Below are 60,948 nucleotides of genomic sequence, written 5' to 3'. Positions count from 1 at the left end.
ATTTGTTACTTAGATTAAAATCATTTAGCAGATGCTCTTATCCAGAGCAACTTACAGTAGTGAATGCATTCATTTCATACATTTTTTTTGTACTGGCCCCCTGTGGGAATTGAACCCACAACCCTGGCATTGCACACACCATGCTCTACCAACTGAGCCACAGGGAAGACATTGGAGCTGTTATATCGCAGGTGTAGTTTGCAGACCTGTTCATTTTAACAAGTCTGCAAACAAATCTGCTAACAATATAAAAAAGTAGCACCTGATTAGAAATGCCTGGTTGTTGTCCTCAGGCAGCAGGACAGAAAATCTTGGTCTATATATACTGCTCAAAAAATAAAGGGAACACTTAAACAACACAATGTAACTCCAAGTCAATCACACTTCTGTGAAATCAAACTGTCCACTTAGGAAGCAACACTGATTGACAATAAATTTCACATGCTGTTGTGCAAATGGAATAGACAACAGGTGGAAATTATAGGCAATTAGCAAGACACCCCCAATAAAGGAGTGGTTCTGCAGGTGGACCACAGACCACCCGTTCCTATGCTTCCTGGCTGATGTTTTGGTCACTTTTGAATGCTGGCAGTGCTTTCACTCTAGTGGTAGCATGAGACGGAGTCTACAACCCACACAAGTGACTCAGTTAGTGCAGCTCATCCAGGATGTCACATCAATGCGAGCTGTGGCAAGAAGGTTTGCTGTGTCTGTCAGCGTAGTGACCAGAGCATGGAGGCGCTACCAGGAGACAGGCCAGTACATCAGGAGACGTGGAGGAGGCCGTAGGAGGGCAACAACCCAGCAGCAGGACCGCTACCTCCGCCTTTGTGCAAGGAGGAGCAGGAGGAGCACTGCCAGAGCCCTGCAAAATAACCTCCAGCAGGCCACAAATGTGCATGTGTCTGCTCAAACGGTCAGAAACAGACTCCATGAGGGTGGTATGAGGGCCCGACGTCCACAGGTGGGGGTTGTGCTTACAGCCCAACACCGTGCAGGACGTTTGGCATTTGCCAGAGAACACCAAGATTGGCAAATTCGCCACTGGCGCCCTGTGCTCTTCACAGATGAAAGCAGGTTCACACTGAGCACGTGACAGACGTGACAGAGTCTGGAGACGCCGTGGAGAATGTTCTGCTGCCTGCAACATCCTCCAGCATGACCGGTTTGGCGGTGGGTCAGTCATGGTGTGGGGTGGCATTTCTTTGGGGGGCCGCACAGCCCTCCATGTGCTCGCCAGAGGTAGCCTGACTGCCATTAGGTACCGATATGAGATCCTCAGACCCCTTGTGAGACCATATGCTGGTGCGGTTGGCCCTGGGTTCCTCCTAATGCAAGACAATGCTAGACCTCATGTGGCTGGAGTGTGTCAGCAGTTCCTGCAAGAGGAAGGCATTGATGCTATGGACTAGCTCGCCCATTCCCCAGACCTGAATCCAATTGAGCACATCTGGGACATCATGTCTCGCTCCATCCACCAACGCCACTTTGCACCACAGACTGTCCAGGAGTTGGCGGATGCTTTAGTCCAGGTCTGGCAGGAGATCCCTCAGGAGACCATCCGCCACCTCATCAGGAGCATGCCCAGGCGTTGTAGGGAGGTCATACAGGCACGTGGAGGCTCACACTACTGAGCCTCATTTTGACTTGTTTTAAGGACATTACATCAAAGTTGGATCAGCCTGTAGTGTGGTTTTCCACTTTAATTTTGAGTGTGACTCCAAATCCAGACCTCCATGGGTTGATAAATTGGATTTCCATTGATTATTTTTGTGTGATTTTGTTGTCAGCACATTCAACTATGTAAAGAAATAAGTATTTAATAAGATTATTTCTTTCATTCAGATCTAGGATGTGTTGTTTAAGTGTTCCCTTTATTTTTTTGAGCAGTGTATATATTCTCCAGTTCAGGAATAGCTGTCCCTCATTCCTAGTTTCCACCGACACTGACCTAATCCAGCCACCGGATCAGTGTCCTTGTCAATTACTGTCCCACACCTGACAATCTGTACACACACAGACACACGGAAATATATACAGTACGTATAGCTACCATACAGATTAACACCAGTATAAACACACAGCAGTAGGCATTCTACAGACAGGAGAGACCAATATAAAAGCAGGCTAGGTACGTTTATTAAATAAATAAATACTGTATATACCTTTGGAAATATTCAGACCCCTTGACTTTTTCCACATTTTGTTAGGTTACAACCTTATTCTAAAATGTATTAAATTGTTATGTGTCCTAATCAATCTACACTAAATACTCCATAATAAGAAAGCAAAATACGTAAAAAAAAAGTTTTACTCAGTACTTTGTTGAAGCACCTTTGGCAGCGATTACAGCCTCAAGTTTTCTTGAGTATGACGCTACAAGCATGGCACATCTGTATTTGGGGAGTTTTTCACATTCTTCTCTGCAGATCCTCTCAAGCTCTGTCAGGTTGGATGGGGAGTGTTGCTGCACAGCTATTTTCAGGTCTCTCCAGAGATGTTTGATTGGGTTCAAGCCCGGGCTCTGGCTGGGCCACTATAGGACATTCAGAGACTTGTCCCAAAGCCACTCCAGTGTTGTCTTGGCTGTGTGCTTAGGGTCTTTGTCCTGTTGGAAGGTGAACCTTCGCCCCAGTCTGAGGTCCTGAGCGCTCTGGATCAGGTTTTTATCAAGGATCCCTCTGTACTTTGCTCTGTTCATCTTTGCCTCGATCCTGACTAGTCTTCCAGTCCCTGCCGCTGAAAAACATTCCCACAGCATGATGCTGCCACCACCATGCTTCACTGTAGGGATGGTGCCAGGTTTCCTCCAGAAGTGATGCAATCGCATTCAGGCCAAAGAGATCTTGGTTTCACCAGACCAGAAAATCTTGTTGGTCTGAGAGTCTTTTGGTGCCTTTTGGTAAACTCCAAGCGGGCTGTCATGTGCTGTCATGTGCTTCCGTCTGGCCACTACCATAAAGGCCTGATTGGTGGTGTGCTGCAGAGATGGTTGTCCCTCTGGAAGGTTCTCCCATCTCCACAAAGGAACTCTGGAGCTCAGTCAGAGTGACCATTGGGTTCGTGGTCACCTCCCTGACCAAAGCCCTTCTTCCCTGATTGCTCAGTTTGGCCGGATGGCCAGCTCTAGGAGGAGTCTTGGTGGTTCCAAACTTCTTCCATTTAAGAAGAATGGAGGCCACTGTGTTCTTGGGGATCTTCAATGCTGCAGAATTTCTTTGGTACCCTTCCCCAGATCTGTGCCTCGACAATCCTCTCACGGAGCTCTACGGACAATTCCTTCGACCTCATGGCTTTGCTTTTGTTCTGACATGCACTGTCAAAAGTGGGACCTTATATAGACAGGTCTGTGCCTTTCCAAGTCATGTCCAATCAATTAAATTTACCACAGGTGGACTCCAATCAAGTGGCTCCAAGGATGATCAACGGAAACAGGATGCACCTGTGCTCAATTTCGAGTCTCATAGCAAAGGGTCTGAATACTTATGTAAATAAGGTATTTCTGTTTTTTATTTTTAATACATTTGAAAACATTTCTAAAAACCTGTTTTTGCTTTCTCATTATGGGGTATTGTGTATAGATTGATGAGGAACATTTTGTATTTCATCCATTTTAGAATAAGGCTGTAACATAACAAAATGTGTAAAAAGTAAAGGGGTCTGAATATTTTCCCATGCACTGTACCTAGAGATGAAGTGCACAACTACACAGTACATCAGAGAAGTTGGATAGATGTGCTATTATTTTATTATGTTTTCACTATATACACTGAACAAAAATATAAAATCAAAATGTAAACTCTTGGTCCCATGTTTCATATACTGAAATAAAAGATCCCAGAGATGTTCCATAAGCACTAAACACTTGTTTCTCTCCAATTTTTTGCAAACATTTGTTTACATCCGTATTAGTGAGAAGTGTGGCATATCAGGTGTGGCATATCAAGAAGCTGATTAAACAGCATGATTATTACACAGGTGCACCTTGTGCTGGGGACAGTAAAAGGCCACTCTAAAATTTGCAGTTTTGTCACACAACACAATGCCACAGATGTCTTAAGTTTTAATGGAGCATGCAATTGGCATGCTGAGTGCAGGAATGTCCACCAAAGCTGTTGCCAGAGAGTTGAATGTTATTTTCTTTGCCATAAGCCGCCTCCAACGTCATTTTAGAGAATTTGGCAGTAGGTCCAACCAGCCTCACAACTGCAACCACGCCAGCCCAGGACCTCCACCTCTGGCTTCTTCACCTGCGGGATTGACTGACACCAGCCACCAGCTGATGAAACTGTGGGCTTACACAACCAAAGAATTTCTGCACAAACTGTCAGAAACAGTCTCAGGGAAGCTCACCTGCATGCTTATTGTCTTCACCAGGGTCTTGACCTGACTGCAGTTTGGCGTCGTAACCGACTTCAGTGGGCAAATGCTCACCTTCAATGGCAACTGGCACGCTGGAGAAGTGTGCTCTTCACTAATTAATTCCGGGTTCAATTGTACCGGGCAGATGACAGACAGCATGTATTGTGTTATGTGGGGGCGAGCGGTTTGCTGATGTCAAGGTTGTGAACAGAGTGCCTCATTGCGGCGGTGGGGTTATGGTATGTGCAGGCGTAAGCTACAGACAACAAACACAATTGCATTTTATTGATGGCAACTTGAATACAAAGAGATACCATGACGAGTTCCTGAGGCCCATTGTCGTGCCATTCATCCACCACCATCACCTCATGTTTCATCATGATGATGTTCTTCCCCATCTGTAGACAATTCCTGGAAGCTGATAATGTCCCAGTTCTTCCATGGCCTGCATACTCACCAGACATGTCACCCATTGAGCATTTTTGGGATGCTCTTGATTGACATGTACGACAGCGAGTTCCAGTGCCCGCCAATATCCAGAAAATTCACACACCCAATGAAAATGAGTGGGCAACATTCCACAGGCCACAATCAACAGCCAGATCAACTCTATGCGAAGGAGATGTGTCGTGCTGCGTGAGTAAAATTGTGGTCACAAAAGATACCGACTGGTTTCCTGATCCACGCCCCTACCTTTATTTTAAGGTATCTTTGACCAACATACATATCTGTATTCCCAGTCATGTGAAATCTATAGATTAGGGCCTAATGAATATATTTCAATTCACTGATTTCATTCAAATCAAATCAAATTTTATTTGTGACATGCACCGAATACAACAGGTGTAGACCTTACAGTGAAATGCTTACTTACAAGCCCTTAACCAAAAATGCAGTTTTAAGAAAAATACCTAAAAAAAAGAATAAGAAATAAAAGTAACAAATAATTAAAGAGCAGCAGTAAAATAACAATAGCGAGGCTATAAACAGGGAGTACCGGTACAGAGTCAATATGCGGGGGCACCAGTTAGTCGAGGTAATTGAGGTAATATGTACATATAGGTAGAGTTATTAAAGTGTCTATGCATAGATAATAAACAGATAGTAGCAGCAGCGTAAAAGGGGGGGGGGGGCAATGCAAATAGTCTGGGTAGCCATTTGATTAGATGTTCAGGAGTCTTATGGCTTTAGGGTAGAAGCTGTTTAGAAGTCTTTTGGATCTAGACTTGGTGCTCTGGTACCGCTTGCCATGCGGTAGCAGAGAGAACAGTCTATGACCAGGGTGGCTGGAGTCTTTGACCATTTTTAGGGCCTTCCTCTGACACCGTCTGGTATAGAGGTCCTGGATGGCAGGAAGCTTGGCCCCAGTAATGCACTGGGCCGTACGCACTACCCTCAGTAGTGCCTTGCGATCGGAGCCCGAGCAGTTGCCATACCAGGCAGTGATGCAACCAGTCAGGATGCTCTCGATGGTGCAGCTGTAGAACCTACTGAGGATCTGAGGACCCATGCCAAATCTTTTCAGTCTCCTGAGGGGGAATAGGTTTTGTCGTGCCCTCTTCATGACTGTCTTGGTGTGCGTGGACCATGTTAGTTTGTTGGTGATGTGGACACTAAGGAACTTGAAGCTCTCAACCTGCTCCACTACAGCCCCTTCGATGAGAATGGGGGCGTGCTCGGTCCTCCTTTTCCTGTAGTCTACAATTGTCTTGATCACATTGAGGAAGAGGTTGTTGTCCTGGCACCACACGGCCAGGTCTCTGACCTCCTCCCTATAGGCTGTCTCGTCGTTGTCGGTGATCAGGCCTACCACTGTTGTGTCATCGGCAAGTTTAATGATGGTGTTGGAGTCGTGCCTGGCCATGCAGTCATGAGTGAACAGGGAGTACAGGAGGGGACTGAGCACGCACCCCTGAGGGGCCCCCGTGTTGAGGATCAGCGTGGCGGATGTGTTGTTGCCTACCCTTACCACTTGGGGGCAGCCCGTCAGAAAGTCCAGGATCCAGTTGCAGAGGGAGGTGTTTAGTCCCAGGGTCCTTAGCTTAGTGATGAGTTTTGAGGGCACTATGGCGTTGAACGCTGAACTGTAGCCAATGAATAGCATTCTCACATAGGTGTTCCTTTTGTCCAGGTGTGAAAGGGCAGTGTAGCTGGTTTGCTTGAAACATGTCGGTATTACAAACAGGAAGAGGTTGAAAATGTCAGTGAAGACACTTGCCAGTTGGTCAGCACATGCTCGAAGTACACGTCCTGGTAATCCATCTGGCCCTGCGGCCTTGTGAATGTTGACCTGTTTAAAGGTCTTACTCACATCGTCTACGGAGAGCGTGGTCAAACAGTTGCTCGGAACAGCTGATGCATGCATGCTTCAGTGTTTCTTGCCTCAAAGCGAGTATAGACGTAATTTAGCTCATCTGGTAGGCTTGTGTCACTGGGCAGCTCGCGGCTGTGCTTCCCTTTGTAGTCCGTAATAGTTTGCAAGCCCTGCCACATCCGACAAGCATCAAAACCGGTGTAGTACGATTTAATCTTAGTCCTGTATTGACGCTTTGCCTGTTTGATGGTTTGTCAGAGGGCATAGCAGGATTTCTTCTAAGCTTCCGGGTTAGAGTCCCGCTCCTTGAAAGCGGCAGCTCTACCCTTTAGCTCAGTGTGGATGTTGCCTGTAATCCATGGCTTCTGGTTGGGGTATGTACGTATGGTCACTGTGGGGACGATGTCATCGATGCACTTATTGATGAAGTCAGTGACTGATGTGGTGTACTCCTCAATGCCATCGGAAGAACATATTCCAGTCTGTGTTAGCAAAACATTCCTGTAGTTTAGCATCTGCTTCATCTGACCACTTTCTTATTGGCCAAGTTACTGGTGCTTCCTGCTTTAGTTTTTGTTTGTAAGCAGGAATCAGGAGGATAGAATTATGGTCAGATTTGCCAAATGGAGGGCGAGGGAGAGCTTTGTACACGTCTCTATGTGTGGAGTAAAGGTGGTCTACAGTTTTTTTCCCTCTGGTTGCACATTTAACATGCTGGTAGAAATTAGGTAAAACAGAAATGTAACTCAGTAAGATCTTTGAAATTCTTGCATGTTGCGTTTATATTTTTGTTCAGTATAGTATATGAAGCGTAACCTGAGCATGGCTGGGTTTCAGCTTTATGTTGATAAATCCAAATGGTATTATTCACTTAATCTGATTCTTTATCTGTTTGCTTGTTTGCAGACGGTTAAATTAGGATTAACACTTCCAAAATAAACTTTGACAATTAATTCTAAGTAAGTGAGACCATTCTATGTGAGACCATGAGAAACCCCTGCATCCCCTCTCATCCAGGCCCTCTCTCCTAATTCACTGCAGCACTTTGATTCACTGCGAGCCGAGCGCACTGTCTTCATAGGCTTGTGGCTCTCTGGACCTTTCTGGGGTGCAGTGTTGGTAGAGACATTGACAGGACCTACAGGGAGACACAAAAGAGACCAATTTCAGCAACATGAGCATGTCTGACTCTCAAATGCATTCTCAGAGCACAGAGGATATATTGTTCACATAGTACCTGCAGAATAAACAAGAAAACAAATGCTTATCATTTGATATGACAAGAACAATAGAACCAGGTGTTGTGTTGTAGGAGGAAATTGTTGTTTTAGTATGTGCATCCTGGTCTCTTTAAATGCCTTCACTCCCTCTCTCTGTGCATCATACAACATACATTCTCCTAAACCATCTTATAGCATTACTACTATGCTAAACACTACTGAAGCCCACCCCAATTCTACCCAGCTGGCTCTTGTACCCCCTTTCCCCCCCCCTTGCGCCTCTCCCCTCCCCCCTGGCACAGAAGGTTGACCCTGCAGCTCGTGTCACCAAGTGCTGGGACCGGCCACCCGCCAGGGCCAATGGGCTGCCCGGTGTTGGTGTGCGGTGGCTGTGGGCGGGCGGCTGTGTGTGTGTCAGTGTTGGGTCACGGCGTGGGGATTAAGCAGGTGTGAGTGATTGGGGGTGACAGCGGTCTCAGCATTAGGGGCCTCGCGGGAGATTTCTCGGCCCTGTTTTAGACCCACTAAGCTGGGATTTGGACCGCAGTAGTGTGTCAGCAGTGATGCTGCCCTGCCCGGTCCTCCTTCGACTCACCCACCACCACCCGACACGTCCACCCTCCTCCCCTGCCCCCCTCATCTTCTTGTCTGACCTCTCCCTCCACCCTTTTCTGTCTCATTCCTTTCCTCTCAATATTCCTCTCTACTACTCTTCTGCATCATTTAACCTGGGTATCTATTTTTCATCTCACTCTTATTCTGTCCCTTCAGCTCTTGGCATCAGTACGGCCACCTCTATGTCACTGTACACACTTACACACATTCTACTCAGCATGACACCTGTCACTAGGCCCAGTGCTGACTGTGTCTGCTTCCAGCATGCCCTCAGTCTGGCACTTTAAACAGTGAACAGACTTGGCTCTGGAAGGCCTTGTCATCATAAGCGTTGTTGGTGGAAATGTTTTATCAGAGTCAGGCTGCATAGAATCCAGACTTATTATAGAGTTGTTTTTTTACTGTTCACACCCCGTTGCAGGCGAAGCAATACAATGACCTTAGTTGGATAGCTATAAAGGACGCTGTGGAGCACACAGCAAAATCTAGCAAACAGTAACTGGTTCATTGCTCATGCACAGAGGCCTAGTCTAGTGACGGCAAACACAACTTGTGACTCTATTGCCGGGCTGGGTCGAGATCTACCATGGAGATTCAGTAAAGTGAGATCAAGGTTTACAGTACTGTTTGCCAACAGTTAGCAAGACCTCCAATAACATGACTTGTTGCCAGATAACGGCGTCTGATGTACGTCTGAGGCACTGAGAGAGTGCGTGTTCTATTGAATGGTGTTCTGTAGCTCATGATTATCTGTTTGTCATTGATCACATGTATTAGATGTGCCTCTTTTCTTCTTCAAATTCCAAGGGTTCAACTGTCCTAGATGCTCTATCGCTCATCAATATAAACGCATTCAATTACTGTCACTGACACCCCAAACTGACCTCATCATGGAAACCTGACTGGAAATGAAAATCATGATTATGAATGACTTTGCATGTGTGACTGTAACAGTCTACAGATTCTGCTGTGTGTGTGTGTGTGTGTGTGTGTGTATATGTGTGTGTGTGCGCGCGCGCGCGCGTGTGTGTGTGTGTGTGTGTGTGTATGTGTATGTGTGTGTGTGTGTGTCTGTGTGTGTGTGTGTGCGTGTGTGTGCGTGTGTGTGTGTGTGTGTGTGTGTGTGTGTGTGTGTGTGTGTGTGTGTGTGTGTGTGTGTGTGTGTGTGTGTGTGTGTGTGCGTGCGTGTGTGCGCATGTGTGTGTGTGTGTGCATGTGTGTATGAGTGTGTGTTGTGTGTTTGTGTGTGTTGGGACATGGGAGGTGAGAGAGTATGGTCTGAGATCCCCATTACAGCCAGTCTATTGTAATGCAGCATATTAAGATCCTCACCCGCCAGCGTGTACTAATTAGAGACATTCCACAGGATTAAACAGCCAATTAACAATAAGAGACCATTGTGAGAGTGTGACCTTGTGCGTCACCACAAAGGGGTTTGTGTGTGTGTGTCTGTGGGCGTGCATTGTGAGTTTTGGTGGGTTAACAAGGTGTTTTGTGGTAAATTGAAAAGGTTTGTTAAAGTGTGTTGGAGTCGAAGTGTGTAAATGTGTCCCTGTGATTTAGTTGTGCATTGAATGAGGATGGATGTGTTTAGAAGACCCTGCACGTGTGTGTGACAGCATGAATGACACCCTTGATTCGTGTATCATTTCTATGTTGCACTGTTTGTATATCGTTGTGTTTTAAAATTGTGTGACTGTCCTTGTAACAGAACACTGATACACTGATAGACTTGTCGTGTTGTGGGTTTTTTGTGGACCCCAGGAAGAGGAGCTAACGCTTTAGCTAATGAGGATCCAAATAAATAGACAAACAATAATGTATGTGTCGATGTTTCATTGTGCTTGTTGTGACAGAGTGTGTACTCTATGTTGCTCTTTCGTGAGTGGTACCTGTGAATGTAGGGCAAGCATGGTAGAATGGAGTTGTTAAACAGTATGTTGTGAGTGAAGGGCGGCAGGTAGCCTAGCAGCTAATGGTGTTGTGCCAGTAACCGAAAGGTTACTAGTTTAACTCCCGGAGTTGACTTGAAGATTATTTTTTTTTATGTTCCCTTGAGCAAGGCACTTAATCCTAATTGCTTTTGTAAGTCTCTCTGGATAAGTGTCTGCTAAATGACAAAAATGTAAGAAAATGGTATTTTGTGAGTATGTGTTTTTAGATGTTTTGGATGTCAGTGCTCATCTCTTCGTGTGCTTCTGTGTGTACACATGTATGTGTGTGCATGATGTGCATGTTTGAGTGCGTTTGTGTGTGTGTGTGTGTGCTTGTGCGTGTGCATGCATTCAAGTGTGTTTGTGTGGCGGGTGGTGTGTGCGTCAGCATGGCACGTGTCAGAGTGTGGTTAGGGATTATAAGGACTCAGGCCTGTTGCTCCACTTCCTTGATTACTACTGCTGTCTGCTGCCATATGGGCCGGGGGAGAGTGCCCAAGCCACTGTACCCTTACCCCACTCAACCCCCCCCACCCATCCAGGCCCACCAGCACACCACCACACACACATTCTGTCAGGACACATGGTCACACACACACACACACTCCAACGTGCCCCACCACAAAAAATAAAGCTGATATGTGCATTCATGCATCGTCTCATATGCAATGCCTTATGGAGAGCAGAGTCGTCCTACCCTAACCTACCTAACCTACCCTAACCTACCCTAACCTACCTAACCTACCTAACCTGGTCTGTGTCTGGTACCTGCCGCACAACCCTGCCAATCAGACAGGCTCTATTTCTAGCAAGCAGTTTGAATGAATGGTTAAATCTATGAATTTAGATTGAGTCTGTCTAATAATAACTTAACTATCGATTTATATTCAATAGTATTGACAGAATTAGTGTAGTAGATGAGTTACTGATGTGTTCTAGAAATGTGAAAAGAAAGGAAAATATCCTCACACTGTTTAGATGCTCAGTGTGCAGCTGTTCTCCTTTCTTTTACATGTCATGTCTTTAACCCGGTCTGTAACTGTGAAACCTGCTGAATCTGCAAATTGTCTATACACTTCACTCTGCATACCTTCATACATCCAGTTCAATCCAGTTGCATTTACTTAGTGATTACCAACCAGAGCTCTTCCTCCAAACACACTGACACAATTGAAACATCACTTCTCTTCTTCATGCCCATAGGGGGCAAAGGGGCATGTGCCCCCTCAGATTTGTCCTGGGGGGGGAGGGGGGGGGGGGGTTCTCTGCAGTACTACTACTAGCCGCCACACAGCAATTTTTATGAAGTTGGCTTTAGTTAGCCCAGATAGGTTCCCAATCTCCCAACCTCATAACTAGATACCAAGAAGCCATTTCAGGCTATAAATCAAGTTAGAGTAGCTAGCTTGTCAAACTAGCTTAGCTGGCATGCCTGCTGGCAAGGTTAGTAGACTTTAGAAAAGCAAGCAATAACTAAATGTACTGAATAAGACTCACATTCCTTTCAATCTTTTACCCAGATTTTAGTTTCTTTAAGAAAATAACCACCAGTCAGGAGGATACAGACAACTCCAGAGGTATACTTAGATATGCAGAAAAATATACATATTTTTACATAGAATTAAGCATAATGATTATGGCTCTAGATTGCTGGGAAAAGCTGTTTCAGGTGTTTGAAAAATGCTAAATTCTCCAATTTACGGACCGGGGGCATGGCACCCATCCGGATCACCCCCGAGCCATCCTCACGTACTTTGTGTCCTGCTTCTCTTATATTACGTTTGTCTTACTGCAGAGATGTTAACTCTAGCTCTGTCCACCACAGAATGCCCTCTCTAAATGGATGTACAGTACAAATACAAATACATGTTGTCAACCTGCTCCAAGGAGGACTGAAATGGGAGACATACTTGGTCAATTTTGCAGCTCTTATTTCTTGAAGGGGGGGACTGGTGCAAATTATTAGCAATTCAGGGGTCAAAGTCATTTGACAGATTATACATATATGATAAATGCGTCACACCCTGATCTGTTTCACCTGTCTTGTGCTTGTCTCCACCCCCCCACCAGGTGTCTCCAATTTTACCACATTATCCCCTGTGTACTTATACCTGCGTTTTCTTTTGGTTTGTTGCTAGTTCGTCGTGTTTTGTCAGGTCGTCCCAGCGTGTTTCCTGTTTTTCCCTGCTCTCTAGTGTTTTGTTTCTAGCCATTCCGGTTCTGACCTTTCTGCCTGCCCTGACCCTGAACCTGCCTGCCGTTCTGTACCTGCCTGATTCAGACCTGGTTTATGAACTTCTTCCTGCCCTGACCCTGAGCTTGTCTGCCGTCCTGTACCTGTCGGACTCTGACCTGGTTACAAACCTCTGCCTGTCCTCGACCTGCCCTTTGCCTGCCCCCTGTGTTATAATAAATGATCTGAGAACCGAACCATCCACCTCCTGTGTCTGCATCTGGGTGATATCCCGAGTCATGATAAAATGTATACTAATAAAAGATTGCATGAATTGATGCTAATAAGTACACTTATGCTATGTGACATAGCAGCATAGGTTGAAATGTAGTGGATTTTACCAAAAGATAATTGAAAAGGTAATTTGAAACATGGACTATATGCCTGAGTGAAGGCCCAGTGTACATTGAAGCAGCATGGCAGGTGTTAACCTGTGTAATCCCCAGACAGGACAGTGTGGTCCAGGGTAAGACAGGGTGTCTACTCTAAACGCTGGTCATTAGCACAGTTAAACTGCTGCCTGCCCTGCTGACTCACCCAGTCCCAGACCCCACCTGCTGCCGTCTGCACAGGATTAGGAATCTGCCCATCTGCCCTCAGACGCAGTCAGCAGTACACGCGTCGTGAGTGTGTGTGAGTGTGTGTGTGTGTTTTACAGAGTAGTGACATTGATTAAGGCACAACCCAGACTGTGAGTATTGATTGCACACATACCAAGATTTAATAGACATTGACTGAGCCACAAATCCTGGCTGAGGACTGTGTATTAACACTGCAACACAATACGACATGTTGCGTTCAGTCTGTGTCTCCTTCAATATCCAATATCTCTACAAAACTAACTTTAATAAGCCAGGAATATTGATAATACAACCAACAACAAAACCTTTGCAAAAAGAGACAGATAACATCACCTAACCATGAATCCATGCAAACAGGAAAACTTTGAAAGCATTATTTAATTACCATTTTTTTTGTATGTCTCATATTGATATACAGCATAGGACACATTCTCAGAGTTTGGCAGGACTGATTAGATGCATAACCAACAGCCAGATTCATTTATGAGTAAATATCTTGGTGAGCAGCACCAGACCTGCACTTTATAATGAGAAGGCCCAATATTTTCACACAGAAGCAATAGTTCAGAGATAGTAATTCAAAGGTGTCTGGGCACAGGCCGTTTATACTTTACAAACCCTACCCACCCGTCTTGTAAGAAACCCTACACAAAGCTTACTACATTGTAAATCTTTAACCTGCCCCATGCACATACAGTTGTAGTCGTAAGTTTACATACACCTTAGCCAAATACATTTAAACTCAGTTTTTCACAATTCCTGACATTTAATCCTAGTAAAGATTCCCTGTCTTAGGTCAGTTAGGATCACCACTTTATTTTAAGAATGTGAAATGTCAGAATAATAGTAGAGAGAATTATTTATTTCAGCTTTTACTTCTTTCATCACATTCCCAGTGGATCAGAAGTTTACATACACTCAATAAGTATTTGGTAGCATTGCCTTTAAATTGTTTAACTTGGGTCAAACGTTTCGGATAGACTTCCACAAGCTTCCCAAAATAAGTTGGGTGAATTTTGGCCCATTCCTCCTGACAGAGCTGGTGTAACTGAGTCAGGTTTGTAGGACTCCTTGCTCACACACACTTTTTCAGTTTTGCCCACAAATTTTCCATAGGATTGAGGTCAGGGCTTTGTGATGGCCACTCCAATACCTTGACTTTGTTGTCCCAAAGCTAATTTGCCACAACTTTGGAATTATGCTTGGGGTCATTGTCCATTTGGAAGACCCATTTGTGACCAAGCTTTAACTTCCTGACTGATGTCTTGAGATGTTGCTTCAATATATCCACATAATTTCCCTTCCTCATGATGCCATCTATTTTGTGAAGTGCACCAGTCCCCCCTGCAGCAAAGCACCCCCACAACATGATGCTGCCACCCTCGTGCTTCACAGTTGGGATGGTGTTCTTCAGCTTGCAAGCCTCCCCTTTTTCCTCCAAACATAACGATGGACATTATGACCAAACAGTTCTATTTTTGTTTCATCAGACCAGAGGACATTTCTCCAAAAAGTATGATCTTTGTCCCCATGTGCAGTGGCAAACCGTAGTCTGGCTTTTTTATGGCGGTTTTGGAGCAGTGGCTTCTTCCTTGCTGAGCGGCCTTTCAGGTTATGTCGATATAGGACTCGTTTTACTGTGGATATAGATACTTTTGTACCTGTTTCCTCCAGCATCTTCACAAGGTCCTTTGCTGTTGTTCTGGGATTGATTTTCACTTTTCACACCAAAGTACGTTCATCTCTAGGAGACAGAACGCTTCTCCTTCCTGAGCGGTATGACGGCTGCGTGGTCCCATGGTGTTTATACTTGCGTACTATTGTTTGTACAGATGAATATGCTACTTTCAGGCGATTTGGAAATTGCTCCCAAGGATGAACCAGACTTGTGGAGGTCTAGAATTTTTTTTCTGAGGTCTTGGCTGATTTCTTTTGATTTTCCCATGATGACAAGCAAAGAGGCACTGAGTTTGAAGCTAGGCCTTGAAATACATCCACAGGTACACCTCCAATTGACTCAAATTATGTAAATTAGCCTATCAGAAGCTTCTGAAGCCATGACATCATTTTCTGGAAATTTCCAAGCTGTTTAAAGGCACAGTCAACTTAGTGTATGTAAACTTCTGACCCACTGGAATTGTGATTCAGTGAATTATAAGTGAAATAATCTGCCTGTAAACAATTGTTGGAAAAATGACTTGAGTCATGCACAAAGTAGATGTCCTAACCGACTTGCCAAAACTATTGTTTGTTAACAAGAAATGTGTGGAGTGGTTGAAAAATGAGTTTTCATGACTCCAACCTAAGTGTATGTAAACTTTCGACTTCAACTGTACACTGTAGTAAGAACCATATCCTAACAAATGTACCCAGACTGAATGGCCTGTGATTACAAATGGCAATCTGGGATTGGTACATCTATTTTTGCTTTGTTGTTGTTTGAATCACAGATTGCTCCTTTAATACATGTTCAAAATGAGAAGTGCTATGCTCCCATACCATGAACTCTAATTTATATTATACTGTATTATACATCAAACATTAAACAATGTATGTAACAGAAAGCAGGAACCACTAATGCAAATATAAAAGGATGATATACACTGAGTGTACAAAACATTAGAAACACCTGCTCTTTACATGACAAATCAAAACATAATGTATTTGTCACATGCTCCGAATACAACAGGTGTAGGGATGACCTTACCTTGAAATGCTTACTTACAAGCCCTTAACCAACAATGCAGTTCAAAATATTTACTAAATAAACTAAAGTAAAAATAGTAAAATAAAACTCAAAAGTAACACAATAACAATAACGAGGCTATATACAGGGGGTACCGGTACCGAGTCAATGTGTGGGGGTACAGGTTAGTCAAGTTATTTGTACATGGTCTACACCTGTTGTATTCGGTGCATGTGACAAATAAAATTTGATTTGATTTGATGTAGGTAGGGATAAAGTGACTATGTATGGATAATAAACAGCGAGTAGCAGCAGTGTAAAATCTATTTTAAATGTAACCTTTATTTAACTAGGCAAGTCAGTTAAGAACAAATTCTTATTTACAATGACGGCCTACCGGGGAACAGTGGGTTAACTGCCTTGTTCAGGGGCAGAATGACAGATTTGTACCTTGTCAGCTCGGGGATTCAATCAAGCAACCTTTAGGTTACTTGCCCAACCAGTGGCGGTTCTAAACCATTTCAACTGGGGGGGCCAAGCTGGGGCCAGTTGTACTGTTAGAGGGGCCAGTTACATTAGACGTTATTGTTGTCATATCGTTTTCTTCACTGCATTGCAGGCATTAGCAGGCAAAAGACCATGTTCATAATCATCATCGTTGCCACTGTCTAATAACGGATGTAAAAAAAGAACGATAGCAAAAATTTGTTATGTAAAAATGATTTCATACTCCACATTTAGGGGGGCCACAAGGGGTCCAAGATTGTTGTCACAGGGCCACTGGCCCCCCCTGGCCCACCCCCTCAGAACCGATAGTGGGCCCAACGCTCTAACCACTAGGTTACCTGCCGCCACAAACAAAGGGGAGGGGTGGCGTGTCAATGTAAGTAGTCCGGGTGGCCATTTGATTTATTGTTCAGCAGTCTTACGGCTTGGGGGTAGAAGCTGTTAAGGAGCCTTTTGGTTCTCGACTTGTCGCTCTGGTACCGCTTGCCGTGCGGTAGCAGAGAGTTGACTTGAGTGACTGGAGTCTTTGACTGAGACGGTGAATCCAGGTAAAATCTATGATCCCTTGTTGATGGCACCTGTTAAATCCACTTCAATCAGTGTAGATGAAGGGAAGGAGAGAGGATTTTTAAGCCTTGAGACAATTGAGACATGGATTGTGTGCCATTCAGAGGGTGAATGGGCAAGACTAAAGATTTAAGTGCCTTTGAACGGGGTATGGTAGTAGGTGCCAGGCGCACCGGTTTGAGTGTGTCAAGAACTGCAACGCTGCTGGGTTTTTCACGCTCAACAGTTTCCCATGTGTATCAAGAATAGTCCACCACCCAAAGGACATCCAGCCAACTTGACACTACTGTGGGAAGCATTGGAGTCAACGTGGCCCAGCATCCCTGTGGAGCGCTTTTGACACCTTGTAGAGTCCATGCTCTGACGAACTGAGGCTATTCTGAGGCCAAAAAGGTGCAACTCAATATTAGGAAGGTGTTCCTAATGTTTTGTACAGTCAGTGTATCTGTGCACACAGACTCACTACTGTCACTGCCTGGCTTAGTTACACAGCGTAATCCCTACATCAGTCTAATTTCATTATTAACACAGCCTGACCTTGATACCACGACAACCACTGACATGGATGTTAACACTTCACCATTAACCGTTTACAATTAAATGGAAATGGCAGTATTTGCAAGATTTACACATAAGGACAATCACATACAAAAACACAATCACGCAAGACACATAAAGAAAACTATTGGAATTCAAATGTAAAACATAGCACAACAAAATTGTTGAAACCACCTGTAAAAAGTATGTAGCTATGCCACTGATAATGTCTCTGTGAACAGGTCCTACCCCACGCCCCTCCCACTATAGCCCTCCCTGCCTCTCTCTCTACTTCCTCTTGTTCTCTACAATCCTTAATCAGGAATCACACTATTCTTTTTCCTTCCAACTATAGTAAAGGCCCCTAGTGGGGTCCAAACACCCTACCCTCCTCCTCGGGGGTTACCTGTTCATCCATCCATCAATCCCTTCATCTATGTACGACGACGGTCCCTCCAGGTCCATCTGTCAATCATATCTCCCAGTGCCACAGAGATCTATGCTCCTGGGTACCACACTTCCCCATTGTGTCGGCGTACGGGCCCCTGTATCTTATCAGTCATCAATTCGTTCCAAACAGGTCCTTCATGTCCTCCCTATGGACTAGCGGACTCCCTCCATCCTCTCCCTTCCTCTGCCAATCTGACTACAAGCCCCACTATCCTCCCTTTATCCCGAGGTAAGATACTTACTTTTCAGATAAAGCATATTATGATAAATCGGCTGAACTCTGTGCGTGTGTGTGTTGGTGTTGGTGTCACACTGTGTGTATCGAACAAAACCATGAAGTCAAGGCTCTAGCAGCTGCACACTAACACTGTTGGGGTTTTGGGGGTTTTGGAGGAGGGGGTTGTTGTGTTTGGTTTGTATTTTTTGGCCCATGCTTAATGCAACCAATCACCAATGCTCTATATCGGTGACCTCTTAAACTTTGTGGTGATCATTGGGTAATCTCCTCTTTCCTGTGCTAACACAATCTCTCTCTCTCTCTCTCTCTCTCTCTCTCACGCACACACACACACACACACACACACACACACACACACACACACACACACACACACACACACACACACACACACACACACACACACACACACACACACACACACACACACACACACACACACACACACACACACACACACACACACACACACATACATTCCCTGAGAGCCATAGCACTGTCACCCACGAGCATAGGCCCTGTCCATCCAAGGTATCACACACTCACATAAGTACACTCAAATTGTATCAATCAAGGTTACATTGTCTTAACATGGCCTGGATGTTAAATAGAGATTAATATCCCTCACAAATAAGTCACATCCTCACATTCATGACAGTTTTTTCAGTGGGTCCCTGAATATCCACAGGCCTCTGCTTGTTTTACAACAGAAGGCCCCTGGAGGGGAAACTGGCTCCACAAACTAATGTTTGACCCCAGTAAATATATCAATACATGTATAGGCCGATTATCACGTGTCTGGTACAAATATATATTTTTGCACATTTAGACATTGTTTTGGAAAGTAACATGTTTGCATTTGACCTGTTTTTTTTTTGTAGCCAGACCGAAAAATATACATTAAAATTGCTTACATTTTTGGTAATTAAATTAGACAAGAGCAACCATGCAACATATGGCTGCAGTCTTCTGACAAAGTGGGGGAGAAGTCGGGGTCAACTGGGGAATAAAATAGTTTGGAGAAGATGAAAATGTTATCAAAATACAGCAGTTGTTATGCATGCCTCTGAGACTGATTGCATGCCAGTTTAAAATAATATGATGTTTCTAAGTGGTGTGTGTGTGTGTGTGTGTGTGTGTGTGTGTGTGTGTGTGTGTGTGTGTGTGTGTGTGTGTGTGTGTGTGTGTGTGTGTGTGTGTGTGTGTGTGTGTGTGTGTGTGTGTGTGTGGTGTGTGTGTGAGTGATTAGATATGGTAAGCCTCTTACGTGGTGGTTGTGTCCTGAATAAGTATCTGCCCTGGGTCCTAGAGCAACCATACTACAGTTCATTGCACTGCACAGTACATTTCCAAGACAAGCAACTCTTAAAACATGAATTCACAACTGTTATTAAAGTTGTTATTGACAGCAGAAAATAACAACAGCAATACTTTCAGAAACTAAATGACCAGTTTACACTTTTCTGGAAGACTAGAAATATAATAATGATAGTCTACTGCCAAATGTCTCAAAATACAGTGGTTCTTCATGCACAATTTGTAGGCTATATTTTTTTTGTATTTAGAATGTCCTCCGTTTTAAACACAATTTTAGGATAAAGTAATGTAGACTAGAATGAAAAAGAATGAATTAAGAAATAAGCTAGTGTAGGTCAAACACAAACACCTTAACCGAGCGTGTGTCTTTAACTTTTATCGAATGAATTCAATAAACCAAATGCATAACATTTGCATTTTATGCAACAAAATCGTAAATAAAAACTAAAGAAATCAGAAAAAGTATGGAATTTTTTATGTAGGGCATGGAAATATGCCTAACCAAAAGTCAATAACTTATATGAATACAATTTGGTTGTCTTTGAAAAGGCTACCGGTTTGATCATGGTAAAAATAATATAACAGTCAGGAAATGCGCGGAATAACGTACATCATTATTTTTAAATTGTATATTTGAAATGCTTTTGTACAAGTTAATTGTTTCTCACAATGCATAAAAGCATATACTAAAAGTGTACTGAAGGAACGGTAAGAGAGCGAGACCTGGAAGCGCAGACGAGCAGGTGCACGTCTGAGTGCGCGTGCAGGCCTACTCTGACACGCGCTCTTTGTTTTGCTCCTCAGAAAGTATGTAACACGGAGTTTTGAAGTCTTTAATCATCGACTGTTGACTTCTTGTCCTATTTACAAATAATAGGCTATTTCGATCGTCAGCTTTCGATATTATCTATATGAAATGTAAAGACTAAAACCATACCTGGTAGCCTAGTTGAGCAGGTGATGTGGCCTCTTGAAACAGATATTCCAAATTGGACGGTTAAAACAACACACATACTCACGCTATGCGCACCGGCAGATGCCGCAGGTAAAGACGTTTATTTGAGATTTAAAATGTTCAACATGCGGGTATAGTCTCTCTCTCTTTATATCTCCGCCGTGGCTTTACAGATTCAGATAAACCCCTTATACAGTTTGGGCAGTACATGGGTCTGTGTGGATTTTAAACTATAAGAAATCCGATTCAATTAACAAGAGCAGAGAATCGGCTTTGGACACTGTGAAATTGTCTGGCCACAGGGATAGGATGAGGCACAGGCCAACAATCGCAGGATGGACAACAACTCATCGCATTTAAATAAATCACCAAGACTTTACAGACCATTTGCATCACCGGGGTAGATTTCTACAACGAATAAAAACACTGGACAAAGTAAACCTAAAGCAACGCAATGTTCTCAGTCCCAACTCAACAGCAAGTGACTTTGCGGTTTATTATAATTTTTCGGCCAATCTTAATGCTGTCTTTAACACCACAACCGATGAAACTATCAATCAAACCATTATGGTCATGATTTACAATTAAATGCGCTGAGGGACTTGCGCTAACGAGTACAACTTAAATAGACGTCTGCAAGTTTGCCTATAATAATTCACCCACTTATTTGGAATGAAATGCACCAAGAGACTATAAAAATGTATGGCTTTAAATTGCAATCGTGACCATAATGTTGATATCATGTTACTATTTTGATACACAATAATAAGATGCACTGTTATCCCTGTTAATTATAATATTACAACAAATAACATCATGCCATTATTATTATTATCATAATTATAAGTATTAATTGTGTTATTATTATTTCTACAGAAAGATGAATTTAAAAGAGGCAGTATGTTGGGGATCAGTAGGGGGTTTAATAGAGAACAACGCGGCCTTTATGTAGGTTTAATCTGCTTGTACACTCACCCCACCCCCAGCCCCTTCCATCCCTTGAATTTCCACACTCAGACTACATCGCCCAATTGCTCTCCCCAAACAAGACAATAGATTCGATACGGATGTACTCTTCTGATGGCTATCGCGCTTTCCCTGACAGTGCAGCACTAACGGTCCTCTACGTCTCCAGGAAAATGACTTCAACAGAGTTGCTAGCTTGTCCTTTTGTCTTTAACAATTCAAAACGGACTCTTATAACACACCAAACGTATAGGCTACTCAGAAGTGATGAGTGGCCCATCTATTTCATTTCACAAATTAACTTTCATGAATGAATGTAACATTTGATGTTTTGGTTAAGTGGATTGGTAGGCTATGCAGTTACTGTACGTTTTAATTCAAAATTGTTATACCAATGTTTCCCCTTTTAACTCGAATAAAGGAGATTTGAAAAAGAACAGTGTAACTCAGTTTGTCTCGCCAGTGTTCAATTAGGTTTGTGTCCACCTGTTGTTCCTTATCCTACACATATCAAACTGTTGTTTCATTTGACTGGATGATTGTGCATGGTGTGCGGTGAAAAGAAAGACATAATCAAATCCAATAAAGTGCAAAGTGTGTTTCACGACATGGAGAGAGAGAGAGAGAGAGAGAGAGAGAGAGAGAGAGAGAGAGAGAGAGAGAGAGAGAGAGAGAGAGAGAGAGAGAGAGAGAGAGAGAAGAGAGAGGGAGGGGTCAGAGTCTACTCAGCGCAAGAACTTCACTCTAATTAGCCAACTTCTTTCTTGGTTCGCTCAGTTCCGCGTTCTCACCCCAGCTTATCGTCACTCACGGGAAGCTAGACTAGATCCTCTTTGCTTCAACAGACAGGCTCGAGCTCAGTCCAGTGAACGCTAGATCTGACACGGGGAGAATAAGGAACCATACCTTCCCTTCTTGACGCCGATGCGCACTTCGAAAGCGCACGTCTTGGATTGAAAGGTTCATCACACTTAGAACTGTGATCATACCACTGGCTAGTGTGTTTAAGTGTTGGTTTCAGGCTACTTTGTAAGTGAAATTGAAAGAATACACCGGCACCACAATACCTATTGAATAGATGTGCTTTGAAAGAGCTTGATCAACAGGTGTGAAGGCAGCAGAACAAGGAGCATCGGCGCCCTGAACCTGCACTCTTTACCAGCGAGTGCTACTGTAGCCTCAAAAGTTGGCAAAATACTGCGAGAGGGTCAGAGACAAAAGAGGAAAACAAAACAAAAAGCCGATCGGCATTTATAAAGAAAAACAAGTGATAGAGAGAAAGAGAGAGAGGGAGGGACAGAGAGAGAGAGAGGAAGAGAGAGAGCGGGACAACCCTTGGAGAATAGCAGAAGACCCGGCCCCCGGACTGAGTGTAAGAGAGAGAGAGAGTGCGAGGGAGCGTTTTAAAGCCGGCACAGGCATGATGTCCTACATTAAGCAGCCTCATTACGCCGTGAACGGGTTAACTTTGTCTGGTCCTGGCATGGATCTACTACACTCTGCCGTCGGATACCCAAGTAAGTGATATTTGTAACTTTTTCATGTTTTAGAACTGTTTGTCTCAACAATTGCCTGAATTCCAAGCGGTACTGATAACATATCCATGAGCAACGAGTGCGTAAAGGGAACAGGACACAACAAGTACCCATTATGTTGTTTACGTTCTTATTGTTAGACTTATGACAGCGAATTGTGGATAATATACAGTCATACTACGGGCACCATGTCTTATTCTTAGCTGATGCCACATTTTGAGGGTCATCACTGAACTACATTGTTTCAAATGGAAATGCCTTATTGCGCACATACAACATACCATGTTTGTATTTTTAAAGATATGGTCAACGTCCATAGTAACTTGTTTCAAGGGCCTTGGAGTAAAATGACAGCTTTAAAATGAGATTACCTATATACTTCATGTGTATGTGGCAGCAAGTATTTGTATGAAAAAAATGCAGCAGTTTTTACAAATATTTTTGATTGATCCAGGGCCATGCGTTATGAACACCAGTCTAATTCACAACGACCTGTAATTCTAGATATTTTAGGTTCCTGTCAGTTGTGAAATCAAGGTTTATAGAGCTCTACCTTCATGTGAAAACATTCATGTTTTATCAAGAAACATTTCTTCCCTTTATCGAACGTATTTTATTTAGTGTTTGTTTATGTTTTATAAAGCCACAGTGTTTAGCTGAATTAATGTATATTGTGAAGAGATAGGAGAAAAAGATAGAACACTCGAACATTAAATAAAAAACATTTGTAATAAACGGAAATATATATATATATATATATATATCCTAAATATAGGCTAGAGACATATATTTATTTTCTATAACATTGGAAACAAAGCACTCATGAATATACAATACATGTTTTAATAGAGAACATCATATATGCCTCAGTATAAGTACTTATTAGTAACATTATATTACACGAATATACACGAATTCAGTTCTAAATGAGCCTAATGGAATTTAGACTATTATTTAACTTGGCCATTTGACAACATTTTTACACCAAACAAGTGATTGACAGTTCGTTCTTCCGTTCTATTTTTCTCATGTTCCATTTGAAAGCATTTTGACCAAGGGGGAAAAGGTTCACAAAACCAAATATATGATGAGTTAACGAAATATAATAAAAAATAACTTTTGTGTGTGTGTGTGTGTATTTTAGACATCCCCAGAAAGCAGCGTCGGGAAAGGACCACGTTTACGCGCGCGCAGTTAGACATCTTGGAGGCACTGTTTTCCAAAACGCGCTACCCCGACATCTTCATGAGGGAAGAAGTGGCCCTCAAGATCAACCTACCAGAGTCTCGTGTACAGGTAATAAACATGATATATATACTTTCAGGCATAAATGCCCACCAGAATTGGTCAAATGATCTTGCAAAAATGAAAGTGTGGGTCAATTGTCTATTTACAAAACTTCAGTGATTGTTTGGCCAGAATGGGAGCTGAGTTGTCTGAGAACTCACCATGTGCTCCTCCACAGGTATGGTTCAAGAACCGCCGTGCTAAATGCCGCCAGCAGGCGCAGCAGAGCACGGGCCAGTCTAAACCTCGTCCACCCAAGAAGAAGGCCTCTCCAGCCCGAGAGGCCAACTCTGAGGCCAGTGTCAACACCAATGGGTCCTACAGTCCAGTACCCCCTCCCCCTGGCACCGCCATCACCCCCAGCTCCAGCAGTGCCAACGCAACCGTGTCCATTTGGAGCCCTGCCTCCATCTCCCCGCTGCCAGACCCCCTGTCAGTCTCCACCACGCCCTGCATGCAGCGCTCCTCTGCCTACCCCATGACCTACACCCAGGCTCCGGCCTACACCCAGAGCTACGCAGGCTCGTCCTCCTACTTCACTGGCCTGGACTGCAGCTCCTACCTGTCCCCCATGCACTCACAGCTCTCCGCCACCGGGGGCGCCCTCAGCCCCATCACCTCCATGGGCGGGCACCTCGGCCAGTCCCCTGCCTCTCTGTCTTCACAGGGCTACACAGCCGCCTCGCTGGGCTTCGGGGCCGTCGACTGCCTGGACTACAAGGACCAAGCTGCCTCCTGGAAACTCAACTTCAACGCAGCTGACTGCCTGGACTACAAAGACCAGAACTCCTGGAAGTTCCAGGTCTTGTAGGGGGGCGGAGGTAAGGAAGGGACCAGCCAGGAGAAGCTCCCATTCCATTTAGTGTTAAAGACTTGGACACATAGATGGTCAACTAATCATTTCAGTCCATGAACTCAATGACTGAGAAAATGTCATTATTTCTGTGTTATGGAAAGCAATGTGGAAGCAGATCCAATGATGTTGGGCTTTGTGATTTTTGGGAAGGTGACAAGAAATGACTGACCACATCAATATTGTTAAATCAATGATATCCAATCAATACAGTATTATCAACGTGAGGATGCACAATCAATGGGACATTGAGGTAATAAAGTTAGTCATATACAAGTGATGACAAGCAAATCAACATGTAAAAAGATAATTGAGATACTAAAATTGAGAACTGATTTTAAAAAGGAATACATACCACACGATTGAAAGCAATACCTGTAGAATGAAACTGTATACATTTATAATTTGATGATTACATTTCGAAAAACAGCATAATTAACAAAGGTCCATTCTTGTATGCCATAATCAGGGTTTTGAGGACCAAATGAATAAAGATTTGCAATTTGAAGGCTGGATGAAGTATCAATTTGATGGAGAGAACGAACAATTGATCGAAAAATAATAAGAAAAGAAAAAAGGATATTAAATATTGGTTGCAATGGATCCCATTGGTCAGGTAGCTGATAGTCAACCCCAAGTTGATTTCTGAACAAGATCTGTCACTCCTTTAGTGGTCTTGTTGTGCTTAATGGTAACTGAGAATTAGAAAGGAAAAGTGGAATTCCACCCCCAAGATGGGTGGGCTGGCCTTGACTTTAGACCAACTTGGATTCAGTGGTTATTTTTGTCATTACTTCAGGACAAATGAAAGTTGTGTACATTGTAATGAAGAAAACGACCCTGCCTTGAATTTGATATTGAACAAACAGAGGGAGTTCCAGCAACAGGCGAAGCCTGACTCCAATGAGGACAATGTTGTTGTTTTCCCTCTGTCATTTGTTTTATGGTTTATTTTTGTTTTGAAGCTGCTTCTCATATTTGGTGAATTGAGAGATCCTGGAGCCAAACAGACACATAGACAGACACACAGACGTGCATGGGTTTCTCAATAAGCAAGAGGGGATGGGTAAAGCAAGGATAACCTTTGGTACTGCCAAGTAGAGACCGTAGACCATTGTTGCATCCTTTTACCCAGTAGCTTTGAAGAGAGGGGACCCTCGGCAGACAGTGTGTTAGAGTGAAGGGGGGTAAAGGAGGGGGGCTGGGTTAGGTTGATAGGGTTAGTAACAGACCTCTTGTCTTTGAGCACCAATCGTGGAATTAATCACATCTGGGCACAAGGCATTCTGGGATATGCAAGGATGACAAATGTGTAGCCTTTGCGTTTCTATCCAACTCTGTGTTTGTTGGGCGGGTGGGGGGAGGAGGGGGGGCTTTGATGATTACTTCACCAGTACTTAAATACTTCATTTCCCCTTAATGACTTAACTAACCCTGTTGCCGAATATACTATTACAATGAGATATTTGCAGGAGAGAAGACTCAACAGTAGAAAGGGAAGGGTCTGGCCATGACTGCGCTACCCTTGCACAGAAAGCATGGACCATCTCTCAGTTGTTACCTGTAAAGGAGCGAGGGGTACCATTTTGTGTTGATGTATCGTTTCACCTTTTTGTATTAGACTATAACATATTATGTTTCTTTAAATTTGTGAGTCCTTTGAAGTAAAATTGTGGTAATTTGTTTGAAGTTAATATGATCATTATTACTATAATTATTATTATTATTAATTCTAAAGCTATTATGAATATTGCTACGATTCTGTTTATGTTGTTTTTGTAAATATTAAACTTGACTTGAAAATGCAATCATGTCTGGTACCAACAATGTGTTACACAGACACACCACGCAAACTTCTAGAAGACTGGCAATTTCAATTGTCATTTTTTCTGTTTTCTGGTCTCTTCTTTTCTGAACACTGTTTTTCAAACTCAGGGGTTTATCCAATAAAGTTAGTGGTGATAGCATACAATGCTCTGTATACTTCCTGATCATCCACATTCATTATTTGCATTCTAATCAATTCTTTTTTTCCCTGATACGAATGACTCCCCCTCTTTAGTATTAGTATATCGGACATATCTCCTGTGTGTTTGCCCACCCCCCACTTCTACATGGGATAGCTATTGACTTTTAAGACATTAAACAACTGAAGAAAATCTATGTGGTCATTGTGTTTTGTGCTCACGTTCCAGTACCCTGAGCCTCACAACAGCCTAAAAGACAGTGGTTGATGGATACAGTACTACTAACAGGAGTAGTATAACCTTATTATCCAAGAGAAAAATTGCTTTGCAGCTAAGAAAATAACATTTAATCAAAGACCAGTATAGTCAAAGATTATCCCTATACAATGATTACATCTAGTTCATGTGCTGAAAAACTCATTCACCACAGATCAAATATGCAACATTCCTCTTTTAAAACTGCTACATAAATGCTTGCATAATAACCACGTGCATAAAAATGGGCCCAACAAAGTAATAAGACAATCCGATCAGTGTGCAATGAACAGCAGCAGTCCAACTTCATTGTACACTTTAGCGGCACTTAATCATCCAACCAATACGCATGAAGCAACTGCTATTATGCTATTAAGATCGCATGCCTCTCCTAGATCCCTTTCCCACATGTGTTATCCTGTTGTATCCCCGTATCCCTGCAAAGAGAGCAGGAAGTAAAGTATCTGTCGTACATACACAGAGTGGGATTGAAAAGTGACGTCTGGGGACACTTCTCTAATCCATGCAACCGTTTGAGAGGGGAGATGTTGAGAGGAGAAAGAACAGAGTGGATGCAAGTTATGAAGATTAGAAGTAGGCCTAAGTCTGTGGGGGCCCATTGATTAACCTCCTAAAACAGAGAGAGGTAGGGATTTGGATGGCTAACATATATTTCCATGTGTTTTATTAGTAAGTCAGCTATACCAGTGTGATAAAAAGTGCACAATAGGTTGTAAAAAGACCAGTGCATGTTAAAAAAAAGATCTGGGACCATATTCACAAAGCATCTCAGAGCAGGAGTGCTGATCTAGGATCAGGGTCCTTCCTGTCCATATAATCTTATTAATTATTATCCAAAAGACCAAACCAATCCTAGATGAGCCTAAATAAAACTTTGCATAACCATCTAGAAGACTAATTCTGTACCTGTTTTATGAGTCCATTGTGATATTTGTTGATTTGTATAAAAATAATACTTCCACACTATCAACTGAGTACGGCATTGACATATTTGGGTCAATGTTTGTTTTAGGACTGTAATGGCACAGCATCTCTGTTCAGATCTATGCATTTCAACATGATGTCCACAGAGGGAGTTACAAAGATTATATCATCTATGTAACTCCCTTTTATTTGTTTTCTTTTTTAAGGAACTCAGTCCGGCTTTCAACTTACTCTTGTAATAGTAGGATGCACAAGGTGCCATTTCAAAATAGGGAAGTGCATCATCAGTTTCCCTCTCGTCATGTCAGTTATTGTATACCTTATAGAGCTATTTATAACTTGTCAGAAATGTCCAGATCAACTAGCCCATGTCAGCTAAAAAATTCTTCGCCCATAGATATTGTTGTAATGTTAAAGTCACTCAAATATCATATGAACACACATAAGACATGGCAATATGTGTAGAATTGCAGAAAATAAGCTTTAAACCTGCAAAATGTTCTCTCCGCCAACAAGAAGGATGTGAACAGTTTGTGTCATGAACCGTGCTTATTCCCATAGAAATAGACATGAAGCGGGGGGGGGGGGGGGGGGGAGGGGGGGAATGATCCTCTGATTCAGAGAGGTGCGCTGCCTTTATCAACATCATCAGCGCCCAGTGAGCAGTTGTTGTTGGGGGCAACCTTTCAGTTACTGGTCCAATGCTGTTAACCGCTAGGTTACCCGCCGCCCGTATTCATTTATATGTCTATGGTCAGAGGGCAGAGAGATGATCGATAAAGAGAGAGACAAATAGGAGGGAGAGGAATAGAGAGAGGGATAAAGAGATATGAGAAATGAGAGACGAGGCAGGAGAGGAAAGAGAGATGAAAAGTAAGGAGAGGGATAAGAGATGAGAAAGAGGAGTAGAGCGATGGAGGAAACAGACGAGAGAATGAGAACCTCCCCCATGGTAATCCCTGGGAGCAGCATATGGACTAGTAAAGCACAGAGACAGAGTGGGACAGAGCAGGAGACAGATACACTTAGGACTTAAAAATATGATTCATTTCTTTGCCTCTAATCCCTGGCAAACAAGCTGGCCACCGGGCTGTTCTGTAAATACTGTAATCATCCTGCGGCCGGGCCAGCCCTACAGTCCAATTTCCTCTTAATCGATTCCTAATCCCAACAACCCAACAACCCACCCACCAGTCCACCCCGACATTCTGCACGAGGGGGGTGGGTGGTTTGTAAGGAATAAAAGTAAATGAAAAAGAAATCACATTTCCCAATTCTGTTCTGTCTGAGGCATAGTTTCACAGTGATGAATTGGCGTCACGTAAGAGTTGAGTTGGGGGGACCATTGTTTGTGAGAACATGATGGCATATAGGATGCTTGGGTTCTCTGGCTTTGGGTTCTAGACTACTCTCTGTGATAGGTTGGATGGAACTAGAAAGTGTGGGGGCAGGGGTGGTGGTGGAGGGGGGTGTGTGTGTGGGGGGGGTAAAGATAAATAAATAATTATGCTCTGTTCTGCTCAGAGGCATAGTTTCACAGAGATAAATTGGGGTCACATAAGAGTTGGGAGGGAGGAACATTGCGAGAACGCGGTGGCATGCTTGGGTTCTTTTGGTTCAAGACTGGGTTCTAGGCAGGGTTCTAGACTGATCTCAGGGATAGGTTGGATGGTTCTTTATCTACAATCGTTTGTCATTTATTGTTGGTTGAAACAACTGAGAGGTTATGTGAACAGAAAGGATCCAATCAAAGGATACGGGATACCACGTTTTGTTTGTGAATCAAGCTGATTAAAAGTCCATTTAAATTCTATAGGTGCAAAATTGATTTATTGAAAGGAGGAAAATCCAATGAATTTGTTCATCGCATGAAAGTGAAGTTTTAATCGTTTTTTTTTTCTACAAAATAAAGTCCAAAATAAGACTTAAAAGAGGAAGAAGACAGACACTGAGAAAGTTACATTTTGTAAATAAGAGAAGATGGAGAAAATTTGGCTGCCTTTGTTTTAAATACCATCTGTGATAATTTACAATCCCCAAAAGCCTGTATTCACTATGACATAAAGCCTAATCCTAATATGCAATTGGTTGTAAATTTACATCTAAATATGACCAACATTAACAAATAGCTTATGTCTATCCCTGTCAAGCTTTATTCACTGTACTTCTCTTCAATCAACCAAATGGCATCATGGAAGCCCATTTGAATCTTTAAATGGTGTCTAATTCTAATATTGGTTGTTTGATATGACAAGCCTGAAAATCTCTTTTTACTAATAAAACTGCAGCATGAATGTAATCATATCCTATCATTATCACTGTAATTACTGTTCATTCCATCATATTGCAGATTCAGTGCCTCTTCTTACATTGTGAAGATACACTTTATAAAGATGCTTTTAATGTTTGATTTCACTGTACGATTTTAATCATCTTATTTTTTTCATTTCTCCTCCCTCTTGTTTTTGTTTCTTTGTTAGTACTTTCATTTTGTGACGTGAAGCCCTTTGTTACTTGTATTAAGAAGTCCTACACTAATCAAGTTATTATTATTATTTTTGTGAAAATGTTCTGTGATTATTACTGTCATGATTCATCTAAAATAGAACTGTAACAGGAATGACCTCACTCCATAATTCGTTTAAAAGATAAGTACTGCATGCTCAATCCAACTTTATGTAGTAATAAGATCAGTATTATGGTTAGGTCTATCACTGGATCAACACTTGACTGACAATCATGTTATATACTTTTACTAAGTCAATACTGGGGCTTAAAGTTCAACACCTAGTTATAATCGAGACTAAAAGTCAGTGTTCGGATCCAAGATTATTGTTAATGTCTTGGACTGAGATTATTGTCCGGATTAAATTTGTTTATGAGAGAAGTCTGATTTTGGCGTCGTCAGGGTTGGAGGAGGGAGGGAAAGAGGGTCGGTCAGCCTTAGAATTAGGGTTAAATTGAAGTAGAACTAACTAGGGGATTGTGGTTCCTTCTCTGACTTGGAGAGAAGTCTCAAACAGGAGCACTAGGCCAACCTGTTCCGATGTCTGTCAGTAAACATGTCCACTATCATCCTTAGTCCCCCTCTCCCGTCCTGTCGCCGTGTCCTGTCCTGGCCCCCTGGCCTGTGTTCAAGTGTCCACATGTCCACACTTCTTCTCACCTCTCCATGCACTTTGTTATTTTTACTGATCTAATTTAGAGAATGTCCCAATCCTCTTAGTGTTTTGCCCCTTCAGCGCTTCGCTAAGTGAATTAGACAGGATTACAGTCTCTCTCTCTCTCTTCTTCCTCCTATCTCTCTCTCTTTCTCTCTTCTCTATGGTGTCGCTGTCTCTCCAGCCTTTCTTCCTCTCCATCTCCACGTGCATTATTCTCTTGACATCTTTCTCTCTCCTGGCAGGATTACTGTCCTTCTCTCTCCAGATGACAAATTGGTTCCAACATTACCCATGACAGCTGCCCTCGAAGCCCAGTGCATCCTGGGAAAAAGGATAATTAATGACATTTTGACCTGTAGTACATAAATGAGGGAAGAGAACGAGGCCTACACGTTGGAACAAGAGTGGAATACAAATTCATTTGGGAAAAAACATAAAGAAAACTAGAACACCTAAAAATTACAGTAAAATACTTTCCATCGCTATCATGTTTTCATACAGTATAGTGTTTTCTGGGTCTTCATGGCAAGGCTGGCCGTGTGCGACTTCTTCCAGTAGCCAGTCCCAGTCCTGCCAGGCCCTGCTGTGCCAGTCTCTCGCAGACTAATCTGGAGAGTCTGGCTCAGAAGAATTTACTAGGTTATAGTAACAAGTCCTAGTCCGTTTAGGATTTCTATCTCACCTAAATGATATGTCTGACAACATACTGCAGATAGTGACTTCTGTTATGAACCTGTCTATTGTTATAGATTTAGACTTCTGTTATGAACCTGTCTGTTGTTATAGATTTAGACTTCTGTTCTGAACCTGTCTGTTATTATAGACTTAGACTTCTGTTATGAACCTGTCTATTGTTATAGATTTAGACTTCTGTTATGAACCTGTCTATTGTTATAGATTTAGACTGCTGTTATGAACCTGTCTGTTGTTATAGATTTAGACTTCTGTTATGAACCTGTCTGTTATTATAGATTTAGACTTCTGTTATGAACCTGTCTGTTGTTATAGATTTAGACTTCTGTTATGAACCTGTCTGTTGTTGTAGATTTAGACTTCTGTTATGAACCTGTCTGTTTTTATAGATTTAGACTGCTGTTATGAACCTGTCTGTTATTATAGATTTAGACTTCTGTTATGAACCTGTCTGTTGTTATAGATTTAGACTTCTGTTATGAACCTGTCTGTTGTTATAGATTTAGACTTCTGTTCTGAACCTGTCTGTTGTTATAGATTTAGACTGCTGTTATGAACCTGTCTATTGTTATAGATTTAGACTGCTGTTATGAACCTGTCTGTTGTTATAGATTTAGACTGCTGTTATGAACCTGTCTATTGTTATAGATTTAGACTGCTGTTATGAACCTGTCTGTTGTTGGATTTAGACTTCTGTTATGAACCTGTCTATTGTTATAGATTTAGACTGCTGTTCTGAACCTGTCTGTTGTTATAGATTTAGACTGCTGTTATGAACCTGTCTGTTATTATAGATTTAGACTTCTGTTATGAACCTGTCTGTTGTTATAGATTTAGACTTCTGTTATGAACCTGTCTGTTGTTGTAGATTTAGACTTCTGTTATGAACCTGTCTGTTGTTATAGATTTAGACTGCTGTTATGAACCTGTCTGTTATTATAGATTTAGACTTCTGTTATGAACCTGTCTGTTGTTATAGATTTAGACTTCTGTTATGAACCTGTCTGTTGTTATAGATTTAGACTTCTGTTCTGAACCTGTCTGTTGTTATAGATTTAGACTGCTGTTATGAACCTGTCTATTGTTATAGATTTAGACTGCTGTTATGAACCTGTCTGTTGTTATAGATTTAGACTGCTGTTATGAACCTGTCTATTGTTATAGATTTAGACTGCTGTTATGAACCTGTCTGTTGTTGTAGATTTAGACTTCTGTTATGAACCTGTCTATTGTTTAGATTTAGACTGCTGTTCTGAACCTGTCTGTTGTTATAGATTTAGACTTCTGTTATGAACCTGTCTGTTATTATAGATTTAGACTGCTGTTATGAACCTGTCTGTTATTATAGATTTAGACTGCTGTTATGAACCTGTCTGTTATTATAGATTTAGACTGCTGTTATGAACCTGTCTGTTATTATAGATTTAGACTTCTGTTATGAACCTGTCTGTTATTATAGATTTAGACTTCGGTTATGAACCTGTCTGTTGTTATAGATTTAGACTGCTGTTATGAACCTGTCTGTTATTATAGATTTAGACTTCTGTTATGAACCTGTCTGTTGTTATAGATTTAGACTTCTGTTATGAACCTGTCTATTGTTATAGATTTAGACTGCTGTTATGAACCTGTCTGTTGTTATAGATTTAGACTTCTGTTATGAACCTGTCTGTTATTATAGATTTAGACTGCTGTTATGAACCTGTCTGTTGTTGTAGATTTAGACTTCTGTTATGAACCTGTCTGTTGTTATTGATTTAGACTTCTGTTATGAACCTGTCTGTTGTTATAGATTTAGACTTCTGTTCTGAACCTGTCTGTTGTTATAGATTTAGACTTCTGTTATGAACCTGTCTGTTATTATAGATTTAGACTGCTGTTATGAACCTGTCTGTTGTTATAGATTTAGACTGCTGTTATGAACCTGTCTATTGTTATAGATTTAGACTTCGGTTATGAACCTGTCTGTTGTTATAGATTTAGACTTCTGTTATGAACCTGTCTGTTGTTATAGATTTAGACTTCTGTTATGAACCTGTCTATTGTTATAGATTTAGACTGCTGTTATGAACCTGTCTATTGTTATAGATTTAGACTTCTGTTATGAACCTGTCTGTTATTATAGATTTAGACTTCTGTTATGAACCTGTCTATTGTTATAGATTTAGACTGCTGTTATGAACCTGTCTATTGTTATAGATTTAGACTTCTGTTATGAACCTGTCTGTTATTATAGATTTAGACTTCTGTTATGAACCTGTCTGTTATTATAGATTTAGACTGCTGTTATGAACCTGTCTGTTGTTATAGATTTAGACTGCTGTTATGAACCTGTCTATTGTTATAGATTTAGACTTCTGTTATGAACATGTCTGTTATTATAGATTTAGACTTCTGTTATGAACCTGTCTGTTGTTATAGATTTAGACTTCTGTTATGAACCTGTGGCTTTTTGTTCTCTCCCAATGCGTGTTGATATGGTATGTACTAGTGAATGCTGTTAAGAAGCAGCTACCACTGGACTGTTAGCATCACCGACCATCAATAACACGTCTCCAAACGTAATCTCCTGAGAGATGGAGGGAGGAATAGAGAGGGAGGGGAGAGAACAGTGCAACAAGCAGGTGAAGGGGACTACCCATATGGCTTGATAAACACAATGTTATACAATGAATACATGAGAGAGTGGTCAACAGAGGAACAGAACAGACAAGTAGAGACACAGTGGAGTGATCTCCAAAACAGTCAACCAATCATTTCACTGTGACCCCATTCCTGTGGGTCACATATCCTTCCTCCTCACTTATGTAGAAGACCATTATCTGTTATTATCTATCATCTGATAACAAATTATTGTTTGAACTGTAACAGAGGTCAACTGCATGACCACACACAAACTGCACTTTAACCAAAGTATGGACATGGAATTTAAGATGCTTGCTTTGTACAACCCCCCTTTTTACATTAAGCCCTCTACTGTAGACGGACTCTTATTTCTCTCCCCTTTGCCCCTCTTTCTTCTTAATGCCACTCTCTCTCTCTGTACCCTGTGAACCCCCCTTCCTCCCGCCACTTCTCCCTCACTTTCAGTAATTCCACCGCTCTCCCAGCATCCTAATCCAGAGCTGACCTCAATCCAGTGATGTAATGGGTCATGTGATGCTGGCATGGGGAACAGGGGAGGTAAAGTGGGGAAACATGTCTTAATCTGTGTTGCCGGGATGTGGTGACCAATCACAGGCGGCGAGGGGGGTTGTGAAGGGGTGTACATATTTCCATTAAGTTTCAAAATATCAGCGTGGACCTTTTGGAACTTCAAGTCAACATGTTTATTCATGATGACTCCAATGATTCCATGAGACTCAATGTGTCTGTTGATTATTGATAACAAGTGTCAGGGTTAGACAAACACGTACAGACACGGTATTCAGAACCAGGGCCCAGATTCACAAAACCTTTTTAAGACATTTCTTCTTAACTGCCATTTTCCCTTTAACTGTAGACTTAAGAAGAAAGTTAAGCAAAGTTGCTATTCCTCAAAAAGGTTCTTGGATATTTTCTAGCGCAATTTCTTGAAAATAAAGTTCTTGGAAATGTTGTTGATTCCAAGATAGCTAAACCCTTGTCTTAAACTCAGGGCAGTGAGAGAAAACAGCTCATGAAAGCAATTGAACATGTTTAATTCACTCAAACTTCACCTGAAAGTTTCAAAATTGAGTATTTTAAACCCAAGAACATGTTTTAGAACAGTAATCTTGGTGCGAAATATGCTAACATGATTGCCATTGCTAGCTAAATAGCTATATTGGTTGCCTAGCAACAAACATCTTAAGAAGATTCATAAGAAGATATTTGAGAAGTTCACAATAAAATCATTACATCTTAAGATATTGTTGAGGAATTGCACTTACAAACTATCTTATGAACTTTTTTTTCTTAAGAAGCTTCTTAAGTTTTTGTGTAGAAGTGTTTTGTGAATCCGGCCCCTGTTCTCCATTTATACAGCACTAGGAGAACAAAAATAATAATTTATGTGACAGACTCTTCACTAAGCATTACCCTACCCCATTACCTACATCAGTTTGTCCATCCTGTTGTGGATTTATTTCAACTACCGGAAAATGTTGGCAGAATACTAAGCTTGTCCTGTATAGGCCTATTGATCAGTTTCTACCACACGCCCAATCACAAATGGATAAATGTTCAATAATGACTTACTGGATACAATTGGCACTTAGAATGGCATGAGATTACTGACCAGTCAAGCCATTATAAAAAAAAAAGAAAAACAGTTGCCAATGAAATATAATTGGATGGAGAAAATTCAGGCTACAGTGGTGTTTGCACCTTAAACACATTCTCATGATATAAAACTAGTCACAAACGATGGGCTGTCAATTCTATTAGACCAATGATGGCCATGTACAGTGGGGGGAAAAGTATTTGATCACCTGCTGATTTTGTACGTTTGCCCACTGACAAAGAAATTATCAGTCTATAATTTTAATGGTAGGTTTATTTGAACAGTGAGAGACAAAAAGAAAATCCAGAAAAACGCATGTCAAAAATGTAATACATTGATTAGCATTTTAATGAGGGAAATAAGTATTTGACCCCCTCTCAATCAGAAAGATCTCTGGCTCCCAGGTGTCTTTTATACAGGTAACGAGCTGAGATTAGGAGCACACTCTTAAAGGGACTGCTCCTAACCACAGCTTGAAGCCTGTAAAAAAGACACCTGTCCACAGAAGCAATCAATCAATCAGATTCCAAACTCTCCACCATGGCCAAGACCAAAGAGCTCTCCAAGGATGTCAGGGACAAGATTGTAGACCTACACAAGGCTGGAATGGGCTACAAGACCATCGCCAAGCAGCTTGGTGAGAAGGTGACAACATTTGGTGCGATTATTCGCAAATGGAAGAAACACAAAAGAACTGTCAATATCCCTCGGACTGGGGCTCCATGCAAGATCTCACCTCGTGGGGTTGCAATGATCATGAGAACAGTGATGAATCAGCCCAGAACTACACGGGAGGATCTTGTCAATGATCTCAAGGCAGCTGGGACCATAGTCACCAAGAAAACAATTGGTAACACACTACGCCGTGAAGGACTGAAATCCTGCAGTGCCCGCAAGGTCCCCCTGCTCAAGAATACATATACATGCCCGTCTAAAGTTTGCCAATGAACATCTGAATGATTCAGAGGACAACTGGTGAAAGTGTTGTGGTCAGATGAGACCAAAATGGAGCTCTTTGGCATCAACTCAACTCGCCGTGTTTGGAGGAGGAGGAATGCTGCCTATGACCCCAAGAACACCATCTCCACCGTCAAACATGGAGGTGGAAACATTATGCTTTGGGGGTGTTTTTCTGCTAAGGGGACAGGACAACTTCACCACATCATTTGACGGGGCCATGTACTGTCAAATCTTGGGTGAGAACCTCCTTCCCTCAGCCAGGGTATTGAAAATGGGTCGTGGATGGGTATTCCAGCATGACAATGACCCAAAACACACGGCCAAGGCAACAAAGGAGTGGCTCAAGAAGAAGCACATTAAGGTCTGGAGTGGCCTAGCCAGTCTCCAGACCTTAATCCCATAGAAAATCTGTGGAGGGTGCTGAAGGTTCGAGTTGCCAAACGTCAGCCTCGAAACCTTAATGACTTGGAGAAGATCTGCAAAGAGGAGTGGGACAAAATCCCTCCTGAGATGTGTGCAAACCTGGTGGCCCACTACAAGAAACATCTGACCTCTGTGATTGCCAACAAGAGTTTTGCCACTAAGTCATGTATTGCAGAGGGGTCAAATACTTATTTCCCTCATTAAAATGCAAATCATTTTATACAATTTTTGACATGCGTTTTTCTGGATTTTTTGTTGTTATTCTGTCTCTCACTGTTCAAATAAACCTACCATTAAAATGATAGACTGATCATTTCTTTGTCAGTGGGCAAACGTACAAAATCAGCAGGGGATCAAATACTTTTTTCCCCCACTGTAGTATTTACAGTGCATTCGGAAAGTATTCAGACCCCTTGACTTTTTCCGCATTTTGTTACCTTACGTTTGTTATGTAATTTTTTCCTCCCTTATCAATCCACACAAAATACCCCATAATGACAAAGCAAAAATAAGTTTATAGACATTTTTGCAAAAGTATATAAAAAAAAAGAAATATCACATTCACATTAGTATTCAGACCCTTTACTCAGTACATTGTTGAAACACCATTGACAGCTATTACAGCCTTGAGTCTTCTTGGGTATGACGCTACAAGCTTGGCACACCTGTATTTGAGGAGTTTCTCCCATTGTTCTCTGCAGATCCTCTTGAGCTCTGTCAGGTTGGATAGGGAGCGTCGCTACACAGCTATTTTCAGGTCTCTCCAGAGATGTTCGATCGGGTTCAAGTCCAGGCTCTGGCTGGGCCACTCAAGGACATTCAGAGATTTGTCCCAAAGCCACTCCTGCGTTGTCCTGGCTGTGTGCTTTGGGTTGTTGTCCTGATGGAAGGTGATCCTTCGCCCTAGTCTGAGGTCCTGAGCGCTCTGGAGCAGGTTTTCATCAAGGATCTCTCTGTACTTTGCTCGGTTCATCTTCCCTCGATCCTGACTACTCTCTCAGTCCCTGCCGCTGAAAAACATCCCTACAGTATGTTGCTGCCACCACCATGCTTCACCGTGGGGATGGTGCCAGGTTTCCTCCAGACGTGACACTTGGCATTCAGGCCAAAGAGTTCAATCATGGTTTCATCAGACCAGAGAATCTTGTTTCTCATGGTCTGAGAGTCCTTTAGGTGCCTTTTGGCTAACTTCAAGCGGGCTGTGTCTTCCATCTGGCCACTCTACCGTAAAGGCCTGATTGGTGGAGTGCTGCAGAGATGGTTGTCCTTCTGGAAGGTTCTCCCATCTCCACAGAGGAACTCTGGAGCTCTGTAAGAGTGACCATCGTTTTTTTGGTCACCTCCCAGACTAAGGCCCTTTCCCCCGATTGCTCAGTTTGGTCGGGCAGTCAGTTCTAGGTAGAGTCTTGGTGCTTCCAAAATTCTTCCATTTTAAGAATGATGTTGGCCACTGTGTTCTTGGGGACCTTCAATGCTGCAGACATTTTTTGGTACCCTTCCCCAGATCTGTGCCTCGACACAATCCTGTCTCAGAGCTCTACGGACAATTCCTTCGATCTCATGGCTTGGTTTTTGCTCTGACATGCACTATCAACTGTGGGACCTTATATAGACAGGGGTGTGCCTTTCCAAATCATGTCCAATCAATTGAATTTACCGCAGGTGGACTCCAATCAAGTTGTAGAAACATCTTAAGGATGATCAATGGAAACAGGATGCACCTGTGCTGAATTTCGAGTCTCATAGCAAAGGGTCTGAATAATGATGTAAATAAGGTATTTCTGTTTTCGAAAAACCTGTTTTCGCTTTGTTATTATTGGGTATTGTGTGTAGACTGATGAGGAAAATAATGAATTAAATCCATTTTGGAATAAGGTTGCAATGTAACAAAATGTGGAAAAAGTTAAGGGGTCTGAATACTTTCTGAATGCACTGTAGGTGCTATAACAACAGCAGTCAGTAGGGGGAGGCCTAGAGCAGAGTAGTCAATGACAGTGATGTGGTCAGCGTGTTAGACAGAGAGAGAAAGCGAGAGAAAGAGAGTGAGAGAGCTAGAGAGAGAACAGCTTTGAGTGTGTGCACAGGCTCCAACTGAAACCTCTGGCACTTTTCCACCCCACTCCCTCCCCTCTGGCCTGGTCTACTACTGGAACAGTGAGACCTGAGAAACACGTGTGTGAGGGCAAGTGTGAGGGCCAATGTGAGGGCCAGTGTGAGGAGCCTGAACAATAAGGCCCTCACTCTGTTACTGTACTCATATTCCAGCACATCTGATGACCATATTCAATCAAACCCGCAATAACAATGTTAACAGTGTATTTGTGCGCACGCACACACACACGCACATCTACTTTTAAATAGGAAGCTGTGAGGGGAGCCTACCTGATTGGTAGTAGTAGTAGTTGTAGTAGTAATTGTAGCTGTAGTATTAGTAGTACTAGTAGGAGTAGTAGTGGTATGAGTAGTAGTAGTAGTTGTAGTAGTAGTAGTAGTAGTAGTAGTAATTGTAGTAGTAGTAATAGCAGTAGTAGTAGTAGTAGTAGTAGTAATAATAGTAGTCGTAGTTGCAGTAGTAGTGATATTATTAGTAGTAATAGTAGTAGTAGTAGTAGTGATATTAGTAGTAGTAAAAGTAGTAGTAGTAGTGATATTAGTAGTAGTACTAGTAATAGTAGTTGAAGTTGTAGTAGTAGTTGTAATAGTAGTAGTAGTTGTAGAAGTAGTAGTAGTATAAAATAAAAGTAGTATCAAATTAGTCACATGCGCCAAATACAACTGGTGTAGACCTTGCTTACTGCCACACCAAACTGGAAGTCTTCCGACTAGCTTGGAAAGACAGTACCGTGCAGTATCGAAGAGCCCTCACTGCTGCTCGATCATCTTATTTTTCCAACTTAATTGAGGAAAATAAGAACAATCTGAAATTTCTTTTTGATACTGTCGCAAAGCTAACTAAAAAGCAGCATTCGCAAATGGAGGATGGCTTTCACTTCAGCAGTAATACATTTATGAACTTCTTTGAGGAAAAGATTATGATCATTAGAAAGCAAATGACGGACTCCTCTTTAAATCTGCGTATTCCTCCAAAGCTCCATTGTCCTGAGTCTGCACAACTCTGCCAGGACCTAGGATCAAGGGAGATACTAAAGTGTTTTAGTACTATATCTCTTGACACAATGATGAAAATAATCATGGCCTCTAAACCCTCAAGCTGCATAATGGACCCTATTCCAACTAAACTACTGAAAGAGCTGCTTCCTGTGCTCGGCCCTCCTATGTTGAACATAATAAACGGCTCTCTATCCACCGGATGTGTACCAAGCTCACTAAAAGTGGCAGTAATAAAGCCTCTCTTGAAAACGCCGAATCTTGACCCAGAAATTATAAAAAACTATCGGCCTATATCGAATCTTCCATTCCTCTCAAACATTTTAGAAAAAGCTGTTGCGCAGCAACTCACTGCCTTCCTGAAGACAAACAATGTATACGAAACGCTTCAGTCTGGTTTTAGACCCCATCATAGCACTGAGACTGCACTTGTGAAGGTGGTAAATGACCTTTTAATGACGTCAGACCGAGGCTCTGCATCTGTCCTCGTGCTCCTAGATCTTAGTGCTGCTTTTGATACCATCGACCACCACATTCTTTTGGAGAGATTGGAAACCCAAATTGGTCTACATGGACAAGTTCTGGCCTGGTTTAGATCTTATCTGTCGGAAAGATATCAGTTTGTCTCTGTGAATGGTTTGTCCTCTGACAAATCAATTGTACATTTCGGTGTTCCTCAAGGTTCCGTTTTAGGACCACTATTGTTTTCACTATATATTTTACCTCTTGGGGATGTCATTCGAAAACATAATGTTAAATTTCACTGCTATGCGGACGACACACAGCTGTACATTTCAATGAAACATGGTGAAGCCCCAAAACTGCCCTCGCTAGAAGCCTGTGTTTCAGACATAAAGAAGTGGATGGCTGCAAACTTTCTACTTTTAAACTCGGACAAAACAGAGATGTTTGTTCTAGGTCCCAAGAAACAAAGAGATCTTCTGTTGCATCTGACAATTAATCTGGATGGTTGTACAGTCGTCTCAAATAAAACTGTGAAGGACCTCGGCGTTACTCTGGACCCTGATCTCTCTTTTGAAGAACATACCAAGACTGTTTCAAGGACAGCTTTTTTCCATCTACGTAACATTGCAAAAATCAGAAACTTTCTGTCCAAAAATCATGCTTTTGTTACTTCTAGGCTGGACGACTGCAATGCTCTACTTTCCGGCTACCCGGATAAAGCACTAAACAAACTTCAGTTAGTGCTAAATACGGCTGCTAGAATCCTGACTAGAACCAAAAACTTTGATCTTATTACTCCAGTGCTAGCCTCCCTACACTGGCTTCCTGTTAAGGCAAGGGCTGATTTCAAGGTTTTACTGCTAACCTACAAAGCATTACATGGGCTTGCTCCTACCTATCTTTCCGATTTGGTCCTGCCGTACATACCTACACGTACGCTACGGTCACAAGACGCAGGCCTCCTAATTGTCCCTAGAATTTCTAAGCAAACGGCTGGAGGTAGGGCTTTCTCCTATAGAGCTCCATTTTTATGGAATGGTCTGCCTACCCATGTGAGAGACGCAGACTCAGTCTCAACCTTTAAGTCTTTACTGAAGACTTATCTCTTCAGTAGGTCCTATGATTAAGTATAGTCTGGCCCAGGAGTGTGAAGGTGAACGGAAAGGCTGGAGCAACGAACCGCCCTTGCTGTCTCTGCCTTGCCGGTTCCCCTCTCTCCACTGGGATTCTCTGCCTCTAACCCTATTACAGGGGCTGAGTCACTGGCTTACTGGTGTTCTTCCATGCCGTCCATGGGAGGGGTGCGTCACTTGAGTGGGTTGAGTCACTGACGTGGTCTTCCTGTCTGGGTTGGCGCCCCCCCCTTGGGTTGTGCCGTGGCGGAGATCTTTGTGGGCTATACTCGGCCTTGTCTTAGGACGGTAAGTTGGTGGTTGGAGACATCCCTCTAGTGGTGTGGGGGCTGTGCTTTGGCAAAGTGGGTGGGGTTATATCCTGCCTGTTTGGCCCTGTCCGGGGTATCATCGAATGGGGCCACAGTGTCTTCTGATCCCTCCTCTCTCAGCCTTCAGTATTTATGCTGCAGTAGTTTATGTGTCGGGGGGCTAGGGTCAGTCTGTTACATCTGGAGTATTTCTCTTGTCTTATCCGGTGTCCTGTGTGAATTTAAATATGCTCTCTCTAATTCTCTTTCTCTCTTTCTTTCTTTCTTTCTCTTGGAGGACCTGAGCCCTAGGACCATGCCTCAGGACTACCTGGCATGATGACTCCTTGCTGTCCCCAGTCCACCTGGCCATGCTGCTGCTCCAGTTTCAACTGTTCTGCCTATGGAACCCTGACCTGTTCACCGGACGTGCTTGCTGCACCCTCGACAACTACTATGATTATTATTATTTGACCATGCTGGTCATTTATGAACATTTTAACATCTTGACCATGTTCTGTTATAATATCCATCCGGCACAGCCAGAAGAGGACAAGCCACCCCTCATAGCCTGGTTCCTCTCTAGGTTTCTTCCTAGGTTTTTGGCCTTTCTAGGGAGTTTTTCCTAGGGAGTTTTTCCTAGCCACTGTGCTTCTTTCACATGCATTGCTTGCTGTTTGGGGTTTTAGGCTGGGTTTCTGTACAGCACTTTGAGATATCAGCTGATGTACGAAGGGCTATATAAATAAATTTGATTTGATTTGATTTATGAGCCCCTAACCAACAATGCAGTTAAAAAAACATATATACATATATATACATACATACATACAAAATATATATATATACATATATACACACACACACACACACACATATATATATATAAAAATATGAATAAGAATAAGAAATAAAAGTAACAAGTAATTAAAGAGCAGCAGTAAAATAACAATAGCGAGACTATATACAGGGGGGTACCGGTACAGAGTCAATGTGCGGGGCCACCGGTTAGTCGAGGTAATATGTACATGTAGGTAGAGTTAGTTTAGTGACTATGCATAGATGATAACAACAGAGAGTAGCAGAGATGTAAAAGGGGGAGGGCAATGCAAATAGTCTGGGTAGCCATTTGATTAGATGTTCAGGAGTCTTATGGCTTGGGGGTAGAAGCTGTTTAGAAGCCTCTTGGACCTAGACTTGGCGCTCCGGTACCGCTTGCCGTGCGGTAGCAGAGAGAACAGTCTATGACTAGGGTGGCTGGAGTCTTTGACAATTTTTAGGGCCTTCCTCTGACATGACCTGGTACAGAGGTCCTGGATGGCAGGAAGCTTTGCCCCAGTGATGTACTGGGCCGTACGCACTACCCTCTGTAGTGCCTTGCAGTCAGAGGCCGAGCAGTTGCCATAATAGGCAGTTGCCATACCAGGCAGTGATGCAACCAGTCAGGTATGCAAATTGGAGTGGGTCTAGGGTTTCTGGGATAATGATGTTGATGTGAGCCATGACCAGCCTAGAAGTGATATTAGTAGTAATAGTAGTAGTAGTAGTAGTAGTTGTAGTACTAGAAGTAGTAGTAGTAGTAGTAGTAGTAGTAGTAGTAGTGTGTAGAAGTAGTAGTTGTAGTAATAGTAGTTGGAGTAGTAGTAGTTGTTGTAGTAGTAGTTGTAGTAGTAGTAGTAGTAGTATTTTAGAGGTAGTAGTTGTTGTTGTTGTAGTAGTAGTAATAGTAGTAGTTGTCGTAGTAGTACTAGTAGTTGTAGAAGTAGTAGTAGTAGTTGTACTAGTAGTAGTAGACGTAGTAGTTGTACTAGTAGTAGTAGTAGTAGTAGTAATAGTAGTACTAGTAACTGTAGCAGTAGTAGCAGTAGTAGTAGTAGTGCTATTAGTAGTAATAGTAGTAGTAGTTGTAGTAATAGTAGTAGTTGTCATGGTAGAAGTAGTAGTAGTACTAGTAGTTGTAGAACTAGTAGTAGTAGTTGTACTAGCAGTAGTAGTAGTAGTAATAGTAGTACAAGTAGTTGTAGTAGTAGTTATAGTAGTTGGAGTAGTAATAGTAATAGTAGTAGTTGTAGTAGTATAAGTAGTAGTAGTACTAGTAGTTGTAGTAGTAGTAGTAGTAGTAGTTGTACTAGCAGTAGTAGTAGTAGTAATAGTAGTACTAGTAGTTGTAGTAGTAGTAGCAGTAGTAGTAGTAGTAGTAGTAATGGTAGTAGTAGTTGTTGGAGTTGTTGGAGTAGAAGTAGTAGTGTTATTAGTAGTAATAATAGTAGTAGTTGCAGTAGTAGAAGTAGTAATAGTAGTTGTAGAAGTAGTAGTAGTTATAGTAGTTGGAGTAGTATTAGTTGTTGTAGTAGTAGTTGTAGTAGTAGTAGTTTAGGGGTCGTAGTAGTAGTAGTAGTAGTATTAATAGTAGTAGTTGTGTGGTGGAGTAGTAGTTGTAATAGTACTAGTAGTTGTAATAGTACTAGTAGTTGAAGAAGTAGTAGTAGTTGTAGTAATAGTAATTGTAGTAGTAGTAGTAGTAATAGTAACAGTAGTAGTAGCAGTAGTAGCAGCAATAGTAGTAGTTGTAGTGGTTGTTGTAGTAGAAGTAAAAATAGCAGTCGTGATATAAGTAGTAGTAGTAGTAGTATTAGTAGTTGTTGTAGTAGTAGTAGTAGTAGTAGTAGTAATATTAATAGTAGTAGAAGTAGTAGTAGTAGTAATAGAAGTAGTAGTTGTAGTAATAGTAGTTGTAGAAGTAGTAGTAATAGTAATAGTAGTTGGAGTAGTAGTAGTTGTAGTAGTAGCTGTAATAGTAATAGTAGTAGTTGTAGTAGTAGGTAGTAGCTGTAATAGTAATAGTAGTAGTAGAAGTAGTAATAGTAGTAGTTGTAGTAGTATTAGTCGAAGGTATACAACACAAGACTATAACACAGAGGCATAGTTCCGATAGGGTTGTTGTGTCACCATGTTTCCCGTAAACTAGACTGTTCTGATTTAGTTTTACTGTAGTCTATATCGTAGCATGCAGAAGGATCATCAAATCTCAGAACAACTGAATGATAATGTATCTGTGTACTTTAGCCTCAACCTGTTACATTTCAGTATAACATTACTAGTAGCACTTCAGCATAATTGAGTCTGTGACATTTTAGTATGTATGTCAATACTCTCTGAACTATACTATCATTGACTCTAGGTAAGACTAAGGCCTATCATAAAGCTGGAAGGGTGAATAATATATGCCGTATAATGTAGACTCGAGAATCAGGATGCGTCCCAAATGTATAGTGCACTACTTTTGATCAGAGACCTATGGACCCTGTTCAAAAGTAGTCCACTCTATAGGGAACAGGGTGCCATTTGGAACGAGGACAGGGTTGTTGTGGGGCCAGGTTGTGCTGTTGCTCGTGGCTGAACAAGGTTAATCTCCTGGCCCGGACCCCTCCTTCCACCCCCCCTCACCCATCATCTCTTTGTGCACTACGCCGTACTAATCTCTCCATGCCTCTCTGTGCTGCTCTAATCTGCCCCCCCCACACCCCCGTCACCCCAGTCTCTGGCACTGCTCTGATAATCTCTCTCTATCTCTTCCCTCCTCTCTCTCTCTCCCTGGTCCTTCACACCCACCACCCTTTCTGCTGCTGGTGGAGGCAGTGCTCTGCAGCGCCGTGCTAATCTGGGGTCTGTCCGTCAGCACTTTGAGAGGCAGACAGACGGATCGGGCTGTAATCCCCAGAGTGGCACAGATGGAGCGGCACTATGCAGACCTTGGGGAAGGTGAACACACACACTGCTTCCTGTTTCGGACCCACTAGGTCGATAGAGACCAACACACTACTACCAGACACACACACAAACACACACAGAGTGTACACACCAGATGCAGATACTGATGAATTCTGTTTGTCCCAATGCAGCCCAGATGTATAGGAGATACAGTTGTAGTCGGAAGTTTACATACCCCTTAGCCAAATACATTTCAACTCAGTTTTCACAATTCCTGACATTTAAATCTAGTAAAAATTCTCTGTCTTAGGTCAGTTAGGATCACCACTTTATTTTAAGAATGTGAAATGTCAGAATAATAGTAGTGAGAATGATTTATTTCAGCTTTTATTTCTTTCATCACATTCCCTGTGGGTCAGAAGTTTACATACACTCAATTAGTTTTTGGTAGCATTGGCTTTAAATTGGGTCAAACTTTGTTCAAACGTTTCGGATAGACTTCCACAAGTTCCCAAAATAAGTTGGGTGCTGTTGTTCTGGGATTGATTTGCATTTTTTGCACCAAAGTACGTTCATCTCTAGGAGACAGAACGCGTCTCCTTCCTGAGTGGTATGACGGCTGCGTAGTCCCATGGTGTCTATATTTGCATACTATTGTTTGTACATGTGAAAGTGGTACCTTCAGGCGTTTGGAAATTGCTCCCAAAGATGAACCAGACTTGTGTATGTCTTGGCTGATTTCTTTTGATTTTCCCATGAGGTCAAGCAGAGGCACTGAGTTTGAAGGTAGGCCTTGAAATACATCCACAGGTACACCTCCAATTGACTCAGACAATGTCAATTAGCCTATCACAAGCTTCTAAAGCCATGACATGATTTTCTGGATTTTTCCAAGCTGTTTAAAGGCACAGTCAACTTAGTGTATGTAAACTTCTGACCCACTGGAACTGTGATACAGTGAATTATAAGTGAAAAAATCTGTCTGTAAACAATTGTTGGAAAAATTACTTTACTCTAATTTACTCTACAAAGTAGATGTCCTAACCGACTTGCCAAAACTAGAGTTTGTTAACAAGAAATCTGTGGAGTGGTTGAAAAACGAGTTTTAATGACTCTAACATAAGTGTATGTAAACTTCCGACTTCAACTGTATATAGTGCATTCATGAAGGAAGTCAGGCCCCTTCACTTTTTCCACATTTTGTTATGTTACAGCTTTATTCTAAAATTGATAAAAAAAATAAAAAATCCCAGATCAATCTACACAAATACACCCTAATGACAAAGCGAAAACAGGTTTTTAGAAATGTTAGCAAATTTATTAAAAATACAAATAAAAAATACTTTATTTACATATGTACTCAGACCCTTTGCTATGAGACTAGAAATTGAGTTCAGGTGTATCCTATTCTATTGATCATCCAGATGTTTCTACAACTTGATTGGAATCCACCTGTGGTAAATTCAATTGATTGGACATGATTTGGAAAAGCCCACACCTGTCTATATAAGGTCCCACAGTTGACAGTGCATGTTAGAGCAAAAACCAAGCCATGAGGTCGAAGGAATTGTCCGTAGAGCTCTGAGACAGGATTGTGTTGAGGCACAGGTCTGGGGAAGGGTACCAAAAAATGTCTACAGCATTGAAGGTCCCCAAGAACAGAGCGACTCCATCATTCTTAAATGGAAGAAGTTTGTAACCACCAAGACACTTCCTCGAGCTGGCCGCCCGGCTAAACTGAGAAATCTGGGGGAGAAGGGCCTTGGTCAGGGAGGTGACCAAACACCCGATTGTCACTCTGACAGAGCTCCAGAGTTCCTCTGTGGAGATGGGAGAACCTTCCAGAAGGACAACTATCTCTCCAGCACTTCACCAATCAGGCCTTTATGGTAGAGTGACCAGATGGAAGCCACAGCCCGCTTGAAGTTAGCCAAAAGGCACCTAAAGGACTCTCAGACCATGAGAAACAAGATCCTCAGGTCTGATGAAACCATGATTGAAATCTTTGGCCTGAATGCCAAGCGTCATGTCTGGAGGAATCCTGGTCCAATCCCTACGTCGAAGCATGGTAGTGGCAACACTATGCTGTGGGGATGTTTTTCAGCGGCAGGGACTGAGAGAGTAGTCAGGATCGAGGGAAGATGAACGGAGCAAAGTACAGAAGGATCCTAGACGAAAACCTGCTCCAGAGCGCTCAGGACCTCAGACTGGGGCGAAGGATCACCTTCCAACAGGACAACAACCCAAAGCACACAGCCAGGACAACGCAGGAGTGGCTTTGGGACAAGTCTATTCTTGAGTGGCCCAGCCAGAGCCCGGACTTGAACCTGAGCCCGGACTTGAACCCGATCGAACATCTCTGGAAAGACCTGAAAATAGCTGTGCAGCGACGCTCCCAATCCAACCTGACAGAGCTTGAGAGGATCTGCAGAGAAGAATGGGAGAAACTCCCCAAATGCAGGTGTGCCAAGCTTGTAGCATCATACCCAAGAAGACTCAAGGCTGTAATCGCTGCCAAAGGTGTTTCAACAAAGTACTGAGTAAAGGGTCTGAATACTTATGTAAATGTGATATTTCAGTTTTGTATTTTTTTATACATTTGCCAAAATGTCTAAAAACCTGTTTTTGCCTTTTCATTATGGGATGGAGGGGAAAAAACGATTTAATCAATTTTAGAACAAGGCTGTAACGTAACAAAATGTGGAAAAAGTAAAGGGGCCTGAATACTTTCCAAATGCACTGTATTGTTATCAGCCTCTCTGGAATATCAAGAACACATGGTTTCTTATAGGAACTATGACCAGGCCTACATCCTGTAACAAAACCCTCTTTGATATCATACATCCTGTAACAAAACCCTCTTTGATATCATACATCCTGTAACAAAACCCTCTTTGATATCATTCATCCTGTAACAAAACCCTCTTTGATATCATACATCCTGTAACAAAACCCTCTTTGATATCATACATCCTGTAACAAAACCCTCTTTGATATCATACATCCTGTAACAAAACCCTCTTTGATATCATACATCCTGTAACAAAACCCTCTTTGATATCATACATCCTGTAACAAAACCCTCTTTGACACAGTCCCCTAATCCTTCAATTAGATTTCACAACTAAGTTATTATGAAGTTTGCTTTTCTTCTGTAAGAATGAAAATAAACGAATATTACAAGTTTACTGCAATCTGCCATGTACAAAGTTTGTGTTTTAATGAATGGTATACTACTCCGCTTTAGACATAGGCTTTAGTGTGTTAGTGTACTGCTACTGTAGTAGGCTAAGTAAAAGTAAAAGCTGATCCAGTGAAGGCATTAGATCTACTGTAGGGTCAATAATCTGGGTTTTGATGTGAGGGTGCTCAGGTAAATTAGCCATAATGATCTGTCTAGATGTAATCTACTGTACTGCAGCTGGTTGCAGCCACTACCTGTCTGTCTGGACATGCCCAAATACATACAGTACAACACATGGCCTAGTGGTTAAGTGCGCTGGGCCAGTAACAGAAAGATCACTGGTTTGAATCCCCGAGCAGGCAAGGTGGAAAAATCATCTGTTCTGCGTTTGAGCAAGGCACTGCTCCCCAGGCTGTTGATTAAGACAGCCCCCTGCACATCTCTGATTCAGAGGGGTTGGGTTAAATGAAGAAGACTGTTTGAATGCATTTTAGTCATTTTAGCAGATGCTCTTATCCAGAGCGACTTACAGTAGTGAATACATATATTTCATTTCATGCATTTTTTTTTTGTACTGGCCCGCCGTGGGAATCGAACCCACAACCCTGGCGTTGCACACACCATGCTCTACCAACTGAGCCAACTGACTAGGTATCCCCTTTCCCAATGAGTCCAAAACCTATTTTCACAGAACAGCCCCATAAGCAGTTGCATTTTCCCTTTGGATTACAGTAGCCCAATATAAATGGTGGCATCCTGCAGCCATCTCAAGACAAGAAAAAATGTCCAGAAAACATTATAAAGGCCATCCAATTTCTTTTTTAGCACAACAATCCAATACAGTCCAACCAGCTAGCATGGTACCACTGTTGCATACTGTACAGGCCCTTACTCCCTGATACTGGCAGGGATGGGGTCCATTCAAGAAGTAAACTGAAAATCATATTCAAATTTTCCTGAGCTCTATCGGAATAAAATGGAATTGGAATTTTTGTTTAATTCCTGAATTGTCTGAATTTAAATGGAATTGAACCCAACCCTGGATACTGGGTTGACTTACTGATTGCACTATTCCCCTTTAGTTGTGACAGTGTTGTGTCAGTGTTGTGACAGTGTTGTGGCAGTGAGGCCCATTCAAAACAACAGGATTAGAATTCTGTCTTTGATTAGATGTTTGTTTGTGTCTGTATGTTTCATTATAGTGAATATGGCTGAGGCTGGCTTTATCCAAGGGTTTTAATCATCTACAATGGAGGATGGGAATTGCTGATTACCCTAAGAGAACACTGTCAAGAGTGGGGGAGATATATTCCGGGTAGCCTCAGAGATCAACATTGACTTATACGCTGACTCGGTGAGCGAGTTTATAAGGAAGTGTATAGGAGATGTTGTACCCACTGTGACTATTAAAACCTTCCCTAACCAGAAACCGTGGATTGATGGCAGCGTTCGCGCAAAACTGAAAGCACGGCCCACCGCATTTAATCATGGTAAGGCAACGGGGAATATGGCAGAGTACAAACAGTGTAGTTATTCCCTCCGTAAGGCAATCTAACAAGCAAAGCGTCAGTATAGAAACAAAGTGGAGTCGCAATTCAACGGCTCAAACACGAGACGTATGTGGCAGGGTCTATAGACAATCACGGATTACAAAACGAAAACCAGCACCGTCGTGGACATCGGCATCTTGCTTGCAGACAAATTAAACAACTTCTTTGTGCGCTTTGAGTACAATCCAGTGCCACCGACGCGGCCCGCTACGCGTCCTCAAAGCATGCACAGACCAGCTGGCTGGTGTGTTTACGGACATTTTCAATCAATCCCTATCCCAGTCTGCTGTCCCCACATGCTTCAAGATGGCCACCATTGTTCCTGTTCCCAAGAAAGCAAAGGTAACTGAACTAAATGACTACCGCCCCGGAGCACTCACTTTTGTCATCATGAAGTGCTTTGAGAGACTAGTCAAGGATCATATCACCTCCACCCTACCTGTCACCCTAGACCCACTTCAATTTGCTTACCGTCCCAACTGCTCACTGCCCTATCCCATCTGGACAAGAGGAATACCTATGTAAGAATGCTGTGCATTGACTACAGCTCAGCATTCAACACAATAGTACCCTCCAAACTCATCATTAAGCTTGAGTCCCTGGGTCTTGACCCTTTGATTTAATTTGTATTTTATTTCACCTTTATTTAACCAGGTAAGTTCTCATTTACAACTGCGACCTGGTCAAGATAAAGCAAAGCAGACCCTGCCCTGTGCAACTGGGTCCCAGACTTCCTGACGGGCCGCACCCAGGTGGTGAAGGTAGGAAACAACATCTCCACTCCGCTGATCCTCAACACTGGGGCCCCACAAGGGTGCGTTCTCAGCCCCCTCCTGTACTCCCTGTTCACCCACAACTGCGTGGCCATGCACGCCTCCAACTCAATCATCAAGTTTGCAGACGACACAACAGTGGTAGGCTTGATTACCAACAACGACGAGACAGCCTGTAGGGAGGAGGTGAGGGCCCTCGGAGTGTGGTGTCAGGAAAATAACCTCTCATTCAATGTCAGCAAAACAAAAGAGATGATCATGGACTTCAGGAAACAGCAAAGGGAGCACCCCCCATCCACATCGATGGGACAGCAGTGGAGAAAGTGGAAAGTTTTAAGTTCCTCGGTGTACATATCACCGACAAACTGAAATGGTCCACCTCAGGAGGCTGAAAAAATGTGGCTTGTCACCGAAAACCCTCACTAACTTTTACAGGTGCACAATTGAGAGCATCCTGTCGGGCTGTATCACCGCCTGGTACAGCAACGGCACCGCCCACAACCGCAGGGCTCTCCAGAGGGTGGTGCAGTCTGCACAACGCATCACCGGGGGCAAACTACCTGCCCTCCAGGACACCTACAACACCCGCTTCTATCTCAAGGCCATCAGATCATTAAACAGCCACCACTAGCACAGAGAGGCGGCTGCCTACCTACAGACTTGATATCACTGGCCACTTTAATAAATGGAACACTAGTCACTTTAATAATGCCACTTTAAGAATGTTTACATATCTCACATTACTCATCTCATATGTATATACTGTATCCTTCACTATCTATTCTTTACTACCTATTGCATCTTAGCCGCTCTGTCACTGCTCATCCATATATTTTATACTTACATATTCTCCTCCCATTCCTTTACTAGATTGTGTGTATTAGGTTTATTTGTGGAATTTGTTAAATATTACCTGTTAGATACTGCTGCACTGTCAGATCTAGAAGCATAAGCATTTAGCTACACTCGCAATAACATCTGCTAACCATGTGTATGTGACCAATAACATCTGCTAACCATGTGTATGTGACCAATAACATCTGTAAACCATCTGTATGTGACCAATAACATCTGTTAACCATCTGTATGTGACCAATAACATCTGCTAACCATCTGTATGTGACCAATAACATCTGCTAACCATCTGTATGTGACCAATAACATCTGCTAACCATCTGTATGTGACCAATAACATCTGCTAACCATCTGTATGTGACCAATAATAAGATGTGATGTGATTTGAAGATGTTTGGGTTTAACAGAATATCCTAGTGCTATATTGTACGGAAGATACATTTTTATCAGACAATGGCTATGTCCAAAATGGCTCCCATCCCTATTTAGTGCACTACTTTTGACCAGGGCCCATAGCGCACTGGTGAAAAGTAGTGCACTAGATTTTATTTTATTTATGTATTTTATTTAACCTTTATTCGAAAGTAATTCCATGTGGCAATAATATAATATAATTAATAAACCTGAATTATAAAGCACACATAAATGTATCATTGCCTAATCAACAGGCAATAAAAACATCAACATGGCTCTATGAAGTACCAACGAGGCACCTGTGCATGCCTTGTGCTGAAGTGGCTGCAAGGCCGCAAGGGGGAGGATATCACAAGTTAAGCAACATCGCCATCCACTGGTTATCTGGTGTATTGTGAACTGGATTCCTCTCTCCCTAACACCTGCTGAAACTCCCATCATGATCTCTATCACGCCATCTACTGGCCCAGTACTGAAGTGTAGCCTTTTCTACAGTGGGATTCAGATGGAAAGAGTGTGTAACAGAGAAGTGAGGTCATGATCAGTGGGAGAATTGGAATAGAATGTGTGCCTGAATTATTGTTTGCCTGAATTATTGTTTGATGTCTGGGCCCATATTCACAAACTGTCCCAGAGTAGGAGTACTGATCTAGGATCAGGTCCCCTATCTTTTCATTATGATTTAAAAGGCAAAACCGATCCTAGATCAGGACCTGTATCCTCAAAGCGTTTCAGAGAAGAAAATTGGTGGTAAGTGCTGAGAATAAAGATGTCTTATGGGTCAAAATAAAAGCTATGCGTGAAGCCTCTTTCAGGGGCTCCTGAGTGGCGCAGCGGTCTAATGGTTTGATTCCAGGCTGTATCACAACCGGCCGTGATTGGGTGTCCCATAGGGCAGCGCACAATTGGCCAAGCGTCGTCCGGGTTTGGCTGGTGTAGGTCCTCATTGTAAATAAGAATTTGTTCTTATCTGACTTGCCTAGTTAAAAAGAAAGTAAATCGTCATAAGAGTCCCACCTAGTGGACAGATATTTAGGGCACCTCATGATAGGTCCTAACCAGTTAAGAGTTACCAGCAGACTTCTTGATAATAGCGAAAAACAGCAAGTCAGTGGTTCCGGCACCACATGCAATTGCTTTGGAGTTGTAAGAATGTTTTGATATTTCTATATAATCAATCTATAAATAATCTACCCCTAAGGCTACACGCAACCATATCTATTGCACTTTTGACAGTGATTTCACACGAGACCTATTTCCCATGATATGCCTATTGCCTGAATACCTAGAACCAGGCTAATCAATAATCACGTTTTTCTTTCCATTATTTAATTCAACTACATCATGTTAAATCAAGTTATCCCTTTGGAGCGCAATATCACATTGTTACAAAATATGCCTAAATTGGGCAGGACTATAAATCGGGAAATTGAAGCCATCTAGGGCCTAAACTAACTTTGATTGTGTTCGATGAAAATGATTACCCTTTTAATGCACCATTATCGGCAAGTGACTTGATCGTCATCACTATCTTTCCTTTGAGGTACCTGAATTTGTCGTGATTACCAGCCGAGATAAACTTTTATGAATAGATTTTTCACCTGGTTCAGAGATTGCTTGAGCAGTGTCTTAAAAAACGTCATCCTAAAACCCACTCTGAGCTGGGAGTTTTTTGTCTTAAAAAAACGATATAACAGGATTCCTAGGATCTTTTCGGGGAGACGTTTTGTGGATACGGCCCCAACACTCCTACTCTAAGACATGTTGTGAATACGGACCCAACACTCCTACTCTAAGACATGTTGTGAATACGGACCCAACACTCCTACTCTAAGACATGTTGTGAATACGGCCCCAACACTCCTACTCTAAGACATGTTGTGAATACGGACCCAACACTCCTACTCTAAGACATGTTGTGAATACGGCCCCAACACTCCTACTCTAAGACATGTTGTGAATACGGCCCCAACACTCCTACTCTAAGACATGTTGTGAATACGGCCCCAACACTCCTACTCTAAGACATGTTGTGAATACAGCCCCAGGACTAGTTACATGTATCGAATCAAACAAATACAAAAAGTGAAGTACTACTGTGTCTTTTGTGATTCTACAGAAAACATCTAAGCATATCAGAATAAAAAAGGATATTAGTGTTCTTTTGTTTTACTTGATGTGTTTTATTCTGTTAGACAGTGTTTCTGTAGCAGGTGATAGATGACATGAGTAACGCTCTGGGCACAGGCAGCTAAAACCCATTTTGGTGGTCATAAACAATGGGGTTCAATGAGATACAGACAATAGGATGGATGAAACGATCCACACGATCAAACCAATTCAACAACATGGGAATTCTAGTTACAGCCTGGCGGTATGTCCTAGATGATTTGATATGCAGACTGAAGGTGAAAATCAACCTGTGTAGATGTAAATAGTTGGAAAGTAGAAACATATCCAAGTATTGTACTGAAGTAGTATTATTGTCCTATTACTGAACCACTAAGTTAGTCTGTTAGTTAGTCAGCCTGACACCTGAAGTACTGTATGTGGATGGCTGCACCTCTACTCCCGCTCAGCAATGGCCACCAGGTGAGTGTCGATCTCTGTCTCAGAGAGTGTCCTGTGAGAGGAAAGAAGAGAAGATGAGAGTGGATGTTAGAAACCAGGGTTGGGGAGAGAGAGAAATAGAGAATTGATCATTTGGCTGTTTTTCCCTTGTCTAAATCCTTGATCATTACCATATGAGCATATAAAAACACAGTGATGACGAAATGCAGTTACTGTGATAGTATAGCACCTGAACTTGGGGCTTTCCTTAGTCACCACACCCACTTCAATTTCACTGGGCTTGAAGTCCATGGACAGAATAGAAGAGAGACAGGAGATGGCCAACTATAGGAGGAAAGAGGGGAAGCAACAGAGAGAGAGACAGAGAGTAGAGAGGGAGTGAGAGAGAGAGAGAAACTGAATACTGTACAGACTTTCACTTTTCGGCAGATGTTTCCATGAGTATCCAGTTTTATCCATCCGCCTACCTCCACAGTCATCTCATATGACAGCTCCGGCCTCTTCTTCAGTTTCTTCTCCAGGTAGCTGTTAGCCTCTGTCTGCTTGGCCCCCACGCTGGTGGCCCTGAAGCCACAAAAGTAGCCTGCCGGGTCACACTTATACAGCATGGGACCCAGCTGGGGGTCCATGGCCACCAAGATCATACCTGGAGACATTGGGAGGAGAAGGATATGGGTCTGAGTCCTCTGTGTGGGAATTAGGACTCACCTACTGCACATAGATTTTTTCAATCACTTTGGTGCCATTTTCACAACTCTAAGCACAAAAATCTAAACAGATCATCAAAATGGCTCATATTTAAAAACTCTCAGCACATCTTCAGTTGACTGGGTGCAACAAATAAATTCAGTCTTTTATTCACTACACCAAATCACTCTTTCAATTTGGATACATATTCTATCTACTGAACAAAAATATAAACGCAACATGGAAAGTGTTGATCCCATGTTTCATGAGCTGAAATAAAAGATCCCAGAAATGTTACATATGCACAAAAAGCTTATTTTACTCAAGTTTTGTGCACAAATTTGTTTACATCACTGTTAGTGAGCATTTCTCCTTTGCCAAGATAATCCATCCACCTGACAGGTGTGGCATATCAAGAAGCTGATTAAACAGCATGATCATTACATCGGTCCACCTTGTGCTGGGGACAATAAAATGCCACTAATATGTGCAGTTTTGTCACAAAACACAATGCCACAGATGTCTGAAATGTTTAGGGAGTGTGCAATTGACATGCTGACTGCAGGAATGTCCACCAGAGCTGTTGCCAGAGAAGTGAATATTCATTTCTTATCCATAAGCCGCCTCCAATGTTGTTTTAGGAAATTTGGCAGTACATCCAACTGGCCTCACAACCGCAGACCACGTGTATGGCGTCGTGTGGGCGAGCGGTTTGCTGATGTCATCGTTGTGAACAGAGTGCCCCATGCTGGCGGTGGGGTTATGGTATGGGCAGACATAAGCTACGGACAAGAACACAATTGCATTTTATCAATGGGAATTTGAATGCAAAGAGATACCGTGATGAAATCCTGAAGCCCATTGTCGTGCCATTTATCTGTCGCCATCACCTCATGTTTCAGCACGATAATGCACAGCCGCATGATGCAGGGATCTGTACACAATTCCTGCAAGCTGAAAATGTCCCAGTTCTTCCATGGCCTGCATACTCACCAGACATGTCACCCATTGGGAATGTTTGGGTACTGACTGGTTTTCTGATCCACGCCCCTACATTTATTTTTAAGGTATCTGTGACCAACAGATGCATATCAGTATTCCCAGTATAAGTATCTGTGTTTCAAAATGCAATATTCACTTTACTTTTAATATGATTTTCTTGTCATTTGTTAACAATACAATTAACTATTACTTAATCAAACTGCTGAAAACGGATAACTACTGAACCAAAATGATGTAATGTCTAGTTAATGTATAGAGCTTTTGGAAAGTATTCAGACCCCTTCCCTTTTCCACATTTTGTTACGTTACAGCCTTATTAAGAAATTTATAAAATTATATTGTTTCGTCTCATCAATATACAGAAAATACCCCACAGTGACAAAGCAAAAACAGGTTTTTAGAAAATTTAGCAAATTTATTCAAAATAAAAAACTGAAATACCTTATTTACATAAGTATTCAGACCCTTTGCTATGAGACTCGAAATTGAGCTCGGGTGCATCCTGCATCCATTGATCATCCTTGGGATGTTTCTACAACTTGATTGGAGTCCACCTGTGGTAAATTCAATTGATTGGACATGATTTGGAAAGGCACACACCTGTCTATATAAGGTCCCACAGTTGACAGTGCATGTCAGAGCAAAAACCAAGCCATGAGGTAGAAGGAATTGTCCGTAGACCTCCGAGACAGGATTGTGTCGAGGCACAGATCTGGGGAAGGATACCCAAAAAAAATTGGCAGCATTGAAGGTCCCCAAGAACACAGTGGCTTCCATCATTCTTAAATGAAACAAGTTTGGAAACACCAAACCCGGCCAAACTGAGGGAGGTGACCAAGAGAAGAGATGGTCACTCTGACAGAGCTCCAGAGTTCCTCTGTGGAGATGGGAGAACCTTCCAGAAGGACAACTATCTCTGCAGCACTCCACCAATCAGGCCTTTATGGTAGAGTGGCCAGATGGAAGCCACAGCTCGCTTGAAGTTAGCCAAAAGGCACCTAAAGGACTCTCAGACCATGAGAAACAAGATTCTCTGGTCTGATGAAACCATGTTTGAACTCTTTGGCCTGAATGCCAAGCGTCACGTCTGGAGGAAACCTGGCACCATCCCCACGGTGAAGCATGGTGGTGGCAGCAACATACTGTGGGGATGTTTTTCAGTGGCAGGGACTGAGAGAGTAGTCAGGATCGAGGGAAGATGAACAGAGCTAAGTACAGAGAGATCCTTGATGAAAACCTGCTCCAGAGCGCTCAGCACCTCAGACTGGGGCGAAGGATCACCTTCCAACAGGACAGCAACCCAAAGCACACAGCCAGAACAACGCAGGAGTGGCTTTGGGACAAATCTCTGAATGTCCTTGAGTGGCCCAGCCAGAGCCTGGACTTAAACCCGATCGAACATCTCTGGAGAGACCTGAAAATAGCTGTGTAGCGACACTCCCTATCAAACCTGACAGAGCTCAAGAGGATCTGCAGAGAAGAATGAGAGTAACTCCCCAAATACAGGTGTGCCAAGCTTGTAGCGTCATACCCAAGAAGACTCAAGGCTGTGATCGCTGCCAAAGGTGCTTCAACAAAGTACTGTAAAGGGTCTAAATACTTATGTAAATTTAATATTTCAGTTTTTTCTGTTAATACATTTGCAAAAATGTCTAAAAAAACAGTTTTTTCTTTGTCATTATGGGGTATTGTGTGTTGATTGATGAGGGAAAAAAAGAATGTAATCAATTTTAGAATAAGGCTGAAACGTAACAAAATGTGGAAAAAGTCAAGGGCTCTGAATACTTTCCAAACGCACTTTAGTTTGATAACTGCTGATCACTGTAAAAGTATATAATTTGAATGTATAAATGTATCAATTGGACATCAATTTATGTTGTAAGGTAAAACCAAATCATATATGGATGTGGCTGTAAATACTACATCATCATTCTCCATCAGCCAGTGTGCCTTAATAGCACAAAGCGGAAAGCGTCATTCTATGTACTACCATCTGGAATTATAGTGTAATGTACAATGCACTGCTGAAATACCTGGGTTGTATATTTAAACAATAAGAACTGAGCAGATGGGGTATATGGCCAATATACCACGGCTAAGAGACAGGCGATACTGTAGCAGTTGACAAGTCACATAGAAAAGGTTATCTTGTAGAATGTTGCATGGGGAAGAAATGCCTTACAACACCGTGCTATGTTTTTACAGTAGCCAACTGCTTTACAATACCCCAAGTTCTGATTATTTGTCCTACGTATGTACTGTAAAGAAATAATGGAACTGTAAGTCTGACATATTTCTCAACATGCTCACAACCTGCCATTGGATACATATTATTAAATAATTGTGCATGTTAAGTTATTATCAAATACTGTATGGAAAATGATATTTACCACCTACTACTCTTTTTATTGAGCACTTAAAAATAACATTTTTGAAATGTGTAACTTGTATTTTTTGCTTTTGGATTAAATGGTAGTTAAAATGACTTAATGGTGAGCCTATCATTATCTGATGTATTGGTGACTAAACTAAATGTTCTCAGGGTATTTCACGTAAATCGTTGATTTTGCATGAATGACTCAGGGGTGAAAGATGTGTGAAACCCCAATGAAAGCACAATGAGAGTTTCTGAACATAAGATAGGGGGCATTACAAGTGTTATCAGTTTAGAGTTTTGCAAATATACCACTTACATTAGAAAAATACGGCAAAGTGATATAAAAAAAAGTTATTACTGGGCAATCAGGGAGAGGAAAAAAGGGTGTATAGAGGTATTGAAAGAAAGGAGATAGACAGTCGGTCGGAGAAGGAACCAGGGGATTAATGGTAAGGGTGAGAGGGAGTGAATCAATGGAAAGGAAGAGGACAGAGAGACATAGTGACAGGAGGACAGGGGGTACACCACTCACAGCATCCCAAAGGTCTCATCTCAGCGTTCTGTGTGTAGACCTGGGAGATGTCCGCCATTCTCCGACACAACATGTCTGCTGTGATGTCATAGCCAAACTTGTACTTCCATTCGGCGGCCTCCACTCGTGCCCTGTGGACCTGGGATCGACTGTCCGCTGAGGGGGAGAGGAAGAGAGAGTAAAAGGATGTGTGTGTGTGTCAGTGGAGGCTCCTCAGAGGAGGAAGGGGAGGACCATCCTTCTCAGTGAATTTCATAAAAATAATAAAACATTTAAATAAAACTACACTTAATATATTCACGTTATCAAATAATTTATTAAAAAACACTTTTTTGCTGCAATGACGGTCTACAGTAGCCTCAACAGCACCCTGTATGGTAGCATGGTATAGCCGGAGGACAGCTAGCTTCTGTCCTCCTCTGGGTACATTGACTTCAATCCAAAACCTAGGAGGCTCATGGTTCTCACCCCCTTCCATAGACTTACACA

The 60,948-nt window shown here is 42.2% G+C and overlaps 3 protein-coding genes across 4 annotated transcripts in view; 1 reads left to right on the top strand and 2 right to left on the bottom strand.

The window, feature by feature from the left end:
- Positions 1–5,153: 5,153 nt before the first annotated feature.
- On the bottom strand, positions 5,154–20,707 carry LOC145858075 (uncharacterized). 2 transcript variants are annotated; one of them, XM_082956227.1, is made up of 2 exons: positions 20,499–20,707; positions 5,154–7,814 (listed from the first exon to the last, which is right to left on the bottom strand). In XM_082956227.1, exon 2 carries the CDS (start codon positions 6,725–6,727, stop codon positions 5,525–5,527), a length of 1,203 nt encoding a protein of 400 aa, XP_082812353.1. In that variant the 5' UTR covers positions 6,728–7,814; positions 20,499–20,707; the 3' UTR covers positions 5,154–5,524. The 2 variants fall into 2 exon arrangements, with proteins under 2 accessions (XP_082812353.1, XP_082812352.1); XM_082956226.1 differs by lacking the exon at positions 20,499–20,707 and adding an exon at positions 17,963–18,218.
- A 1,541-nt stretch (positions 20,708–22,248) lies between these two features.
- On the top strand, positions 22,249–26,974 carry LOC106612616 (homeobox protein otx5-A). Its single transcript, XM_014213951.3, has 3 exons — positions 22,249–22,999; positions 24,162–24,313; positions 24,483–26,974. The coding sequence occupies exons 1-3, from the start codon at positions 22,903–22,905 to the stop codon at positions 25,113–25,115; spliced, it is 882 nt and encodes a 293-aa protein (XP_014069426.1). The 5' UTR covers positions 22,249–22,902; the 3' UTR covers positions 25,116–26,974.
- Positions 26,975–55,449: 28,475 nt separating this feature from the next.
- Positions 55,450–60,948, bottom strand: part of LOC106612618 (proteasome subunit alpha type-6) — an 8,074-nt gene continuing 2,575 nt past the window's right edge. The window contains exons 4-7 of the mRNA XM_014213952.3: positions 60,460–60,615; positions 56,329–56,507; positions 56,091–56,185; positions 55,450–55,913 (exon numbers count right to left, since the gene is read on the bottom strand). Coding sequence (XP_014069427.1) covers positions 55,856–55,913; positions 56,091–56,185; positions 56,329–56,507; positions 60,460–60,615 — 488 coding nt within the window. The 3' untranslated portion in view covers positions 55,450–55,855. The remainder of the gene's footprint in view (positions 55,914–56,090; positions 56,186–56,328; positions 56,508–60,459; positions 60,616–60,948) is intronic.

The sequence above is a fragment of the Salmo salar genome, chromosome 09, assembly GCF_965601325.2.
Source record: "Salmo salar chromosome 09, fSalSal1, whole genome shotgun sequence".
Lineage (NCBI taxonomy): Eukaryota > Metazoa > Chordata > Actinopteri > Salmoniformes > Salmonidae > Salmo > Salmo salar.
Note: the sequence above shows the minus strand (reverse complement) of the source record. Positions and strands in the feature narration are given on the sequence as shown.

Coding starts and splice junctions, on each gene's coding strand:
- LOC145858075 (XM_082956227.1), bottom strand. CDS start 6,727: ATGCATGCATCAGCTGTTCCGAGCAACTGTTTGACCACGCTCTCCGTA.
- LOC106612616 (XM_014213951.3), top strand. CDS start 22,903: ATGATGTCCTACATTAAGCAGCCTCATTACGCCGTGAACGGGTTAACT. Junction 23,000..24,161: donor CTCTGCCGTCGGATACCCAA/GTAAGTGATATT, acceptor TGTGTATTTTAG/ACATCCCCAGAAAGCAGCGT. Junction 24,314..24,482: donor TACCAGAGTCTCGTGTACAG/GTAATAAACATG, acceptor GCTCCTCCACAG/GTATGGTTCAAGAACCGCCG.